This window comes from Hemiscyllium ocellatum, unplaced genomic scaffold (assembly GCF_020745735.1).
Source record: "Hemiscyllium ocellatum isolate sHemOce1 unplaced genomic scaffold, sHemOce1.pat.X.cur. scaffold_2200_pat_ctg1, whole genome shotgun sequence".
NCBI lineage: Eukaryota > Metazoa > Chordata > Chondrichthyes > Orectolobiformes > Hemiscylliidae > Hemiscyllium > Hemiscyllium ocellatum.
In genome coordinates, this window is record NW_026868006.1 from 7,974 (window position 1) to 80,062 (window position 72,089).

Below are 72,089 nucleotides of genomic sequence, written 5' to 3' on the forward strand. Positions count from 1 at the left end.
AAAATCAGTTACTGTTTCGGGACTGGTCACCCTTCCTCAGAAACGTTAACTCTAATTTCTCTTCACAGATGCTGCTGGACCTGCCGAGCTGTTTCAGAAACTTCTGTTTCTCTTCCTGGTTTACAGCATCTGAAGTTGTTTTGGTTTTCATTCCTTTAAACTACCTCCTTTCCTCTTAAATGTGTGGCTCTAGAATTTGTCACTTCCACCTTGGAGAAAAGATACACATTATTCACTCTGTGCCTCTCGGTTACCCCGCAGCTACTGACTTGCCAAAGATAAAAATCCAAGTTTTTCCAACCTCTCCCAATCCAGACAACATTCTGGTAAACCTGTTTTCACCCTACCCAAAGCCTCCAAATCCCCTTGAAGTCTTTCCCCTCTCATGTTAAACCTATGCTCTCTACTCTTAGGTTCCCATACCCTGGGGTAAAAAAGAAACCATTACTAGTCACCCTATCGTTGCTCCTCATAATTTTGTAAAGTTCTACAATGCCACCTCAAGCGTCCAGTGATCCAGGGAAAATAGCCTCAGCCTATTCAGCCTCTCCCGATGGTCCTAATGTTCCAATACTCGCAACACCCTTGTAAAACTTTTCCGAATTCTTTCAAGTTTCCCAACATCCATCCTATAGCAGGGAGACTGGAATTGAAAGCACTAAGGAAAATCCAAAAGTGACCGAGCCAATAAACTGTGCAACCGAAACATGATCTCCCAACTCCTATCCTCAGTGCTCTGCCCAATAACAGCTAGCATACGGCACACCACCTTCACCGACCTGTCTACCTTCAACCCCACTTTCAAGGAACTATCAACTCACACTGCACGGTCTGTTTATTCGTCAACATTTCCCAGGAACTTGTCATTGAGGTTGAGTTTATTGTGGTAACATCTTTCTGAAATCAGGGAGACTAGAATTGAATGTAGTATTCTAAAATTGTCCACACCAATGCCCTATACAGCCGCAACATGACCTCCTAACTTCTATACTCAGTGACAGAATCCCTACAGTGTGAAAACAGGCCATTCGGCCCATGAGACCATACCAATCAACGGAACAGCATCCCACCCTAACCATGTAACCTCTCATTTCCCACAGCGAATCCACCTTATCTGCAAGAGTTTGGATTGAGAGAGGAAACCAGAGCACCCAGAGGAAGGCCACGCAGGCACACACTGGGAGAATATGCGAACACCACACAGACAGTGGAATTGAACCCGGTCCATTTATTAATCAGTGCTCTGACCAATAATGGTCACCATCCCAAATGTCAACAAATGATCTCCCTGAAACGCTACTTTGCAGGAACTATGCAGTTGTTCTGAGCCCTTCAGAGGGATTGAAGGGGATGGAGAGAAAACAGCAACAGGGTTGAATTTTGATCTGTAAAAATTCTCTCCATCTTCCACCTCTCTGCCTGTCTCCCCTGTCTGTTTGTTCCCCCATCTCCCCCTCTCTGTCTGTCCCCCATCTGTCTGTCTGCCCCCTCCCCGCGCCTGTCCCCGTTGCTTCCTCTGTCCCCTCTGTCTGTTCCCCATCTCTCTCTTCCCCCTTCTCTGTGCCACCCCTCTCTATCCCACCAGCCTCTCTGTCTCCCCACCCTCTGCCACCCCATCCCTGCCTTCCCTCATCTCCCTATTCCCTAGGTCTGTACTCCCCCACCACAGGGAAAAGACGTTGTCTATTTAACCTACCCATGTCCGGCGTGATTTTATAAATCTCTAGAAGGTCACCCCTCAGCCTCCGACACGCCAGGTAAAACTCCTGGCAACATCCTTGTAATTCTTTTCTGACCATTTCAAGTTTGAGAACATTCTTCTGATCGGAAGACCAGAATTGCATGGAATATTCCAAAAGTTGCCTAATCAATGTCCTGTACAGCCACAATATGACCTCCCAACCCCTATACTAAACACTCTGACCAATAAAGTCAAGCAGACCAACTGCCGCCTTCACTATCTTATCTACGTGTGACTTTACTTTCAAGGAACTATGAAGCTGCAGAACAAGGTCTCATGTTTAGCAGCACTCCTCAGGAACTTACTATTAACTGTATACGTCCTGCTAAGGTTTGCTTTTCCAAAATGCAGCACCTCACATTTTTTTCTAAACTGAACTCCTCAGCCCATTTGCCCATGTGATCCACGTGCCTTGTACTCTGAGGTAATCTTTTTCACTGTCCACTCCAACTCCAATTTTGGTGTCATCTGCAAACTTCCTAACAATACCTCTTATGTTCACATCCAAGTCAATGATATAAATGACGAAAAGTAGTGGATTCAGCACCGATCCTTGTGACACTCCACTGGTCACAGGCGTCCAGCCTGAAAAGCACCCCTCAACCACCGTCCTCCTCCTTCGACCTTTGAGCCAGATCTGTATCCAAATGGCTAGTTCTCCCTGTATTCCATGAAATCTAACCTTGCTAACCAGTCTCCCATCGGGAACCTTGTCAAACGCCTGACTGAAGGCCATGTAGATCATGACCACTTCTCTGCCCTCATCAATCATTTTTGTTACTTCTTCAAAAACTGACTCAAGTTCATGAGATGTGATGTCTCACAAACAAAGCTGTTAATAATATACAGGACTTAACTCTGTACACTGGGGTCTGCGTCACCAAGTTATGGGTGTTCATATTCTGGATAAAGTTCACATACACCAGCTTTGTGTTAGTGACTGTGTTGAGTCTTGTTAATATCACCAACACCTTTGGAAAGGCAGTCCCTATATCCCTAACCCACTCCCATCTGCTCTGTCTCCTCCATCCCCACCATAGACAGTAAATGGGAGGAGCTCATGGAGTTTCCATGTGAGTGAGATTGAGAACATCTTCCCTTCTTTCCACTAGCCCACCAAAAAATGGTGGTAGTGTCCTTGCCTCTGGACCAGGAGGATCGGGTTCAGAGTTGAGTAACACCATCTTTGAAGAGGATGATTAGAAAACGTGCCCAAGCCACCAGGCCATACTGTCTCCCAGCTGTCCCTGCCTGAGCCTCAACAGAACCTTCCTGTAGTTTCTCTCCTGTCAGACTCTCCCATTGCTCAGTTTGTCCAGGATCCCTTCCTGCTGATGCACTGCTCCTGTCCCTCACTGACCTATCCATCCCGCAGTGTCCCTCCTCGTTCATTCATTGTTTACAATCGCATTGTCCCAGTCCTCCAGCCCCGCCTCCTCCACTCTATTGGGCAGCAGCTGCTGTCAATCACCCAGGCTCCTGTGTGATCTGGAGCATGTGCAGTACGAGGGGAGACCAGTGCACAGGCGCGGTGCTGGCCAATTGGCCACAGGGCGGTTCAGTGCCAGGGAGGGAGGCTGTGGGTGTGTGGGATTAATCTATCATTGGCAGCTCCTTATCTTCCTCCTCTGGGAACAGGACCCGAGAGTAGCCCCTCTCCTGGTATCCTGACGAGTGGTCAAAGTATGAATGGGGGAGGATTTTGCAGAAAGTTATCAGAACACATTTTGTGAAAATTCAGAATTGTTTTGGAAAGGGACAAGGATGGGCCTGCAATTAGAGTTCTAATTTGGTTCATTTCAGTTCACGCGGATGTGATTTTGCCAGTGTGCAGGATGCAGTGTGTGCAGGATGTTTCTCATCAGAGGGTGGAGGTGGGGAATATAAATGGGAGGTTCTAGATTGATTTTTCCCCAATGTGATTCCGACCAGGAAGGAAACCCGGGGACCTGGCGGGAGGATTCACCAACACCCGGGAGGCTCTGAGTCAGAATCATTGATTTGGTTCTTAGTCTGCAGACAAGAGCTAGGTAACTGAATTCAAGGAGAGGAGAGAGATTGTGAAAACTGGGTGTGGAGGGAAGGAGTGAGGAGATTGGTTTGGTCTTCAGTTAACAAGAGAGAGAAATTGAGAGACTGAGATTTAAAGCTTTGGGAGGAACAAGGAAACTACAATTTAATACTCTCATTATCTTATAAAGTTCGGTCCTGTAGTAACAGTGATGAGTTGTTTTCTCTGTTGTAGGGCACTGAAAGGGTGGATTTGTGGATGAAAAATTCAAATTGAGCTTCATGTTCAGACCTGATGGTTACTGAATCGAATATCATTGGTCTTTTCATCTGGAAGGAAAGGTGTGTATTCTGTCCGTGGACAATATTTCAAATCTCAGTGCGTCTGGAAAAATTACTGCGACACAGTCAAGTCCATGTTAGCAAAGTTTGTAGCTTTGAATGGAGGCTGTTTATCAGGATTATCTCCATGGCAACGGCAGTTTAAAAAGTCTAGTTCAATTCAGCACATTGTTTTCACATCGCACCCCTCCCCCACAACCGCCCCCCTTCCCCCCGTGGCTCACTTCAGTACCTGACAGGCGCTTCATTTTCAGTGGGATTGTCTGTCAGGATTCTGATGTGGAGGAGACGATGTTGGAGTGGGGTGGACAAAGTTATAAATCTCACAACACCAGATTATAGTCCAACAGGTTTTATTTGGAAGCACTAGCTTTCCGAGCACGACGTAATTTTTAACTTTATCAGGTCTATCTCTATGATGAGAGACTTCTTCAGTTAAGTACTTCAATAAATACTGAGGCCACATATTCCCCTCTAGCAGTATCAACTGCTATTCTGGCCCTCGGGTTAGCTACTCGTCACTTTTTATCCCCAATCCCATCCAGCTTTCTGTTGATCTTTAAAGTTTTTCTAATCTCCTAGTTTCTCGCTGATCATTGCCAATTTGTGTGCCTTCTATTACAATTTGATAGACTCCCTTATTTCCTGAGCCACTCATGGCAGATTACTCCTTTATCTACAGTCCTTCTTTTTCACTGATATATACTTTTGCTCAGCACTTTGAAAAATTGCTTTGATATTTCTCCACTGGCCATCAGCTACCCCATCGTAAACTCTTTGCTTCCAGTTTACATTAGCCAACTCCTGTCTCATCCTATTGTAGTCTCCTTTGTTTAAGCACAGGATCTTGGGACTGGATTTAATCTTCCCGCTTTCCATCTGTATTCTAAACTCATCCAGACTTATCACTAGTCCTTTATCAGATTACAAGGTGAGGGGACGTTTCCTGGGTGTTTTGGTTTTCATTGTCAGAGATCTTAACTTTGTAATAAAGTACAGGATGGATATTCACAACAGAGTATTCTGGACGGTGTGAATGTACTACACAATCTAAAACCATAAATCACTGTCTCCCCTGAGTTTAAAATTGTAAAATCATTATCTCCTAAATGCTTCCTCACTATCTAAGTTTGGAACACTAATCCACCTGATTATCCTGCATTTTCCAAAAATCTCCTTGGGTGAATGTGGTGATTTTTGGATTCAGTTTTCCAGTTATTAACGTAAGATGAGCACTGGGCACAGGAGAGGCAGTGTAGCCTTTCGATGATGATTGAGTTAGTTTGGCCAATTCACCTAACCGGCACATATTTGGACTGTTGGAGGAAACTGGAGCACCCAGAGGAAACCCACGCAGACATGGGGAGAACTTGTAAACTCCACACAGTCACCTAAGGCTGGAATCAAATCCGGGTCCCTGACGCTGTGAGGCAGTGGTGCTCGCCACTGAGCCAGCTCTGCTTAAAATCTGCTCCCCTTTATTAACCTCCCCACCCCGCAATTGGCTGAATCTGTGTTCTTTACATCAGAAATCAGGTTGTGGAAGCAGGTGTCTCAGTAAAACCCAGTGACAGCCCATATGTTCTGTGTGTCTGAATGGGGATCCTATACACAACACCTTCCACCCCACACTTTTCATTCACTTTCCAGAGACAGGGCTCCAGTAGCTTCATGGGGACTACAACTACCACAATCCCTGAGGCAGGGACCACACGTGTGTGGGAAACCTGGCACTGTAAATTTACAGAATGTGGGCCGATTTTGGAGCATGTGCTTTGGGGTAACTAGCGGAAAGTACTTCACACTGTGATTGGCTGGAGGACGAACATATCGGTTGGGGGGGCGGGAGGTCAAAGTGTCACTACACCCATGTGGGGCCAAAGGCCATCCCCAACTCGTCATAACACTGGGCATCGACCAATGGGAAACAAAGAAGGATCTGACCCATTCTCCCAGACTGAATGTTCCCCTTCTGTCCAGGATCTGCTACCTCCCTTTCTGTTTCCTTTTGTTTCATTCTGCTGTTACATTATTGACTTGCGGCAACTGAAGGGAAAGGAAGTGAACCCAGAAAGGGCGCAGAGTCTAACCAGGGACGGGAAGTGGTGGCATGGATCTGTTTATCAGTAACTCCATGAGAATGGGGGGTGTGTACATTAGGGGGTAGCAGAGTCAGAATGGGGGGAGAGAGTAAGTGGGCTGGAGGGTTACAGCTTTGGGGGAAGAAATTGGAAAAAGATATTCCAGAGAAACTAGAATTGTCTGTTCTGAATTTTTAACCTGCACATATTCCTTTATACAGGGTGCTAGATGGTGAAGGTTTGCAGCCTGAAATCTCAAACTCGTGCAGATTGTGATTAAGTTAACTAGCATTTGAAGAACCAAAGATAGAGAATCACTCGGTCAAAATCCTGCAACACTCTCCCACACAGCATTTTTGGTCTATCTGCGCCAAATGGACTGTGAATGGTCCAAGACAGCAGCTCACTACCATCTTCTCGAGGGTAACTAGAGATGGGGAATAAATGCTGGCTGAGCCAGTGATGCCCATATCCTGGAAATGGTTTCTATCTCTAGTTGCTGAAACCCAGTTGATGTTACTGCAGGATGATGAGGGATGCTGAGTACATCCTCCAGGAGGCAGCACCATCACATTACCCCTGCCTACACCCACACAGTAACACAGCAACGTCACCGGAACAAAAGGCAGTGAAACCAAAGGAGGACTGAGATATAGTTCTTCGAGGTAGAGTCATGAAAGGGGATTGGAACACAGCAGGAACAGGAGACTGAGCTGGATGGTCAGCTGTTTCCCATTGAATGGTGGAGCAGGATTGAAAGGCTGAATGGTCTCCTCCTGCTGCTATCTCCCAGGTATGTATATAGTCATGGAGCCCGGGTAGGAAGGAGTGGGCAGGGATTCTCCAGGAGATTGCACTTCCACATCAGGTTTCAGTGAGGGATGGTTTGATGGATTTTATTTAACATTTATCTGTAACACAAGGTTTGTAAATTTTTGTTTTAAAATATTGTAAAAGTTTCTTGCACAGCAAATAAAATTAAAGAAAATAAATTAAACTGTCTGAATATAACAGTTTTAAAACTTTCAACCTCTGTAATAGAAAATTCTGTCTATTCCCGGACACCATAACTTTCCATCTACTCAAACTCCAGGGAAATATTCCCTCCCTATCTGAACCTTTGGTTTGATTTAACTGCTTTTCAGTTCTCGTTCTGTGAGCTGTGAAGCGTTCTTTTTCCCCATTTCTCCGACCCAGAAATGTGATCACAGCAACCTTCCCACCATCAAAATCATCATTACGCCATTTTGCTTTTGGTTAACATATAATAACCAGCAGTGCAATAGTGAGGACTGCAGATGCTGGAAACCAGAGCCTAGATTAGAGTGGTGCTGGAAAAGGGCTTTTGCCACAATGTTGATTTTCCTTCTGACCTGCTGTGACTTTCCAGCACCTCTCTAATCTAGACATATAATCACCCGCAGTAACCCATTTGTGTAACCAATTGAATATTTCCAAACAAAGCCCATTACGGGCCAAGCAAACCATTACAAGTGACAGAGTGAGAAGGGACTAAATCAAAGTAGAGTTGGGGGGTGGGGGCAGCGGTGGAGATAAAGCACTGTATCCCCTGTGATACCCACCTCTATCTAAAGGCATCAAGAGCATTGATACACACCACATGCTCCTTCTCCAAGGACACCCGGCTGTGTAGCCTTTATCCTCAATCATAGAATAGAATCCCGACAGTGTGGAAGGAGAGCATTGGCCCATCAAACCCCACCGACCATCCGAAGAACATCACGCCCAGAGCACTCTATCACTGTAACACAGCATTTCCCATGGCTGGTCCACCTAGTCTGCGCAATCCTGGATACTGTGGACAAGGTAGCACGACTGATCCACCTAACCTGCACATCTTTGGGCTGTGGGAGGAAACCAGAGCACCTGGAGGGGACCCACACTATCATGGGGAGAATGTGGGAAATCCACATTGACCAAGGCTGGACTCCAACCTTGTACCTAGTGCTGTGAATCAGGAGTGCTATTATCACAATTTAAATCAAAACAGATGATCCCTGCTCATTGTCCCATTGCTGTTTGTAGAGACATCCTGCCCAGAGAGACATCCTGAGGTTTAGAAAGTGGCAATGTAAGTTCAGTCAACTCCAGCCCAGTTAATGTGGTTAACAACAACAACATCAATACTCCAACAGTGTCATCATGTACAGGGTCCACTCCTGACTCTGATGGACAGTAACATCAAAGTCAGAGTCCTGCAGTCCACACGGAGCAGGTGGATGACCACTTCCCTGTGAGCACTCACCGGTCTCTCAATCGTGTTGAAGACGCAGCAAATCCCTTGTCACAGAGAGAGGTGAACAGCTCCTACCCAGTGTGAACCCGCTGGGGTCTCGGGGGCAGGATGGATCACTGAATCATTTCTCTCACACAGCATCTGAATGGCCTCTCCCCTGTGTGGGCTCACTGGGGACTCCGCAGGTGCTGCATTTGAGTGAATCTCCCCCCACACTGGGAACAAGTGAATGACCTTTCCCCAGAGTGAGCTCGCTGGTGTTTAAGCAGGTCAGAGGACTGAGTGAATCCTCTGATTGAGCAGGTGAATGGCCTCTCCATGGGGGGAATGCACTGATGTCTCCGCTGGTGAGAGATTTGAATGAATCCTTTCTCACACATGGAGCAGGTGAAGGGTCTAAACCCACTGTGCCATCTCTGGTGCCTCAGCAGATTGTAAGATCGAGTAAATCCCTTCCCATACGTGGGTCAGGTGAGCGGCCTCTCCGCAGTGTGACTGTGTCGGTGAGTGTCCCACTGGGAGGGGTAAGTGAATTCCTTATTCTGATTGAGCCCGTCCTCCTGTTTCTCTCAGTTATTATTGACAATCTCATCCCCCTCGCACCAGAACCTGTTCCAGAGAGGGTTCCAGATCCGGCAGAATGGTCAGCTGCAGCTGGTCACCTGACCGGTCACTGGTCCTGAAAGGTTCACTCTCCACAGATGCTGCCAGACCTCCTGAATGTTTCCAGCAATTTCTGTTTTATTTCTGATTTCCCAGCATTTGCAGATGTTTAGTTTTCCAATGCTCATCTTGTCTGTTGCAGAGGAGTTTATTGATGAAATTAAAGGGTTTCAAAAATTGTACGTTAGGGCACATATCAGCTATTATCATCATGAGTGGCACAGCAAAGTCGAGGGGCTGAATGGCCTCCTCCTGTTCCAATGAAAGTTGTCCACCGGCAGCTTGTGGTAACATTTCCCCTCACTGCTCACTTCACCTCCATCTCGAACACACGGTTACTGACTGAACAAACCTCCTGTGTTTGAACTAAACCTGCTCATGTTCAGTGGCTGTATCCGCTGGGATCCACCATCACCGTTTATTTCCTTCTTCCTCTTTCATTCTGTCGAATGAACTCTCGGTTTCAATCCAATCTCCGGTCAAGCTCTTCAACATGTCCATGTGGGTGGACTAGAGGCAGCTGGGATTTAATGAAGGGAAGTGGGGATTAGGCGGAAGCATGAAGAGCGGTGATAACAAAGACAGTTCTCATTGTAAGGGCAGAGTTTCTCCCTGACCCAGTGAGTGGTGAGGCATCTGAGTTTGTGGAGGGGAGACAAATTCAATCAAGGATTTGGTAAGACACTCAGACATTGACCTGTCCATCTCATTGTTAACTCAGACAGATAGTAAGCAAGATGCACATTTAGATAGCACCTTTGATGATCTGGGGCAATGAAACATGCTTCCAACCCAATGATTTCAATCTCAAATCTCTGAAAACACAGACACAAAGCTTCCTACTTGTATCAGGCTGTCTTTGAGCCTCCTCTTTCCTTGAGAAAAGCGTTTTGAGCTGTTCAGCCTTTCCTGGTGATAATAGCCACTATGTTCCTGTAAGATTTGTGACTGAACATTTTATTTTCCTCTTCCTTGTGAGTGATGAAAGTAGCAAAAACAGTTCCTGACCTGTGAGGGGTTTCGGTTGGAGTATATATATTTGCAAATTCATTCCCACACTCACATTCAGTGTGAAATTGATGTAAAACTGAAGGGAAGGAGTGAGTGAGCACCCACAGAACCATAGAGGAAGCATATGTATCTGAGTTGAATGAACCTACTCTAAGATCAAACTAACAAACATGCCCTTCATTTACTATCATCCATGTGCCTATCCAAGAGTCGCTTCGAGTCGTTGATGGATCTGAATCTACTACCACCACTGGCAGTGCATTCCATGCACCCACCACTATCTATAAAGAAACTATCTCTGACATCACTGTTAAAAATATGACTTTTGCTCATTTGAATGATCTGTGTAATCACAGCCTTATAAATTTAGAAAAACCTAATTACTTCTCCCTGCAACAATTCCAGTTCATTTTTGCAGATAGCACAGTAAAATACCAAGATGAAATTTATCATTATTCTTAAGTATGCTAATAGAATTTTGAAAATCTATATGTTGCTAATATATAATAATTATTAATTTCATTCCATAGAATATAGAACAGGACAGAACAGTACAGTCCCTTTGGCCACGATGTTGTTCCAACCTTTTCTCCTACTCTAAGATCAAACTAACCAACATGACCTTCACTTACCATCATCCATGTGCCTATCCAAGAGTCCCTGATGGATCTGAATCTACTACCACCACTGGCAGTGCATTCCACTCACCCACCACTATCTATGAAGAATCTATCTCTGACATCTCCCCACAACTTCCCCCATTCACCTTAAAATTATGCCACTTTGTGGGGAAAACTCTTTCATTTCCCATTCTATCTATGTCTCTCATCATTTTATAAAAATCTATCAAGTAAACGCTCACCTTCTTTCACCTCAATGACCAAAGCCCCAGCTCCCTCAACGTTTTTTTCATAAGACATGCCTTCTAGTCCAGGCAGCATCTTGGTAAATCTCATCTGCACCTTTTCTAAAGCTTCCTCATCCTATCTATAATGAGGTAATCAGAACCGAACACAATATTCCAAGTGTATTCTCACCAGGGATCCATAGAGCTGCAGCATAACCTCATGGCTCTTAAACTCAATTTTCCTGCGAATGAAAGCCAACACAGCATACACCGTCTCAATAAACCTATTACCTTGGATGTCAGCCATGAGGGATGTATGGACGTGCACCCCACGATCCCTCTGTTCCTCCACATTGTCACGAATCCTGCATTTAATCCGAAAATATGCACTCAAATTTGAAATTGCAAAATGAATAACTTCACACTTTCCCAGGTTGTACTCCATCTGCCACTTCTCAGCCCAGCTCTGCCAATGTCCTCTAGCAACTACAAAAGCCCTCCACACTATCGACAACTCCACCAACCCTCGTGTCATTGTCAAACTTCCTAACCCACCCTTCTACTTCCTCATCAAAGTCATTTATAAAAATCACAAGAAGCAGAGGTCCCAGAACTAATCCCTTCAGAATACTACTGGTAACCGTGCTCCAAGCTGAAAACTATCCATGTAATCTCACCCTGTCTTCTTTGGGCCATCTAATTTATTCTCTAATCAGGCAGGTTTCCCTGTATCCCATGCTTCATTACTTTCTAAATGAGCCTACCATGAGGAACCTAATCAAACACCTTGCTAAAATCCATATACTCCACATCCACTGCTCTGTGCTCACCAATGTGTTTGTCACATCCTCAAAATAATTCAGTAAGGTTTGTGAGGCATAACCTGCGGCTCACAAAGCCATGCTGACCATCTCTAATCAATCAATACTTTTCCAAATAATCATAAATTCTGTCTTTCAGACTCCTCTCCAATAATTTGTCCACAACCGATGTAAGACTGACTCATCGATGATTATCAGGATTATCTCAATTGCCTATCTTGAATAAGGGAATAATGTTTGCCACCCTCCAATCATCTGATATGACTCCAGTGGACAGTGAGGATGCAAAGATCATTGCCAAAACACAGTAATCACTTGCCTCCCTTCCCATAACAACCTAAGTTATATCCTTCCTGGCCCAGCGGACATCTATCCCTGTGATGTTTCAATGTTTTCAGCACATTCTCTGCCTTAACATCAAACTGTTCGACCATATCAGCCTGTTTCACGCTGTCCTCACAGGAACAAGGTCCCACTCACTCATGAATACTGAAGCAAAGTACTCATTAAGGACCTCCCCATCCCCTCTGACTCCTGGCACAAGTTTGCTTCACTATAAGGGGTATTAATGTGGAATTATATCTCAGCACTGAATTAATGTAAAGATATTGCAGTGTACAATCACTCGATTACTTTGAATATTGAACTGTATTTTAACTGAGAAAACACAGTTGAATTGATTTGATTATATTTCACTTCATGCTAACATTTATTGTGTTTCCAAGCACAACAACAGTTTCATTTTTACATATATATCTTACTTAAAATTCATCGCACGGTTATGTACAGATAATAGAATTAACATCTGCTTGTTCCTTTCTTTATCGATGAGTGTTCATTTTGAATTTGTGGAAGTTGTACATTGTTGAAAGGAAGGGAAATTGCATTTTTAAATCAAAGTACAATGATCATGCAGTTTTATCAATTTGTCTTTCAAAGAATTGTCATGAGATTCCTCTTTATTTAAGACCACCATTGTATTGTTATTGTTAAATATTGTTTAATTTCCAGTCCATTACAGACAGAAACTACCTAATTAATTCCCATTCGAATTATTACAATAAACAGCTGATTAGTTTTCATTTGTGTAACCACATTAAACATAATATTGCAGTCCTGCCCGTCCTGAATGGGAACATTATGAAAGGAGCTTGTGGAGCTGTGGCAGTGTCTCTATTATTAGACCCGAGGGAAGGTTTCAAATCACACCTTCACCAGAAATATATCAAGAGCTGCTCTGAATGGTGATTAGAGAGTACCTAAGCACAGACTGAACTGCTTTTCAATCCAACATTAGATCTGCTTTTATCTATTATATCAATAATCACAAAATCTGATACTTATTTCTGTCAGGTTACCAAGAAATATTGTTGGAAACTTCACTTTAGCCACATTGCTTTTACAAAAGACTTACATCTGTCCCTGTTTTCTCTAACTGAAAGAAATCTGAAGAGGATTTTCACTTTTACGAAAAAAGGGGAGATGTTTCGCATTTAAATTAATGCGTCTTTGATTTGCCCCTTTTCAGTTTATGTGAGGTTTCATAATAACGCTCTACTTTCGGATAGTGGGGATACCTGTATCTAATTCTGTTGCTTATAAGTTCCTGGAGAATATTTGAAATTGTTGCAGAATTAAAGATTACGATGGCTAAGTAATGAGATTGATCTTTTTTTGTTATGAAGGGGCAAGTCCAAACAATTGAAACACATTAAACATTATTCTCTTGTGCTATAAATTTGAAATAAAGTTGATATCTTCTTCAGGAAACTAACAAGTGCTGCCACCAATTACATGTCAGTCAGCTGGTTACCTACTTTGTAACTAAATATTGTGATTAATCTAAATATTACTCTGTCCTTTTATCAAAGTGAATTTGTAATTGTTCGGTTTATGAATTGTCAGAAACTTGTTTTTACTTTTCCATTCACCTGTTCATTTTGACCGATAGATTGAAATGTTTTGAAAATATTGGAGTTTGTTCATTTAAAAATAAGGTTTGCACATCTCTCACATATCTCATTTCTTGTATTGTGATTCAAGAATGTTTCCTGGTGGAATTCGAGTAAATTCCAAACATTTGTTGACTTCAAATAAGATCTATAGCACCCAGTTATCAATCTGTTGTTAATGTTTCAACTGGTTACATTGACATTAATTAGGTACTCATTCAGAGAGATCAATTAACAATTATAAACTATTTGCATGATTATTGAATTGAAGGAGAGATACAGATGGGCAAACATTTTTGGAAGGCATTACTTTTTCATTTAAATGTGTCGGCTGTTCAAGAATTCTATCTCGCCTTCCATTGGTTTTCTTGTCGAGAATGCAGATTTATAGTTCATGTGAATTTTAATGCGTTCTGTATTTTGAGATTTGTATCCGATTTAAGAAGAAAAGGAGAAACAATTAACATGAAAACTTTAGTGAATAGAAAGCAAAGTAAATTAAATTGACAGAGGCAACTTTTAGTATAATCTCTGAATATTCAGTCAAATTTTTCTAATGTCAAGAGCGTGGTGCCGGAAAAGTGCAGCAGGTCAGGCAGCATTCGAGGAGAAGCAGAATCGACGTTTTGGGCATAAGCCCTTCATCAGGCATCTTTTCTGATGACGGTCTAATGCCCGAAAGGTCGATCCTCCTGCTCTTTGGATGTGCCTGCCCTTTTCCAATGCCACACTCTTGGCTCTGATCTTCAGCTTCAGCTTTCCCCACTTTCTCCAAATAAGTTTAATGAATATGAACTGAAAAGGTTAGCATCAGCACTTGAACAAGACCAAGTTAACACTTTTTTTGCAATATTTATAGAGAAAACCTGTTTGCGAACATGCAACAAATCAGATCGAAAAACATCTCTTGCCGCTAGAACCCTTGGCCATTCATAATAAAGAATAACCATGCGGTGAACAACCAGTGTGGTGTATAACGACTGAACTGAAATACCAGAGGGACAATGATTGCATTTATTGGAGGGAATGATAACCAGATCCTTACTGTGATAGTGGTGATTAATCTCAGAAACAATAAGATATTTACTGTGATTATTCCACTGAACAGTAATTAGATGGTCATGAAGATCTTTGTGTGGCTTCATGTGCAGTGTTTTGTTTGAACATTGATTTCAGTAACATTGAGATATTTTACAAGATTGACAATTGACTGTTAAAGATAAGTTTTAAAGGCAACATTTTTTTAAAAAATGTCAGTTTTGTTTAGCGAAACACAATTCTAATTATACGGAATCCCTACTGTGTAGAAACAGGTCTACACTGACGTTCCAAAGAATAATCCACTCAGCACCATTCTGCAGTCAAATTTCTGGACATTTACCCCTGACTAATGCACCTAATCTACACATCCCTGAACAGAACGTGCAGCTTAGCATGGCCAATTTACCTAATCTGCGCATCTTTGGATTGTGGGAGAAAACCAGAACATGCAAACTCCACACAAACATGTGGCCGAGGATGGAATCAAACCCAAGTGCATAACACTGTAAGACGCAAGTGCTAACTACTAATCCTCTGTTCTCAATGCCTAGCCCCCATGCAAGAAGTGAAATAAGTAAGAGACATGCAAAACAAAAAAACAAAAATCTCTAACAAATCATGAATGAACAATAATTAGAAAATTAATATGATCAAAGCGCACAACAATATTCAGGTGAATTGCATTGTTTAATTACAAATTTGGGAATGAGATAACTAACGAATAATGGGAAGTGACATTTGTTTATTTCACTGATGAAGAAATTAATTTTCTTTTCATCTTTTTAACACTGCAGAATAGCAATTTATGTGCCTGAAATGTTTGAATTAAGCTCTTTCTAATAAAATAAATCAGTGAAATCAGAATGACTTCTTCATCTTTAAGACTGCAACAATATCAAATACTTTCCAGGAATTTTGAACCAGCAAAATTAGTTAATTTGGCTGCTTGGGACCTCGAAGAAAATAAACAGCAGATTCTGTGAATTAGTTATTCAATGCGATTATTCAGCTGAAGACAACATCCCTTCTTTGCAAAAATGCTCAACTTCGAAAAATTCAAAATGCATTGTCATTGTTTAATGAAACAATACAGAGATGTTAATTCTTTTTCATTTGACTTAACAAAACGCAAACATTTTAAATGATTTTGTTGCATGAAAAATACTTAAATCTTATTGTGATTAGAAGTACAATAAATGTTTGCATTGAAGTGAAATATCTTTAAATGAATTCAACTATGTTTCTGTGGGTAAAATAAGAATTAATATTTAACAATGATTGAGAGATTGTACACTGCAATATATTCAGTTATTTATGTAAAGAGCTGTAATTCCACATTTACAGCAAACACTGGATTGAATGATTATTAGGTATGAGCAACAACTGAATTATAAAATTCGATCAATGAATTTAGAAATAGTGAGAAATCTCGTTTTGCTATGTGACTGAGGAATATGTGCAAACAAACAGGAATTATAGCAGTGAAAAGTAATTGCAGGTCTGTGAATTTAAAGTCTGTGATTATGGAGATCATTCAAATAAGCAAACATCAGACATTCATAATTAATGTTGGATGGGAAGTCCTTGGATCCATCATGGGAAACTTGACCTGAAAATAAAGTTTCATATTGCAGTGTTGGTACTCAGAAACAATTGGTTAAATTAAAATGTGAATCTCACTTTACTTGTTCAAGACTTTCTTAAATAATTGCACAATTATTATCATGACAATGACTTGATAATGTTGTTATATGAGCAATTAAAATGATTCAATATTTCAAAAACACTTTGCTGTTATGTTGATTGAATATTTATTAAAATTGGTAAATTGTGGAATACAATATAGTAACTAGCTTTATGAATTGAAGAACAAATGGGCCATTCAGTGATTATCGAACTTTTTTTTTCTTTACCAAATACAGGTAACACAAGAAATATGAATTTCTATTAAAATGGTTTCCTCATCGAGACATGTTATTTTAATTCAGGTAATTAATATTATGATCAGATTTCAGACATTTGTGTCAAAATTTGGAAGAAAGTTAATAGATAATGAAAGTGAGCATGAAAGTGAACAAATGATGCAGACATTTGGCACAATAAGGAATTATAATAATTGTGTCATTATTGTACAGTGATGAATAATGTGGGAATAGAAAAGACAAAAATAATCAACGTGTTCAAAGCAGTTCTTTTCTTACAATTAACTGAAATCAATAATCATTTTGTAGAACGCGTGATTTGGAAAAAAAAGTCATTTACTGTGTTATATAAACTGAAAACGAATTCCATTTTGCAAAAATGGAGACTTTGCCAAATTCAAAGTTTAAGTTTGCTGAATTATACAACAAAAATTGTTGTAATTTGAAATATCTCTTGCACACAAATATAAAATAAGTAAACTTAAAGATTTTTAGAATGACAAAACGTTTGTTGTGTGCATGATTATATTACAGTCAATATCCGTGATAAAGTAGAAGCATTGTTTTAAGCAACATAAATCATCTGTAACTCCTGAACTGAAATAGAAGATATCAATTGCACTTGTTGCATGGAATAGTAAATAAATGCTTACTGTTATCATTGGTTTCAGGAGCAATAAGGTACTTACTCAGGTTATTCTACTGAACATTAATCAGATGGTAATGGACGTCTTTGTGTAGCTCTATGTGTACTGTTTAGCGTGGACATTGGTTTCAATAAAATTGATACATTTACTTGAATTAGGAACAGATTGATAATTGGATGCGAATGATCTGATTTAAAATCTGACAGTTTTTTATATTTACTATGATTGCTGAGTGAATCGTTCTGAAACCATCATGCAATCAATGGGATAAGTGAGAGTTGGCAAATCCAACTTTCAAATGAACACAACCTGATATTTTCACACCATTTCAATGTCACATTTAATATAAATAAATGACTGGAAAGCTAAAATCAAATCTCACGCAATTCATAAATTGACCAGTAATTTAAAAAAATGATAAATAATATCATGTGATATTTGTTGATTTTACTGAAGAATAAATTGATCTTTTCTCATATTTATAGCACTGGAACATAAAATTCTATGTGTTGTTTTAACTAAGATCGACAGAACAAGAGAAAATTAATGAGTATCATGATTTGTATATTTCAGCTTTATGACTGCAACATTCTCAAATATTTTCTGAGGAATATTGATTGAGTGGAATTAGATACATCTTGCTATTAGTGACCAGAAGAAAGTATATAGCAGATACTGTGATTATTGGAATGAACGATGATACCTCCTTATAATCTACTGATATTGTGATTGGATATACAGTAAATGTCAGCATCAAAGTACATTATAATCAAATCAATTCAAAAATGTTTCCAAGTTTAAAATAAATACAATATTCACAATGATTGAGAGATTGCACATTGCAATGTCCTTGCAGTATTTATTGTACGGAAACATAATTCCACATTTATACCCCTTACTGGATTGCACAATTATTATATATAAGATATATTAGCAACAAAGGGATTTTAAAAATCATATTCGTGAATTTAAGAATAATGAGATATCTCATCTTGATATTAGACTGAGTAATATATAGAAATGAAGAATAATATTGCAGGGAAACATAATTGGAGCTCTCTGAATTTCAAAGGCTGAGATAATTGTTATGTTTCACCTGAGCAAAAATCAGATATTTACAAAGAATTTTGCAAGGGATATTATTGGTCATTTTGTCTTTGGATTGGCCTGAACAAATATGTATTAATATAGTAGCATTGACAATCATGTGTAATTGCTGGGCTGAAAAGTAAGAGGATAGCTCTTGTATTTATTGGCAAGAATTATAATGAAATGTTTACTGTGGTTACTGCATTCTGTAGCAATAAGATCAAGATCAATGGCTGTTAGAATCCTTGTCCACTCGTAATGAAGAATAAACACTGCTGTGAGCAATACGTATCTTGGGTAATTACAGAACAGAAATTTCAGAAGACACTCATTGTATTTACTGGAGGGAATGATAATCAGATGCTTACTGTGGTGATTGATCTCAGGAACAATAAGACAGTTACTCAGATTATTCCACTGAACAGTAATTAAATGATCATGAGACCATTGTCTGGCTTTATGAATAGTGTTTTGTGTGAGCATTGATTTCAATAACAATGCCATAGTATACAAGTCTACAGGTTAGGTGAGTTGGCCATGCTAAATGGCCAATAGTGTTTATGGATGTGTAGGTTAGGTGCATTAGTCAGGGGAAATGTTGAGTAATAGAACAAGGGAATGTGTCTGGGTGGGTTACTCTTCGGAGGGTCGGTGTGGACTTGTTGAGACAAGTAGCCTGTTTCAACACTGTAGGGATTCTATGACTCTATGATTCTTTGATTTAGGAATAGATTGATAAGCGAGTGCTAAAGATACTATTTAAAGTCAACAAAATCTTTATGTTTAGTAGAATTGCTTAGCAAAATGCATTGAAGCCATCATACACAAAGTGAGATAAGTGGAAGTAGTATTGTGATATTTTAAATTTGAAAAACCCTACAGTGTCCTCAAATCTAAAATTTAGAGGCAATGAAATGTGATACATACATTTATTGATGACCTGAAGATAATAAATTGCAGATTCTGTGATTATTGGAATGAACAACAGACAGAGCAAATCCAAAATTGGATTGAAAAGCAATTCAAACTCTGCTTAGATATTTTCTAATCACCATTCTAAGCTGTCTTGGTGCATCTCTGTTGAAGATGGGAACTCAACGCACACTTCCTGGTCTCGTGGGAGACACTCTACTGGAGCTCCACAGGTTCCTTTCATTATGTTCCCACCAAGGAAGGGTGGGATTATAATTAATTGTGATTACTCAAATGAAAATTAACCAGTGTTCACTCTGATAATTGGGCTGGGAATTAATTTGACTGTTTCTATGCAATGGACTGAGAATGAAATGGTAATTCACAATAATGATGGTACTAAGTATATATGCTCTTACGTAAAAATTACTATCGTGACAATTGAAGGAAAAATAAATAGATATATCATGCGCTTATTGTAAATTCATGAAAAATACAACTGCTGAATATGTTTAAAGCAATTTTTCTGATAATGAAAAGATAATTAGAATGCTTAGCACCAGGTGGAATCACCAAAACAAAAATTATTCACTTTGACTATTCAGTTGCAGGCAGCTCCCCTTCCTTCCACAAATGTACAACTTCCAACAATTCAAAATGTACTCTGATTGATAAAGGGAAGAACAAACACATGTACGTTTTTTTCTCGTGTTTACAAAAAAAGTCACAAATGTGAATATTTTTAGCTTTAAAATATTTAACCCTTGCTGAGATCAGAAATACAATAAGCCTTCACGTTGAAGAAAAATGTAATCAAATCAAATCAAAATATACATCAATATTCACAGTAATTGGGAGAGTGAACACTGCAATATCTTTCCATCAGTTGATGTACTGAGCCATAATTCCACTTTTATATCCCTTACTGGATTGATCAGTTATTAGATATTAGCAATAACTAAATTATTAATATGCTGTCAGTGAACTGAATATTAAAGAGAAATCTCACATTGCTGTTTGAACAGACAATGTTCTAAAATAAACTGTAATTATTGGTGAAATGTCATTAGATATCTCTGAATCGATGAGGCTATGGTTACTTTGATTGTTGAAATGAGTGGCATTCAGATATTTCCAATGAGCATGGGATGGAAAATCAATCTTTTTGGTATAGACGTAAAAAAAAGTTTTATTGGAGTATTGTCAATAAGAAATATAGGATTAAATTATGATGTGCATCTCACCTTACCGAATATTTTCAAGTTTTCTAAAAGGTTTCTAGTCCAATCATCAGTTTAAAAGGGGTCATTTTGGTTCAGCAGATCAGTAACTGCAAACATTTTCAACACATCTCCATCAAAGCTGATAATTCAGAAAAAAATACCAAAGCAATACCAAATGATAAAATATATCTTTAGATTAGAGTCAAGTTCATTCTCTACTTATTTTATTCCTATTTTTGACACCAGTGACTAAATATTGATTAGATTAAATGTCATATGTGTTAGACATGAGTTTTCTCTCAAAGATCTGTGCAACACAGGAATGGGCCCTTTGGCCCATAACGTTGTGCGGAACATAATGCAAAATAAACTCACCCCTTCGGTCTACCCTTGGTCCATATCCTTCCAAATTATCTAAATGAACATTTAAAAAGCCCTAATGTATCTGCCTCTACCACCAACCCTGGAAGTTCATTCCAGACACCTACCACTCCCTTTGTAAAAAACAAATTGCCCCTCACATGCCCTTTGAACTGTCTCCCCTAACCTTAAACGAATGTCACATACTTTTGACGTTTCAACTCTGGGAAAACCATTTTGACTGTCAACCCTATTTACGTATCTCCTGATTGAATAGACTTGCATCAATTCTTCCTCCATCCTCCGCTACTCCACAAAAAAGCAACCTGAGTTTTTCTCACGTCTCCAAATCCAGGCAGCATCCTGGTAAATGCCCTCTGTACCCTCTCCAAAGCCACCATACCCGTCCTATAATGTGGCGAATAGGAGTGAATACAATACTTTAAGTATGCCTTAACCAAAGTCTTATAAAGTTGCAACATGCCATCCTGACTCTTGTAACCAGTTCCCTGACCAATAAAGGCAAGCATGCCATTTGCCTTCCTGACCACCCTATCTACTTGCATGGTCACTTTCAGGGAGCCATGGTCTTGAACGCCAAGATCCCTTTGAACAACAAAGCTGTTCAGGGTCCTGCCTTTACCTACTTTTCCTTAATAGTTGAGCTCCCAAAGTGAAACACCTCAGAGTTGTATGGATTAAACTTTGCCTTTAATTTCTCTGCCCATATCTGCAATTTATCTTTTTCCTGCTGCATTCTTTGACAACCCTCTACATTATCCACAGCTGCACTGAACATTGTATCGTCTGCAAACTTATTAACTCACCAAATTAGATTTTAATCCATGTCACTTATATATATTTGTCCCGCAAACAGAAGGGTTCCAGTGCAGATCCCTGTGGGAAAACGACAGAAAATGAGGAAAATGCAGAATTCTTGAATAAATGAGGTTTCTTTCAATGACAAAACTATTCTGATGAATAATCTCTGAAGGTGTGATTTTTGTTTTGAAATTAACCCAATATTTTAATTCTCAGTTTACTGATCTTATTGAATATCTAGTACAAACTGCTGTGAAAATATTGAATCGTTTTAAGTGTTTAGTTCCAACATTAATTATTCTTTAATTGTAATTTCAATTATCACACCATCATGAGAGTTGAATCTATTATTTCTTAGTGCCAGTATCATGATGAAATATTTACACTCGTTTCAGGTCAACACACCTGCAATCAAGCAAAGTTTTCTCACCCAACACTCATAGTAACTATCTCATTCTCTATCATTTGAATTCTCATTTTAATTAAATGATCATTGATCAGTCTTATCAATTAAGAGATGACTAACTAGTTTTCACATCAATATTTCAGTTCTTTCCAACCTATTGTACAATTACATTGCAGTAAGGGTTTCTCATCATTCTTAAATTTGTTATCAGCTATTTTTGTGTCTGATTTCCAGTATCCACAGTTTTTTGCGTCCTTGTATTAATTGTATTTCATTTCAATGCTAACATTTCTATATTTCTAATTATTACAATAATAGCTAAGTATTTTTCATGTTAAACATTGTATTAATTTCACGTGTTTCTTGTGTATACAAACCAGAATTAACAAATGTTTGCTCTATTCTTTTACAATAAATCTTGAATTCTTAGAAATCACAATTTTGTGAAAATGAGGGAAATTATCTTTCGATTAATAGTCACATTGAATGACTAATGCTTTACTTCCAAGTCATGTGCATTACAAAGCAGTTTAATTTTGAGTACATAAATGACTGCTTCAAACATATTTAATTACTTGATTATCATGAGATTTATATTTGTTTAAGATCATTGTCGCTTCGTTCCAACATTTTTATGAATTACTAATTCCTTTTATCAGTCCATTACACACTGGAATTGTCGAATACAACCCAGTCTGATTATCACAATAAATATTTGAGCAGTTTTCCCTGTGAGTAACCACCGTAAGTATGTGATTATAGTCCTGCCCTTCTTGCATAGGAACATTATGTAGGGCTCTGGTAATGTCTGTACTGAAAGACCAGGAGGTATGGATTCAATTCTAAACTTCAACAGAGATGTGTCAAAGCACATCAGAGTTGATTAGAAAATATCTAAGTGTCTACTGAATTATTTTTCAATCTAACATTTTCTCAACTTGTATCCGTTGTTCATTGTAATGTTCACAATATCTTGAATTTATTTGCTTCCGTTCACTGACTAAACTATGAATGTTATTATGCTGCTTCTAAGTACCTCTCAACTTTTAATAACTTTGCAGTCATAAAGATTCTACAGTGTAAATTACATTTAAGGTAAGGGGAAACGATTTAAAAGGGATCTGAGGGGTGTTAGGACTGGCTACCGTCCCCGTGTTCGTTTGAAGGAGAGAAACACTGGATCTGATTCAAAATATAAGCTGTTTACTGAGAGAGAGACGTACACAAAATACAGTGAGGTGTTTATAGCTCACTGGAGAAAGCGCCTTCTGTTTATTGTTCTCTTTGTCTAGCTTTTTAGCCCCTCGCATCCCAGTGCTACATCGTTATTTGGTAGGATACGGTATACTCGTATGGCATTGGTCCCAAGCTGATAACATTCTGTTACCCCAGTTTGAGCTACGTGCAATCTAACACGGTTCCAATGTCCTGTTATCTTTTCACCCTCCCTGGGGCCTCTTTATGCCATCAGCTTTTCAGTCTGCTCCTAGTGTAACATAATGGTCTACTGCTGCCTAGTTTAGCTAACAATTTCCAGACTTGCTAATACTACCTTACGTGAGCACCACCTAACAATAAAGTTTCTTAACACAACCTAACTTTAATAATGCTTCCTAACAGGGGCAACTTTTTTCACAAAGTGTGTTTGGCTCACATGGAATGAGCTGTGAGAGGAAATGCGGTGGCTGGTACAATTATAACATCTAAAAGACTTTTGGACAGTTACATGGATAGAAAACGTCCAGAAGGATATGGAACAAACACAGGAAAATGGGGTTGGTTTAGTTTAGGGAACGTGGCCGGGCTGCCTGAATGGCCTGTTTCCGTGCTGTATCAAGCTAGCATAGTACAATTCAAACTTGACTGCGAAGGGTAAAGGAGAGAACAAACGGGTGTTGATTCTATTTTGCGTCCATAAAAAAGTGACATGAATTTTAAATAATTTTGTCACAAGAAATAGTTCACTCTTATTGTGATCAGAAATACAATGAATGTGAGCATTGAAGTCAAGTATAATTAAAACAATTCAACTGTGTTTATATGGTTAAAATAAAAATTGATATTCACAATCATTGTGAGTTTGTACACTGCCACATCTTCACATTACTTCATGTACTGAGCCATTATTGCATTTACTGAGCATAAATATACCCCCGACTGAACTGAACAATAATTAGATGTTAGCAACACTTAGATTTTGAGAATCTATCAGTGCACCGTGAAGAAGGAGAAATTGATGTAATTTTATCCTGATCGATGATCCAACATTTGTGTCTGAATCAGGAAGGAAGTAAGGAGATAAGCAAAGTGAATATCAGAGTGACCACAAGATACAGTCCATGACATGTGATAGAAAAAGGAATTTGCATAATTTCATGGTTATTGAACGTTAATAATTAATTACCTCCGCAGGTACTGAAGCAGTCCAAGTTCAAGTACAACAAGATCTGGACAATATCCAGGTTTGGGCTGACAAGGAGCAAGTAACATACATCCCACACAAATGCAGGCAATGACCATCACGTATAAGAAATAACCTAACCACCATCCCTTGACATTTGATGGCGTTGCCATGACTGAACACCCACTATCAACATCCTGGGAATAATCATTGATTAGAAACTGTATTGGTCTCACCACATAAACACAGTGGCTACAAGAGTAATTTAACTGAAAGCTTGTCCAACAGCTACTAGAAACAAGACAGGAGTGCGATGGAATACTCCCCACTTTCCTGGATAGTGCTGCCCTAACAACACTCAAGAAACTTGATACCATCCGGAACAAAGCAGCCCGCTTGATTGGCACAGCATCCACAAGTATCCACCCACCACCACTGATGCTCCGTAGCAGCATGTATACTATCTACAAGATGCACTGCAGGAATTCACTGACCAGCATCTTTCAAACCCATGACCACTTCCATCGAGAAGGACAAGGGCAGCAGCTAGATGGAAAGACAACTATCTTCAAGTTCCCCTATAAGGTACTAATCACCCTGAATTGGAAATATAAAGCTGTTCCTTCACTGTCGCTGGGTCAAAATCCTGGAAATCCCCACCCCAAAGGTATTGTGCTGTATACCCACAGCAGGTAGACTGCAGCGGCTCAAGAAGACAGCTCACCACCAATTTCTCAAGGGCAACTAGGGATGGGCAATAAATGCTGGGCCCAGCCAGTGACACCCACATCACATCAAATAAATATTTTTAAAATGTCTACAAGATCAAACCAGCTCCACGCTGTCCTAGCTGCAATCTCTGCCCCTTATTGAAAAGGATAAAAGAATCTGACCTTGCTCAACTTTCTCATCAAAACCAAGTACAGTATTCACCCCAGCCCTCTCTTATATGAACCAGCAGCATTTCCACCACCAACAGTAGATCCTCTTAAAATATTTTGTCAGTAACTTTTAATTAACTGGTTACTACAATTACAATGCAATCTCTACAAACAGATCAAATACCTTTTATGCAACAACAAATTTTCTGACAACTTTTCTCGATCTTTGTCATTCTTTTTAGTTAGATGAGGTAGGGAGGGATGGAAACACGACAGTGATGTAAGATATATGTAATACAGTGAGACAGGGAAGCTAGTATGGCTCATGTTGACTCTTAGACCCCACACAGTGAAGCAACACATTCACTGCATAATAAACATAACACAACATTTCAACCCCACTCACACCCGGCGTGACAGAAATAAAATGTGGATCGGTTGGACAGGATAGGTTTGTTACAGTTAGAGTTTGGAAGAGTGAGGGGTGACATGACTGAAGTATCTAACATCCTGAATGGTTTGATAAGGTGGATGTGGAAAGGATGTTTCCACTTGTGAGTCATTCCTGAACTAGAGGGAACTGCTTTAAAATTGGGTTCACCCTTTCAGGACAGCTATGATGATATTTGTTTCCCATCAGAGGGCTGTGCAAATTTGGAACTCTCTGCCACAGAAGGTGGGCTCACTGAGTATTTTTAAGACACAAGTTGATAGATTCTTGCGAAGGGACGTTGAGGGGAGATGGAAGACAAATCACTAACAGATCAGGCCTGACCTTATTGAATGGTTGGGCTCGAGGGGCCGAATGGTCTCCTTCTGCTTCTCTCTCACATGATCCAAGGAATGAGATCTTTGTTTAAAATTTATTCACTGGGATGTAGGTGCCACTGGCTGTGGGCAACATTTATTACCCAGAGGGCAGGTAAGGGCCAACCACATTGCTGTGGGTCAGGAGTCACATGTAGGCCAGACCAGGTAAGGATGGCAGTTTCCTTCCCTAAAGGACATCAGTGACCCAGATGGGTTTTTCCTGACAATGGAGAATAATTTCATCAATAGACTCATATTGCTAGATGATTATTAAATTCAAGTTCCACATCTGCCGTGGTGGGATTCGAATCCAGAATATTATCTGGGTCTCTGCATTAACAGTTCAGCAATGATACCACAGGACTGTTACCGAGCTACAAAGGATGGAAACCAAAACTTTGATCAAACAGGGAGAATTAAGGAGTGTTGAAGGGAATGGGGGAAGAGAATGACCAAGTTTAGGTTCAAGGCAACTGAAACTAAAGCCACCAACAGGGAGGAGAATAAAGTAAGAAACCCTCACACAGCTAGAATTGGATAAGTGCAGATACCCCAGGGAGGTGTGGAACTACACAGGGAGGACAGGGTGAAGGCACGGGTAGGTTTAAAAGCAGTGAACCAAATTTTGAAATTTTCTTCATGAACATAATGTAGATCGGGTTAAAACTGAGGTCGGTGTCTGACACAACTTGCTGCAAGGACACAGACAGCAGAATCTGAGGTGATCATGAGGATATGGAGGTAGAATGTGGGAGACAAGCTGGGACTGTATTGGAGTAGTCATGGTGAGAGGGAACAAATGCTGGATACAGGGTTTCAGCAGCTGATGGACTGACGCTGAGGTGAGCCATCGGAAACTGAGCAAGTGACCACCATCTAATAGGACAGAGAAACTGGTCCCTCAGCAATAAACTGACTGACCACGTGGCTGTCAGTGACTCCAACACAAGTGAATGGAAACATTGCTCAGAGCCTGTTTCTGTAACAATCAACACAACCAGGAAATAAAAAAAGAGAATAATTCGCTGAAAACAAGGCAACTGCTCTGTTAGAGTCTAAACTATTCAATGTTCAGTTACTGAACATTATTGATTCACAGAATATTCTAACCTGCACAATCACAGTAAAACATTCTTGGCAAAGACATAATGAAACAACTCCTTGTATCAAAACAGCTGAGAACAAAGGGGCTGAATCCTCCACAAACTGACAAACACAGATACCATCGGTTTATAGATAGACAATGAAATTCTTCAGAAAAACACTTTCCTGCCTATGGTGTGTGAACTGCCACTTATTTCCTTTGAAAAGAATCTCTGTTTCCCCTCAGAAAAGCAGGTGTGTCGCGCACTTACAGACTGACTTACAGACAAAGGAAACCTGATCTGAGACTCGCAGGTTAATGAAGCTATTAGTGACAGCCCATTGCACACAACAAGAGCTTAGACCACAACAGATTCTAGTGAAACCAACAATGCAATGAAAAAGGTGAATTAGTCTTTATAATCATGCAGCCTCTCTCAATCAAATAATCCCAGTCAACCTCCAAACATTTTAAAACTATTAATACCAATGTATACATATTTATTTACTTTCCCTAATTTCCTCCAAAAATATATCTAATTATTCTCTTCAAAGTACATTTTTAATGGTCAATTCATAATCACAATTCATTTGCAATTATTCTTAGAACAATACAACTTGCAAACTGAAATAGTTTTCATGTCAATAATGACACTGGAAACTTTGTTATGTAGTTTAACCATATTTCCAAATATTGTTTTGGTTCATTATTGCAGTGAAGCTAAAATTAAAGTCTATTTATTTTCTCTGATATCCTTCCATTACTTTATTCCCTAATAACAATGCCCATGGTGTAATGGGTGACAAGCATTAAATAAAATCGAATTTTCATTGCAAGAACTGGTACAAATGATCACATATTATTCAGTTCATTCATTGTCGTTGATGTTAGAAGTTATTTTCACTGTATAATCATGTTAAATTCACTTAAATAATCACAGTACAATTCTCACCTCTATAGATCTGTAAAGTGAATGTCAAGTTATAAATATTTCAAGTCAAAACAAATTCACATTTTGTTCTGTTTTATTCCAGGAAGGACAGGATGGGTTACATTATTATGAGAAACAGGAACAAGTGAAGGTGGTGGCTCTCAGACGTGAGGCCTTAAAGCCAAACAGCCAGGTGGTAGTTACAGTGGGGGATGTACCTAGTGCCCCGCTCTCCTGAGAAGGCAGTGAGAATGGTGACACTGGCTGGAACGGGTTAGATGATGAAGCGGCCACGTATCGACAGAGGGACAGCAATGGGTGGGATGACCCACCACCCTGTAAGGCCCAGAAGGCCGTGTCCATGGCACCGCTGTGCATCAAAGCTCAACTTGGCTCGACAGTAGGGAGCAACAAAGGGAACTGACAGAAACCAAACCTTAAACGTTTACCCGGCTGAACGACAGGTGTTGGTGAATGAACACCCAGCCTGGTAGAGAAATGGTAATGATGGGCCTTATTGAGATAATATGGATGAATTAATTGAGGTACAGTCTCACCGAAGATGGTGTCAGCCAAGATCTCTCAGGCCAAGATGCCCTGACGTGTACAGCAGAATCTGTCCCTCCAATGAGAGGGTGAGGGTGTGAGCCGGTCACCCCAGTGCACAGCCGATCAGTGCCTCCAGGCATTTACAGATAATACAGGGACGCACTGGGGAGGGGACAGGCTGGACGGTCTAAAATAACCTTGGTGACTCAGGGACCCAAGGGTAATATCAAGAATCATACAGAGAGGAAGCCTGAGGTGTGTAAGGACCAGGGGGGATTACCAAACCCCAAACTGTGATGATGAAATAGGTTTGATGTGTTTAAAAGATGACATGGGACCCCATTTAACTGTAATTATAAACATGGGACTCCCAGTGGGAGATAATTCTAAACAAATGCTGAATTGGTCATGAGAGCTGAGGCAAACGCAGAAACACAGGGGAATAGCTTCAGTACAGGGAGGATAATCAGACCCACAATGTTACAAGGGAAGCAGGAAAGGGCACATAGCCAAGGAACGTAGGCAGAGAGAGGGAGATCGATGTTCACATTGTGTGTGGCCTGTGTTCACGTAGGCACATGCATAGCCCATGAATATTTATTGATGCTGTGTTTGCTGTATTAATAAATATTAATACAGGAGCAGCTATATCAGTTACTGATATGGATTTGCCCCCACCCTCTCAATTACTAAAATGAGAGCAGTTGGAGAGGGAATCGAGGAAGCTGGATGAAATAAACCTGTCTCGATGCAGATCATGGATATGGCAAAATATATTCAGATATGGGAGTGTGAAACTGAGGAAGGGACCATTCTGGGAGTTGCCATTTTAGAACAGTTAGGAGCAACTATTGATGTAGAGACACAAACTGTAATATGGGACAACCTGGACAGGCCTGAGACAGGAAGCAAAGGAGAGGCGACATCTCCAGGGTAGATACCTTGCAGGGAGACTGGAACAGTCAGGGAATCTGGGGAGTTATAGCTAGGACCCAAACAGCAGGGTGGGGAACTCAAACAGGAATGTGGATTATTATCTGTGGATCCTGTAAAGATTGAGGGCCCTCTCACTCCCCACACTAACCGGATCCCATTAAAGCTGGGGCTGAGGAGGCAGTCATTGTGACAGTAACAGATTGACAGAAGCAGGGAACAGTCAGACCGACAGTATCCCAGACTAATTCACTGAATCCAGACGGCTCATCCCACCTCACTATTGATTATATCTCCCTCAGTAAATCCGCCACTAAAGAGTATCCTACAGTAGCAAACCACACCACTGTATTTAATGGATTGAAATCGCAACAGGATATAGTCTCAGCCCTTGATATTGTGAATGCGTTCTGGTCCATAATGGCAGAATAAGCTGGTGTTTACTATCAAAGGAAAACATTACACCTAAGCCAGTTATCTCAGGGATCCCATAATATTCCATTATATCCCACCGATGTAAGGCTGATCGAGTTAGTCTATTTAATCTTACCAACACCTCATTACCTCAGTTGGTGAGAAAGAACATATCCAAATATTAAACATAGTATTGTGTCAGTTCAGGCAGGCCGGGCTTCAAATTAACCCACAGAGAGTGCAACTGGGAAGGTAGGGAGAGGCGTACCTGGGACATCATGTCAGGGAGATCAAATCAGGAAGGCAGAGGGGATAATCCCATTGGAACGAAAGACCATGATTTTAAAACTATCCATCTGCACATCGCGAAGGGGTAAGGCAAACTTTAGATTGTTTAATTATTGGAGGCCTTTTGTGGAGGCCAGAATTGGCAGAACCATCACAAGCCCTGACAGAAGCACGGACATTAGCCAGGGGTCAGGGAGTCAGCATATACACAGACAGTCAGCATGCCTTTGGTATTGTTCATGACCATGTGTTGGTCTGGGCTCGGTGAGGGTACATCACCCTGTCTGGGGGCACATAGAGCATGATGAACCGGTCAGAGAGTTAGTGGGAGCAGCTAACTTTCCCAGTGAAGCAGCAATAATGAAGATTAGAGCTCACAGGGAAGTACAAACCCCACACCAACGGGGCAGTGAGTATGTGGCTAAGGCAGGTAAAATACTGACTGAAACAGTGCAGACATTTGAGGAGATGGCAGTGGCAGTAGCTGCAGAAGTGAGAGAGGAAGGTTTAAAGATATTCCCAGAAACAGTCCCACAACAGGAGAAACAGGAATGAGAAACGGGTGGGGAAGTAATTGGACAAGACAGAGTCTGGATGATCCAGCAGTGCCACTGCACTGTATAAGACAAACATTATTATAACCATATCATGGACTGGCCCATATTGGGCAGGATACAATGCAATATCAGATGCTCCACTAAAGGGGGAGGCCTGGAACAGGGAGAGATACAGCAGCTTTTTGTTGAAGGGGTGTAGTCTTGTACACACTATATGAGCCAGGGAAAGCAATCAGGATAAAATAGAGGCAGCAGCAGGGACCCAGGAGCCCATGGGAACAATTACAGATTTTACATACACCCCCATCCCAATCTCAGGGAAGGAGATCCTGCTGGGTCTTAATAAACAGGTTTACGCAGTGGGTGGAAGCATTCCCCTGCAGATTCTGACCAAGGGACACATGTTACAGGGAACATAGTTAAACAGCTCTGTGGCCTGTTTGGTACTGAACAGAAATCCCATCTCCCATGCCACCCCCAGAGCTCAGGTACAGCAGAAGGAATGAAGCAGACACTGAAAGCTAGTCTGACTAAGGCCCTCCCAGAGACAGGCAGAGATGGGTTAGAGTACTCCCCACCATCCTAATTAAATTGACATCAACCCCAGCAAAGGGAACAAGGCAGTCCCCCTTTGAATTAGTGACCGGACGGACTACACAGGTGCCACAGGATGTGGCATTGGGAGTGCCCGAGATGTCCAGTGGCAAGGATAGGGTCAAACAATTTTTGAATGAAAGCAACTGCATGAGCTGAGAGGGGAAGTTGCAGAGGGACAGAGAATCAGAAACTGGGAAAGGGAGCACAGAAATATCCGAGCAGACATTCCAAACCCAGGAGATCGGATCGGGAGAAAATATTAGCGGAAAGCATGAAGGAAACCCAGCTGTACTTGGCTGGGGAAGTCACAGAGTTCTCGAGAGGGAGCTCTCCCACCATGCTTAAGTAAGGAGCGCTGAATAAAGTTCACACGCGCTGCTAAACTCAGGCTCCTCTTTGATACTTCTCCCAGCAACAGTTGTGCAGGGGCACGTTGCTGGCTGGAGTTCTGTGGCCAGTGTCTCTGTTCCACAAGGATCAGAACTGGGTCATCTGTTGTTTGCAACATATATCAGTGATTAGCAAGAAAATGCAAACAACTGAATTAGCAAGTTTGTAGATGGTACAATTGATGAAGCTGTGAACAGTGAAGAATGTTGTCAAAGGACACAGCAAGAAAGATCAGTTAGAAGGTTATACGGAGAAATTACAGATAGATCTGATTTGGACAAATGTGTGGTGATGCCTTTTGGGAGGCACATTGCAAGAGGAATGTATACACTAAACGGAAGGGCCCTGAGCAGCATTGATATACAGAGGAATCCTCAGGTGCACGTTCACAGCTCCCTGAAATTGGTGAAGGAGGTGGATGGCAGGCGTGCCTTCTTCTGTCAGGGGAGTGATTATAAAACTGTCACTAGGCCACCTTTGGGGTATTGTGTGCCGTTTTGATCACCGCATAAGGAGGGTGTGGAGGCTTTGGAGAGATTGAAAACAGGTTTACCAGGATGTTGTCTGGATTGGGAGAGGTTGGAAAGACTTGGATTGCTGTCACTAGAAAGTCAGTGGCTGCGGGGTGACACAAGAGGCACAGAGTGAATAATCTGAATCTTTTTCCAAGGTGGAAATGACAAATTCTAGAGGCCGTAGGTTTAAGGGGAGAGGGGGGACGTTTAAAGGAAATGAAAACCAAAACAACTGCAGATGCTGTAAACCAGAAACAAAAACATTTTTGTGAAAAGTTCAGCAGGTCTAGCAGCATCTGTGAAGAGAAATCAGCGATAACGTTTCTGAGGAAGGGTGACCAGACCCTAATCATTAACTGATTTTTCTTCACAGATGCTGCATGACCTGCTGAGCATTTCCAACAACATCTGTGCAGGTTTAAAGGCAGTTGTGTCAGGCAAGTTTCTTATGCAGAAGGTGGTCAGTGACTAGAATGTACTTGCCTGGGAGATGGTAAAAGCAGAAACAATCACAATGTTTAAGAGGCATTTGGGCAGACACATAAGCAGGCATGGGTTGGCAGGGATATGGATCATGTACAGGGAGATGGAATTAGTTTGGAATGGCATCATGATCCGCACAGACATAGTGGGCTGATTATTCCGGTGCTGTCCTGTTCTGTTTTCCGGGGGGTAGAATGTGTGGAGCGAGAGATAATATTTTGAGTGGAATATGTCTCTTCTTTAGAACACACAGTAAGTTGATGCATTTTGAGAGAAGCAATGTAGAAAGGGAATATATATTTGATTGGAACAGACACAGGGAGCAGGACAGCAGGATGGGGGACAATGTGTACAAATCATTCAAGGAGAGAGAACATAAAGTGTTTTGAGTAAACGTATAGGATACTGGGCTTCATTAATAGAGCAAATGATAACAAACTCATGGAAAAGATGCTGACCATTGACAAAGCTCTAGTTAGGTCACAGTCAATCATTGCATCCAATTCTGGTCACCAGATTCCTGGTCAGGATGAGGAAGTTAAAATACCACAGAGGGGCCAGTTCCATACTTTGCTTTCTTTCAGGATGCATTGGCGACTCAATGGTTAAACATTCTCCTGCCAAAGGACTTACTGCTGCATTGTAAGAGTACGAGGCCTGTACTCTTACAATACAGACAGAACACCTCAGTAGGGGGAGGCGGACTGTACCTTCGAAATAGAACCTCTTGCAGCCACACATGGATTCCCCCATAACCCCAGACAGAGGAATTTGCCCTTTCCAGACAAGACTGAGAGCCCTGGGCACAACCCTGTTAAACTGCCTCCCGCTCCTATTGTCTTACCTCCCCTCCATATTAGCATAGGTAAGTGAATTCCCCATTTACTGAAGGAAGAACCCTTCTGCCTTAATCTCTTTCCAACAACACATAATCATGAGCAATACGATAATCAGTTTCTGTAATCCATTCACACTTTACCACAGGACGTCGCCATTCATCAAGCTTTGTAAGGTCATAATTACCTACTTTAAACTATGTAATGGCAATCGCCCATGTGACTGATATGACTTTGTCTAATTCCTATTAAATATACTGTCTCTGTGGGTAAGGCAGAGATTCATGAAGAACAGTCTCTGCAAGTAGACACTCAGCTACTTTAGAGACACTTTGAAACTCTCACCGGCTGTCCAATAATAAAGCTACTGCTGTTGTGCAGAAAACTTATCTCGTCTGGATTTGTGGAACAAATTAGACATCAATAATGAATGATATGAGTGATCTTCAGAGTGTGGAGTACAGACTTACTGGAGTGGTTCACTGATGAAGAAAATGCAGTCACTGAATTGATTTGAAGAAATTTGTATTTTCTTTGAAGTAAACTAGTTGAATATATTTTTGATAGAGCTGTATAAGATTAGAACACACCTAGATTAGCAGATGAAAATATTTGTATTCGATAGGTGATCACACAAGAATTAAGATCAGATGTAAAGTTTTGAAACAGCGGGAGATGAGCAAGTGTTTCTGCTGACTGTATTGGCTGGAAATATGCAGAACATGCTGCCTATTATGGTGGTGCAAGCAGAGAAGATGAATGATTGATAATAACAATTATATCAGATCTGAGGGAAATAAAATTGCAGAGTTTGGGGGACGTATGGGGAATGAGAATATTGGATTCTGCTGCAGAGAGCCAGCTTGGATTTGATGGGCCTCTTTCTGTGCTATAATGCATTTTATTTGGAGTTGCTTAACTTGATCTGGTCACCGATTAAGTTGTCATTGAGGTAAATCTGCTCAGTGTTTCTACTCAGACCAAGACAGACTGTCCCTCCACAGCAGGAGATAATGTTTACTGCTTTATACTGGGTTCTGGGAGGGGGGGGGAGGGAGGGTTTGGTTGGTGGGGTGTGTAACGGTGCGATTAACAGCCTGCCAGCACTTATCTGAAATCAAAACACCAGTGCAGCCACACTAGGGACAGACTCTGGAAATGTGGGGAATGCCAGAAGGGAATTCTTTACCCATTCCCACCTGGAAACGGACCAAACCAGACAGTCTGGGAAGAAGCTGTTCACCTGCTGTGTGTGTGTGTGTGTGTGTGTGTGTGTGTGTGTGTGTGTGTGTGTGTGTGTGTGTGTGTGTGTGTGTGTGTGTGTGTGTGTGTGTGTGTGTTGGGGGTGGGGGGTGGGATTCACTCAGGCAGCCATTCTGCTGAGACACCAATGAATTTACTCATAAGCACAACTTGAAGGACTTTTTTTTTCCTCTTATTCACACCAAGTAATGAACAATGGTATTGGCAGTTCATAAAGTTTTTTGCATATAGAGAACTTAGCTTTGGAAATGTTCACAGCAGTGTTGAACATGTACAGATTCACACTGTGTAGAGACTTATAATTGCCTTTATTCATTCACAGGATGAGGGTATCGCTGGCCCGGGAAGCATTTCCTGCCCATCCCTAATTATCCAGAGGGCAGGTATGAATCAACCCCATTGCTGTTTATATTGATATTAATCAACATGAATGTCAGACGAGATTAATTATCATCAAACTCAAATCCATTTGATATTCATATATTTACAATCAGTGTTCAATTCACCAAATGTAGCTGAAGGTTATAATCTGTAAGTGATTCTAACAGAGAAGATACCTGAATACTTGTTCAGCAAATTAAAGCCTGTTGTGTTTAGATAGTAATAATTTTTTAAAAAGTAAGGTGACTTGAGAATAATGGAAGAAGTTGATTGTTGGGTAACTGATAATCTTGTTTTAATCTGAAGTTAATTTAGGATTAGTTAACAAATGGTAGGGAATCCCAGCCCCATAGAGTGCACATCCAGTTCCATGTGGGAAAACCAGGACACTTCTTGTATCGGTGACAAGAACACGGAGGTGACACTGGAAATGTCAGAAGCACGAGTTAATCCATGGTTAAGGTACTGCATTCACTCCGAGTCCCCACGTTGATGTGTTCTCACCAGAGAGGGTACAGAGGAGATTGATCAGAATGTTTCCATGATTGGAGAATGTCTGCTCTGAGGAAAGGTTGGATAAGTTGGGGATGTTTTCCGAGGAGGATGAGCTGAGATTTAATTGAAGTGATAAGATGCTGAGGAATCCAGATCGAGTGAATAGGAAGTAGCTATTCATAACAGAGAGGTCAGAAACTGGAGGTTTTAGATTGAAACTAATTCTCAGATAAAGGGGAGTGGATGGTGGGGGGCAGGAACTCACTGATGGGCTGGCAGAGGCAGTAGCCAGCATCACCTTACAATAAAAGGACATGGATGTAACTGAAACGCTGGAACATGCAGGGCTATGGACTAAAGTCTGCAGAATGGGATCATTGTGATTTATTTGACATTTCTCCAGAATATTAAACTCAAGTCCAATTTGAGAATTTATGAATATCATCCAACCTGAATTCCAAACGTCAGACTAAATTTGTCAGTAAGTTCCAGTACAGATCGAGGCTACTTGGTCCATCCTGTATGTGTTGGCTGTAATAGAACGATCCAGGCTTTACAGCGTTCTGTACTCACCAATGACAGCAACAATTTCAGACTGTGTACTCTGCCTCTATGTTGTTATAATCTGTTTTTTTTTTCAATGTATTTCTTTGGCAGCTGCTCAACTTGTTTCCTTGTTTCTTTCCCAGCCTTAACTCCATTCCCCGTGGCCTTGAGGGACTACCATTTCTGCTGTTTAATCTCTCCTGCCTTCCCCCGAGTGACAGACTGTCTTTTTGTCCTTGTCTCACTCCCACCTTGCTCACAACCTGTTACATTTCTGATGGTTCCCAGACCTCTGTAACTTTCACTGCGCCCCCTGGGTCAATGGCACGAGTTTTGAATTTTCTTCCTCATGAGATAATCAGAAATCTTTCTGGTTGCAGTTTCCCCCAGATTTTATTTTGAAAAAAAAAGAGCATTTGTGTCAGAGTCAAGTATTTGTGAGCCTTCATCCACAATCCTGAGCACTTAGACATAATATGTGACCCTCCCACAGATGTGCAGGTTTGCTGGATTGGCCGTGCTAACAGGGCCTGTAGTGTGTAGGTTAGGTGGGTTGGGCTAACCATGGTAAATGTGGGGTTATGGAGGTAGGGTCATTGCAGACTCGATGGACCAAATATTTCTTTGTGCGCCTCAGGGAGTCTGTGATTCTAACTAGTTGTGATTGTCGACACGTTTTCCTCATGCCAGGTTCATTCAGCTCAGGTACACATGCTGCCTTTGTGTTTCTGTTGGTTCTCACTCAATCCTTTCCTTCTGTTTTACAGCAATTTCACACTGTATGTGAGGGTGAGAATGAATTTGTCAATACAAATACTCCAACCGAAACCCGCACAGGTCAGGCCCTGTTTCTGCTGCTGATGTCGCTCACAGGGAACAGGAAAATAAAGGTTCAGTCATACATCTTACAAGGACACAGAGGTTACAATCACCAGGAACGGGTACACAGCTCAAAACTCTTTTCTCAAGAAATAAAGGACGCTGGAGAGACAGCCTGGTACAAGTAAGAAGCTTTGTGTCTGTATTTTCAGAGATTTGAGGTTGAAATCATTGGATTTGAAGCATGTTTCATTGCCCCAGGTCATCAAAGGTGCGATCTAAATGTGCATCTTTCTTTCTGTCTTTTTGTCTGAGTTAACAATCTGAACCATCTCCTGGGCAGTTAGAATGGATGACAAATGCTGCCCCAGCAACTGATGCCGTCATCCCACGAACAAACAAAACAAATCCAATCGCTGTGGGTGGCTGTGAACTCGCTGGTGTTATTGGAATGTTTATGGGGTAAAGGGAGAAGAATGGCATTCAGTGAGGTGTTCCTTTGGAGAGCTGATCAGCCAATCAGCCTCCTTTTGTACAGTAACAAAATTTTGAATACTTAATTCTGAGCCCTCTAAGGAAATATCAGCGCAGGGTTTGTAAAGAGGTCAGATTGAATGAGTGTCTCGGTGAACACAAGTGAGACACAGGTACTGAGAGGCTTTGGGATGGATTAAATTAAATTTTATACATTTGCACAGTCATCAACATTACAGCAGTTAAAAATGGGAGTGATCAAGAGAGTGGAATTAGAGCAGCAAATAAATCTTCAACATTTATGTAGCTAAAGGGGATGCTGGGTAAAGATACTGTAGTTAGTGCTTATTTTATTCCAGGCACACCCGCCTAGGAGCACATCCTTCTTGTATCTATCCTATCGAGCTCTTGACGATTTTGTTCATTTGAAGTGTTTCATGTTTAGATACTCCAGAGAAGACAGCTTCAAGCTCCTCAATCTCTCCTACTAGGGCAATGCTGCTGTTAGAATTCAATTCACTGGCATGTAACTGGCTGCTTCATGGACTGGAACTGGCAATTGAGACTGAAAGGTTACTGAGTGGTGAGCACTGCTGCCACACAGCATCAGGGACCCAGGTTTTATTTCAGCCAGATGCGACTGTGTGGAGTTTACACGTTCTCACCATGTCTGCGTGGGTTTCCGAGGGTGCTCAAGCTTCCCCCCACAGTCCAAAGATGTGTAGGTTAGGTGGATTGCCTATGCTAAATTGCCCACAGTGTCCATGTATGTGCCGGTTAGGCCATGAGCCATGGGAAATGCAGGGTTACAGGGACAGGGTGGGTCTGAATGGGATGCTCATCATAGGTTGGTGTGGACTCGATGGATGAATACCCTGTTTCTGCACAATAGGGACTCTATTCTATTCTCATGAAGAAGAATGTACTTGTCTCAATGTGTTGCAAATTTGTGGCATTCCCTATTCAAAATGCGGTGGATGCCAGGACAATGAGCAGATTTAGTGAAGAGATACAGATGTTGAATTTACAATGAGATGAAGGGTGAGAGAGAGCAGGTGGGAAAATCCAGCTGAGACCGAGGTGAGCTCAATCATCACCGTATTAATTGGTGGGGCTGGTTCGAAGGGCTGCATTGCTTCTCCTGTGCCCAGTGCTCATCTTCGTACGGTAATAACTGGAAAGCTGAATCCAAAACTCACCACCTTCACCAAAGGAGATTTTCGGAAAAGGCAGGATAGTCAGGTGAATTAGTGTTCCAAACTTAGATAGTGAGGAAGCATGTAGGAGATAATGATTTTGCAATTTTAAACTGAGGGGAGACAGTGATTTATGGTTTTAGACTGTGAGGACATTCACACCGTCCAGAATACTCTGTTGTGAATATCTATCCTATGCTTTACTACAAAGCTAAGGTCCTTGACAATGAAACGCGAAACATCCAGGAAACTTCGCCTCACCTCGTAATCTGATAAAAGACTTCTGATAAATCTGGTTGAACTTAGAACACAGCTGGAAAGCTGGAAGATTAGATCCAATCCAAGATCCAGTGCTTAAACAAAGGAGACTACAATAGGATGAGGCAGGAGTTGGCTAATGTAGACTGGAAGCAAAGATTTTACCGTGGGAAAGTTGACGGACAATTGGGGAATTTTTCGAAGTGCTCAGCAAAAGTATATATCAGTGAAAAGGGAGGACTGTAGTAAAAGGAGTAATCTGCCATGAGTGGCTCAGGAAATAAGGGAGTCTATCAAATTGAAATAGAAGGCATACAAATTGGCAAAGACCAAGGAGAAACTAGGAGATTAGAAAAACTTTAAAGATCAACAGAAAGCTAGATGGGATTGGGGGAGAAAAGTGATGAGTATCCCCAGAGCCAGAATAGCAGTTTACACTGTGAGAGGGGAACCTATTGTGTGGGAAAATGCGGCCTCTCATTGTTGAAGCACTTAACTGTTAACATAGAGATAATCCTGATCAAGTTAAAAATCACAGCACACTCCAAAAGCTTGTGCTTCCAAATAAACCTGTTGAACTATAACCTGGTGTTGTGTGGTTTATAAGTTTGTCCGCCCCACCCCAACACAAGCTCCTCAATATCAGAATCCTGATAGACATCCCCACTGAAACTGAAGTGCCTGTCAGATACTTGAGGGAGCCACAAGGGCGTATGCTTTAACCACAAAGTGCGAAACTGAACTAGACTTTCTAACTGACCGTTGCCATGGAGATAATACTGAGAGAGAGTCTCTATTCAAAGTCCCAAACCACAAAAGGTATAAGAATGGGAGCTTTACATTGGATAGGTGTTTTGCATGTACACTATCCAGGTAACTGCCATGTCTCATCAATAAAGACACAAAGAAGACCTCTCAGAGTTCTGTACCTAGTTATTCCTATCCAGCAGGGTTTAGGAATATGAGTACACAGCAGTCAGTCTTCACAGTGGTGGATACGAAGAACATGCCAGTAATTGATAAGGAGACTGAGGAAGGTGAGGACCTAGAATCAACCATTATCACGAAAGAGTTAGAGCTGGGCAAGCTAATGGAGCTAAAGGTAGACAAGTCTCTTTGCCCTGATGGAATACATCCCAGGGTGCTACCGGAGATAGCGGGAGAAATAGTAAATATACTTGGAGTCAGAGTCCTGCAGCAGAGATAGGCCATTTGGCCCAAACTGGCCCATGCCGACCAGAATGTCCATCCACACTAACCCCATTTCCCTGCACTTGGCCCATCTGCTTCAGACCCTTTCCTATCCATGTATTTGTCCAAATGTCTTTTACCTGTTGTGAGTGTACCCACCTCAACCACTTCCACTGGCAGCTCATTCCATATACATACCACCCTCTGTGTAAAACAGTTGCCCCTCAGCTTCCCTTTCATTCTTTCCCCTCTAACCGTCAACTGATGCCCTCCAGTCCTTGATTCCCTGCGAAAAAGACTGAATGCATTCACCTTACCCATGCCCCTCATGATCTTATACACATCTTGAACAGTACCCACACAGTTTCCTCTGCTCTAAACAAAACAATCCTCGCTTGTCCACCCTCTCCCTATAACTCAGACCCCTGAGCCCTGACAACATCCTTTTAAATTGTTCTGCACTTTTTACAGTTTAATAACTGAAACCTACACTGCATTCATCATATTTCCAGTGTTTCCCCACGGCGCTGAAACCGACGGGACAACGCCAATGGAGTACAATCCATGATCGAGAATGAACTCCTTTAGAACAATCCCGTTTTCATAATATTTCCCATGGTGCAGGTATCCTTGTGTCTTTCTGGTTGTATGGTTAATTAAAGACTTGTCCTTCTACAAAGCAAAGCTGTGGCTTAATTGTTCCTGGAAGATGTGCCATGATTTTTCAGACTTTCAAAAACAAACAAACTCTTTCTCCACAGTCACCACGCTAACATGGACTTGGCTGTACCTCAGTATTTTTTTCAGTCACACTGAGATTTGGAATATTCGCCCATGGACAGAATACACGTCTTTCCTTCCACATGCAAAGGCCAATGAATATTCAGATCGGCACGGATCAAGTAACTATCAGATCTGAACAGGAAGTTCAATTTGAATTTCTCATTCACAAATCCACCCTTTCAGTACCCTACAACTGAGAAACAACTCACCATATTAATACAGGATGGATCTTTGTAAGACAATTATAGTATTAAATTGTAGTTTCATGTTTCCCAAAGTTTTAACTCTCAGCCTAACAATTTCTTTCTTCTGTGAACTGAAATCCAAACCAATCTCCTCACTCCTTCCCTCCACACCCCGTTCTCACACTCTCTCCTCCCTTTGATTTCAGTTTCCTAGCTCTTGTCTGCGGACTAAGAACCAAATCAGAGGCATTTCACAGAAACCTGACTGGGATGAACCCTGGTTCGCAGGGATTATCTTTTAAGAAAAGGCTGAAGTAGTTGGGACTCCACTCACTGGATTTGGGAACAATGAGAGGGGACCTCATTGTAACATGGAGGATTCTTAAGGAGTTCGACAGGGTCAATACTGAGAGGATGTTTCCCATCTTGAGGGAGTCTGGAACCAGATTCTGGGTCAGTCACGGAATCACGGATTCTGTTTTAGATTCGTCAATTTTAAGGCAACACCGACACGGGTCAGGGTTTGCAGTAGCAATGGAGCTGGGGTGAGGGGGAGACAAGCAACATTTTAGAGATTGGAATTCCTGGTGTTTGTGATTGTGTAGATGTCTGATCAGAAGGTCACCTTGGGGTTACAGATATGACAGCAATATTGTGAAGAGTATGGTTTCCAGGGAGAGGATGGGGGCTCAGCAGTAAGGGAAAGTAATTTGTAATAGCAACTGAAGGCAATGAGTTTAACCACCACAATGTTTCATTGGAGGAAACTGCAGCCAATCGCGTAGTGGGAGTGTGATGAGCAAGTATGATAATTGAGTCATGGAGAGGGATGATGGGGAGGGAGAGCTGGGCATTGTCAGTGTACGTGTGAAACCTAACACGGTGCTTATTGGACGATGTCACCTCCTGGCAATATATAGGTGAGATACAGGAGAGACTAAGGAGGTACACCAAATCCAAGGAATTCAGAAAGGAAAGAGAGAGTCGGGATGGAGGAGGTGTTTGCAACAACGGTGGGATCAAATATTAGTTTGTAGCAGAATGGGAGAGAAGGACATAACCAGAAAAGACAGACAGATAGAACAAGCAACTATATCTGTGATTTGGTGAGGGGGAGTGATGAGGAGGAGGCGCAGCCCAACTCCAAAAACACTATTTCTACATTAGTGACGTCACCCAACCCCACCCTAGTCTCAGCTCATTTACTGAAATACTCGTCCATCCCTGTGTTATCTCCAGACTTCGTTATAAAACACACTCTTGGCCAGCCTCCCACATTCAACGTACATGCAATCTCAAGAGTATCTAAAACCCTACTGTCCAAGTGCTCACTTGCACCAAAACTTGTTGATCCATCAACAAGCAACAATTTAAAATTCTGACCCTTGATGTAATTCCTGGCTGTGAACATCCCTGTCTCCCTGCACCACACAACCTGTGAGATCCCGACAACTCATTTCCTTTCAGACTCCCAACGATGTGTTTATTCATTGCTTCACCTGTCTGGCTGTTTCTACTGTTGCCAAGGCAACACGGTCTGGAATTCCCACCATCACCCTCTCAGACCTGCTTTCCTCCTTTAAGGTATTCCTGAAAACCTGTTTATTTGGCAATTCTTTTGATCACCTGACCTAATATCCCCATCTGTGGCTTTATGTCAGAAGCTCTCAATAGTATTTCTGTGGAATTGTAAACATGATAAAAACAAACAAACTGTTGTTGATTTGCACATACATTGTCAACTCTTCACTGTCGCTGAGTGAATAATCTATAACAGCACTTACCCAACCACATTGTGGGAGCACCTTCACCACACGAACTGCAGCTGTACAGGAAGTCAAACATCACCTTCTCCACAGGCAATGGGGCTTTGGCACTGATCACTGGTATCTGTGGAGAGAGAAACACACAGTTGATATTTCAGGGAGTGTAAAATGCATAATAGGGAGGGAAAATGGTACAGAATTTGGATTTTCAAATTTGTGTTGTACAATGTACACTAAGTTCTGTAAAACCTCTCATTCCATACCGTGAAAATTTCCTTCCCTTCCTGGTCAATATGACTTTCCTTTCCCCTGCCCTGCACCTTCATTCTTTTCCAATGCCTTGGTCACAACAACACTGTGCTGTCAGTGAAGTTTATCACGTGGTAAAGTATCGTTCCGCCCCTCATTCACTCCGATTGGTTGAAGGAACAACTAGCACCTCTAGCCCCCGTTCCCCCACTGACATCAATAATCCGAGGCCCATTGTGGGCTGGAGCATGCTCAGTGCGTCCTGCTTTTGCTGCTGTTCATCAGGTGTAAGAGAGAGAGGGCTCATCCCTGTTTCTCCTGATGTCAGACAGTAACAACAACTACTTGCATTGTATGGAGCCTTTCACATTGACAAATCTCCTAAAATGCTTCACGGATGATGGAAACGTTGATTAAAGAGAACGATTTTTAGATACATCTTTAAGGCAGAGAGAGGGGGTTCGGGAGGATATTCCAAAGGTTTGTGTCCTCAGCAGCTCCAATCGTGGAGTGATATAGGTGGACAACAGCTTACAACGGAGACAGTTAGTGGTTAACAACCTCATGTCGTAGCCCCCTACCCCACACACCAGGCCTTGTTCTAACAGCCTGCCATTACACACTACCTATGGTTAGCCACTAACAATCTCCACGAACAGCTAGTCACCCTCCCCCAGCCAGATCATTATCCTTTATCCAACTGTCCTTCTCACTCTATCCACACCTATCCTTTACTCCTTTTATCCTCTCCCCACACTATCTTCTTCAAATAAACTGACTTTTTTTTCTCAGTAACATCAGTTCTGTGGAAGGATCATCGGATCTTAAACTTTAACTCTGATTTCTCTTCACAGATGCTGCCAGATCTTTTCCAGAACCTCCTGGTTGTTGTTTTTAATTTACATCTTTCACAGTTCTTTTGGTTTTAATTTACCGGGAGTTTGTAATTCATGTCCTACAGCCTCTGTCCCAGACTCTGCTGTCTCTCTCCCTCTCCCACCCAGTGACACTGCACCTGCACAGCTCATGGATAGGTGTCGTATTGCTGGCCACACCCCTCATTCACTCCCATTGGCTGCAGGACCACACAGACTCTCCTCCCATTGGTCTGGAGTTGCCGTCAATCAGCCGGGCACAATTGTCATGAGAGTGGAGGGCTAATCCCTCTCCCTGCCCTGGGATGAGCTTCATCATTCGCAGTGAATGGGGCAGTATCACAGAGCACAGGGGCTGGGGGCTATTCAGCCCATTGGGGTTGTACTCTTCCCCCTCTGGAGATGCTGCAAATCTGTCCCAAGTCCCCTCCCATGTGCCCATATCCCCCAAATCTTTCCTTAAAAAGTAAAATTCCAAGTCTTTTCGAGAATGCCTGCTGAATCTGTGTTGTTCAGACTGTTCCAGATGCTTAGAACTTACTGAGTAAAATAGTGTTCACATTTTCACCTTGTATTATTTGCCAATTACTTGAAAGTAGTTACTAAAAATTGTGACAGTGTTAACAATTCCTCTCTCTCTGCAAATTCAAAACTTTGGAATCAAATCTGCACCAGATCGAAATCACTGCTTCACCTTCTCAGCTCCAAGGTTAATTATTTGTGCTTCAGCTAGCTCTCCACAAAAGAGAGGAATGCATCTTAATTTATTAACATCAAAGAAACAGACCTTCGTTCCAATTCGTCCGTGCCAACAAGGAATCCTAAACTAATGGATTCCCATTTACCATCTATTGGCCTGCATCCATCAAAACCCTTCCTATTCGTGTACCCAATTGGAAGCCTATTAAATGTTGTGATTTTATCAGCCTCCACTATTTCATCTGGTAGCTCCTCCCATACACACACCACACTCAGCTTGAAAACGTTGCCAGTTAGATCCCTTTTAAAGCTTTGCCCTCTCAACTTAAACCCATGTGCTCTAGTTTTGGACCCACCTAACCTGAGGAAATAGGACCCCAGCTGCTCACCTTTTCCACACCCCTCGTGAAAATCTTCGAGTTTAACCTACTGCGAATCCTCTTGCAAGGATGCCTTCCTTGAAGAAGCTCTCTTCCTCCCTCTACAAGGATTTCAGTGAGTCTCTCTTTCTCACTGCACCCCCCCAGGTCATCTCCTCTGCACAGAAACTCTTCAGCCACGTTCTCAAACAGACTCGTTACCACAGCCACATCTCCTTCCTGAACACCTGCCTACCTCCTTCCACCTATCCCACCTCCATCGCCCCTCCCCCAAGTCCCTCCTCCCTACCTTTTATCTTAGCCTGCTTGGCAAACTCTCTCCCATTCCTGAAGAAGGGCTTATGCTCGAAACGTCGAATTTCATGTTCCTGAGATGCTGCCTGACCTGCTGTGCTTTAACCAGCAACGCATTTTCAGCTGTGATCTCCAGCATCTGCAGACCTCATTTTTCACATTTTTCACCCTCTAGTTCTGGACCCACCGAACTTGGGAAGAAGTCCCTGACTGCTCACCTTATCCGGTCCCTTCATGATTTTATAAGATCACCTCTCAGCCTCCAACTCTCCAGGGAAAATAGTCCCAGCCTATTCAGCCTTTCCCAATAGCTCAAACCGTCCAACCCTGGCAAAGTCCTTGCAAACGTTTTCTTAACCCTTTCAAGTTTCTCAATATTATTCCAAGAACAGGGAGATTGGAACTGAAAACAGAATTCCAGAAGGGCCTTAATCAGTGCCCTGTCCAGCCACAATATGACGTCACAACAGCTGCATTCAATGCAATGACCAATAAGGGGGAGCGTACCAAACGCTGAATTCACTACCCCGCCTCCCTGTGACTCTACTTTCAGGGAACTATGAACCTGCATTCCAAGGTCCCTTTGTTCAGCAACGCTCCCCAGAATGTCACCATTAAGTGTATAAGTCCTGCCCAGATTTGCCTTTCCAAAATACAACAGCTCACATTTATCTAAATTTAACTCCGTCTGCCATTCCTTGCTCCAATGGCCCATCTGATCAAGATCCTGTTGTATTCTGAACTAACCTTCTTCACTGTCCACTACACCTCCAATTTTGGTGTCTTCTGTAAACCTACTGACCATACCTCATATATTCACATCCAAGTCATTTATTTAAGGGCCCAATATACATCCTTGAAGCACATTACTGCTCCCAGGCCTCCAGTACACAAAGCAACCCTCCGTCATTCTCTGTCTCCTACCTTCAAGGTACTTTTGTAATGGTTACTCCCCCTGCATTCCGTGTGATCTAACCCTGCTAACCAGTCTGCTTTGTGGAACCTTGTTGAATGTCCAAATAAACAACATTCACCGCCTGGCTTCATCAATTTTCTTTGTCACTTCAAAACACTCACTCAAGTTAGTGAGACACAATTGTGCATGTACAAAGCCACATTGACTCTCCCTGATCATTCCTTACCTTTCTAAGTAGATGGATATCTGTCCCTCAGAATCCCTTCCAACAACTTGCCTGCCACTGACTTCAGGCTCACTGTTCTCTTGTTCCATGGCCTCTCCTTACCACCTTTTTAAAATAATGGCACCTCACCTGTTGCTAACAACGATACAAATACCTCAGGAGAGACCCAACAATCACTTCCCTAGATTTCCAGGAAGTTGCAGGATACACCTGATCAGGTTCCAGGGCTTTATCCACCTTGATGCGATTTAAGACATCCAGTACCACCTCCTCTGTAACATGGACACTTTTCAAGTTATCACTGTTTATTTCTCCAATCTCTCGAGCTTCCATATACTTCTCCAGTAAAAATGATGTGAAATATTTGCATATATTTCACACCCCCTGTGGTTCCATAGGCAGCCTTGTTGACCTTTAAGGGGTCATATTGTCTGGTCCAGTTAATCTTTTGTCTGTGATATATTTGTTTCATCTCTTTGGATTCTATTCCAGGACATCCCAGAAAGGCCTACTTCACGGACCATAGTTTTTCTTCCGACTTTTTGAACAATGCCCTCCAACATATACCCTCCACTTCCCGCACCTCCGCCTTTACCCCACCCCTCCAGCCACAATAAAGAATATAACCCTGCGATCTTCACCTTCCACCCCACTACTCTCCAGATATAGCACATTAACCTCTTATTTCTGCTCCGTGAAGTCAGACCCCACCACCAGAGACATATTTCCCTCCCCACCTCTATCTGTGTTCCGCAGAGACCATTCCCTCTGCGACTCCCTTCTTGGGTCCACACCCTCTCACCAACTCATGCTCCGCACCCTTGACCCTCCCTTACCGCCATGGGAGATGTAAAACTTGCGGCCACACCTCCCTCCGACCTCTGTCCAAGACCCCAAAGGGATCTTTTCACATCAGGCAGAGATTTGCCTGCACATCCCAAAACCTCATATACTGCATCTGGACACTATGGGAAATTTAACATGGTTCATCCAACTAACCTACACATCTTTGGACTGCGGGAGCAAACTGGAACACCCGAAGGAAACCCTCACAGACACTGGGGAGAATGTGCCAACACATACAGTCGCCCGAGGCTGGAATCAAACCCAGGTCCCTGGAGCTGAGGAAGCAGCACTAACCACAATACTGTGGGGTCTTTAGTGCTGATGTGCTGCCCCACTGATACCTCAGTCACTCACCCTGCCTCATTTTCTAAGAGGCAGCGATGACGGAGTGAAATTATCACTAGACAGTTAATCCAGAGACCCAGATAACGTTCTGGGGACCCGGGTTTGAATCCCATCACGGCAGATTTGGGAACGTGAATTCAATAAATATCTGGAAAAAATAATCGAGTGACGACAAGGAATCCATTGTCAATTGTTGGAAAAACCCATGTGGTTCACTCATGACCTTTAGGGAAGGAAAATGCCATCCTTACCTGGTCTGGTCTGCATGGGACTCCAGACCTAGAGCAACGTGGTTGACTCTTAACTGCCCTCTGGGTAAACGCAGCAAGAAATGCTGGCCGAGCCAGTGACAGCCTCATCCTGTGAATGAATAAAGAAAACAGGTCAGGTTTTGTTCCTTCTCTAGTAGGTACATCCTACAAACTCAATCAGAAATGTTCTCGTATACACTGAACAAATGCATTTCCATCCAAGCCCTTAACACTACAGCACTCCGAGGCCATGTTGGTAAAGTTAAAACCCTTTATCATTGCAACCATATTATTCTTACAGATAACCGAGGTCTCCCGGTAAAATTGTGTCTCAATTCCCTGCTGACTATTGGGAGAGAGTCTATAATACAATCCCAGTAAGATGGTCATCCCGTTCTTATTTCTCAGTACCACCCAAATAACTTGCCTGGATGTACTCCCAGGAATATCCTCCCGAAGCCCAGCTATAATGTTATCTCTAATCAAAAACACCTCTCCCACTGCTCTGTTGCCCCCTTTCTATCCTTGCTATAGCATCTATACCCTGGAACATTAAGCTGCTAGTCCTACCCATCCCTGAGTGCTGCCTCTGTAATTGCTGTAATAGCCCAGTGCTATGTTCAAAACCATACCCTGAGCCCACCTGCCTGACCTGTCAGGTCTCTTGCACTGAAATAAATGCAGTGCAACTGGTCCGTCCCACCCCATTCTGGGACTTGCTCTTGCCTGCCTTGACAGTCTGACCGGTGAACAGTACCAGCCTCAGACTCACCTCTTTTCTCACTATCTCTTTAGGATTACCCCGACTCCCTCACTAGTTTAATGCCTCCCGAGTGGCACTAGCAAATCTCCCTGCTCCTCAGGACCCCATGCTTTCCCCTTCCTATGCCATTGGTACCAATGTACAATGTCCTCCCACTGGTTAGTTTCCCTTTGCAGAATATTCTGCTCCCTCTGAGAGACATCCTTTACACTGGCACCAGGGAGGCATCACCCCATTCTGATGTCTCACGGTCAGCAGCAGAAATGGCAGACTGTGCCCCTGACTAGAGAGTCCCCTATCACCATCGATCATGTGGAACTTGATATACCTCACATTATGTTAGAAGCCAGTCTCAGTACCAGTAACTTGACTGTCAGTGCTACATTCCCCTGAAAGTCTATTCCCACCTACATTTTCCAAAACAGTATACTTGTCTGAGATGGGGATAGCCACAGGAGACTCCTGCAGTACCTACCTGCCCGTCGTAGCTTTCCTGGAGGTAACCATCTACCTGACTGTATCTGCAGTATCCTGCAATTCTCAGACTGCCACCGATCACACCTCCCGGCTCCTGTCAATTCCTCACTGCCTTTAATCACTCCTCCACCAATCCATGCGTTCCAATAGGATTTGCAATCACATTTCCTGCAGACAATCATCAGGATCATTGAAACTCTCCCTAATCTCCCACATCCGACAGGAACGGCACGCCACTCTACAACAGACCATCTCTCTGCCTTAATCTCCAGACCAAGACAAAGACACAGTCTTACTGCTTGAAAAATACTGCCCGAGAATAACTTAATGCTTATGTTTCATATCGTAAACATTTAATCAAGAGACCGTAAGACATTAAAAAGAACTCCTCACCTTACTCACTACTGTAGATTTAATAAAATAAAACCAACTAAGATTGATGTTTGAAGAGACTGAAACTCACTGAGCTGAACCCCCGCTCTGAGTACTTCCAAGGGTGAGGTCTCTCTGAGGACAGCTGTGAAATGTCACTGTTTCTCTTCTCTGCCCACTCCATTTCCAGAGAGATTTTTTAACTTCACAGCAAGTCAGCTCAGAGAGGTCACTGCTTGGTTTTATTCACTGGGGGTTGCCTTTGCTGCCCAGTATTTATTGGCCACCTTTACTTGTCTTGGAGAAAGTGGTGGTTAACCACCTCCTGAAATGCTGCAGTTCATGTACACCACAGTGATGTTTGGACAACAGTCCCCCTCTGGCCCCACAACCCTCCCTGTCTCTGTGATCCCCCTCCGGCTTCAGAAATTACATGTCCGTGGCATAAGATTTTTATTTCGATTCATTTTTGTTTATTAAACCCCCTCCTCCCCCAAAAAAGTGAAATATTTCGCCCCCAAACAAATTTCTGTTGATTGACCTTTTGGAGAGGCTGATACATGGACGTTGCAGTATTTTATCTCACATTGCACACGTAGAATGATGGAACATTCTTTTAAACATTGCTAAAAAGGGAGGCAATGGCTTAATGGTATTCCTGCCAGATGAGGGACATGTGCAATGTTCCGAGGATTAGGGTTAGAATCCCAACATGGCTGATGGCACCATCGGAATCCAATACAATCTAGAGTGAAAAGGCGAATGATGATCATGAAACTATTGTCAATTGTTAGAAAACCCATCTGGTTCACTAATGTCCTGTAGGGAAAGAAACTGTCATCCTCACCTGGTCTGGCCTACATGTGACTCCAGACCCACAGCAATGTGGTTAACTCTCAACTGCCCTCAGGAAAACTACTTTAAAAACTGTTCACAAATACTCCGCAGGTATCACTTAAAAACTGACTGTTCCCATTGGGACCATGTGAATTTCTGAACGGCCTGAACTAAAACTGAGTTTCAGCTTCACCTTCTCCCTGTCTCCCCTCGCTCTGTTTTCATCTAACTCCAAAACACTCTCATTGAGCCAAGCAGCCCTCACAGTGCAGCCCTGTCATTGTCATTGTCTGCTCACACCTACACTGCCCTCAGCCTCCTGTACTGTTCCAATGCATCTCAATGGGAACTCAGGGACAGCACCTCATCTTTCAATTCACCCCTTCGTAACCCCAGAGTCAACATGGACCTCAGCAGTTTCTGAATGAACAGACAGTTGTCAGAATCTGGAACGTTCCATCTGAAAAGGTACTGGAATTTGAGTCCACAAGGACTTTTAATGGGAAGTTTGCAGGTCATTGAAAATATGAAGTTTACAGGTTAACATCATGAAGTGGGTGACTGGGTCTAAATCTGAGAGTTCTTACAAAGAGATGAGGTATTATTTGGATAAATCTGTGCTCCCTCGAAGGCCAATAATTCCTACCTCAGCTGCAGGGCCCAGAACAGAGCACACACCCAACCACAAATTTGTACATCTTTCTGCTTAACAAAAATATTGGAAATATTTTCCCACAAACAGACAAAACTTTCTCCTTCCACATTTAAATGCCAATGATATTCAGATCCTGATGACTCCATTGACTGTAAAAACTTGCTTTTGAGATCCCAGCCTCAATTATTCTGATTTAATATCCTATGAAATAAATTCACAAAACAAAACTTAGTCAGTACAGGAAGAATATAAAGACATACTTTTTCTTGGTATGTGCATGATGTGTAAATGCCTCTCTTCAAGTTACACACCCGCCCCATCCTAGGAAGGGGACATGTGCCTCACTGTACCTTACCCCCAATAAAGATGGCGGCCATATCCCAGGACCTTTCACTGCCTGAGGGCCACAGCCATTTTCCCATCTGCTGCAAACGTGGGATTAAGAGTTTCTAATTCAGACCTACGACCCGCACAGTGTAATTAAAACTTCCCAGTATAAAGTGACGCATTACCTCCCTGTCTCCGAGGCCACTCTCCCCTTCCCTGTTTGTGTCTCCCACATTCACCAACGGCCGAGTCACGTGGCACTGCACAGGCGGAGTTACTGGTGACGTGTCATCCCACTGGCCACGCCCCTCATTCACTCCCATTGTTTGGATGACCAGCTGCTTCCACTTGCTCCGCCAGTCCCACCACCTTTTCCTATTGGTCCGAAGCTGCCATCAATCAGCTAGACCCCATTGTGAGGTCAGTAGTGGGATCCTCCCCCTGCATGAATCAAACCCGGAAGGTGGATGGATGGTGTCAATCAGGAACAACAAGCAGGAGGTGCTGGGAAAGCTCAGCAGGTCTGGCAGCATCTGGGAACAGGAATCTGTCCAGTGGCCCTTCCTCAGAACCGATGGGAGCTGGGAAAATTAGAATCCTGACAGTGTGGAAACAGGCCATTTGGCCCTAAGGTTCCACAGCGTGCCTCCGAGGGGTATCCCACCCAGACCCATTCCCCTACCCTATTACTGTATATTTCTCCTGATTAATGCACCTCACCTACACATCCCTGAGCATTATGGGAAATTTAGCTTGGCCAATTCAACTAACCTGCAGACCTTTGTACTGCAGCAGATAGGGGTTAAAGAGTAAATAATAGGCAGGGACAGAACCCAGAGAGAGACCGGAACATTTAGAAAGATAAAGGAGTGGATTACGATCTGTCTGGGAGTGTGCATAGCTGTTAATGGAGGGGACAGGAACCTGTGTCTGGCAGCATCTCAGTGGAGGGGGTGGAAATGGCGACTGATGATCTACATTCTGCTGCAAAAACATAAAGTGGCAGACATTCCAGCTGTCTGCCACTTTAACACACGAGCCTGTTCCCTGGCCAACACCTCTGTCTCATGCTTACTGCAGTGTTCCAGTGAGGCCAGAACATACCAAATGGCCCCGTATTTCAAGGACTGCAATTTCCCTTCCCACGTGGTCAATACCATCCACTATATCTCCTCCACTTCTCGCACCTCTGCCTTTAAAACTGACACCACCAACTGCAACAAGGATAGAACACCCTCCCTGTCCTAAGTCCTTACCTTCCACCCAGACCATCCTCTGCCATTTCCACCACCTACAATCAGACCGCACCACCAGATTATTATTGACAGAATAAATACTGATGTGTCTGAGGGTAAGTACTGGGAGGGGAGTCTGAAACCAGTTTCTGAGTCAGTCACAGAATCAAGGGTTCTGTTTCGGATTCATCAAGTTTAAGGCAACACAGACACGGGTAAGAGGTTTCAGTAACAATGGAGCTGGGGTGAGGAGGAGACAAGGAACGTTTAAGAGATTGGAATTCCTGGTGTTTGGGATTGTGAAGATGTCTAATCAGAAGGTCAGCTTCGTGTCAGATACAACTGCAATACTGTGAAGAGTGTAGTTCTGCTGCATAGTTCCCAGTGAGAGGGAGGGGCTCAGCAGTAAGGGAAAGGAATTTGTCAGGCAGCAGGTTTAAACATTACAATATTTCATTGGAGGAAACTGCACCTAATCGAGTCGTGGGAATGTGGTAAGCAGTTTGATAACTGAGTAGCAGTGTAGTAATGGAGAGGGATGATGGGGAGGGAGAGCTGGGCATCGTCAGTGTCCATGTGAAACCCAACATGGTGCTTTTGCACAATGTCACCTCCTGGCAGTATGTACGTGAGATACAGAAGGGACCAAGGACACCAAATGCAAGGAATTCAGAAAGAAAAGGGAGAGTGGAGATGGAGCAGGATTTTGGGAGAGAAGGATAAAACCAGAAAAGACAGAACAAGGAACAATATCTGTGAATCGGTGAGGGGGACTGATGAGGAGGAGGAGGAAAGAGAGTTGGAAAGTCTATGGGTAAGTGAGATTAGGGTAACTGTTCAAGATGAGCTCTGATAAGGCTTGACATGAGACTGGAGAAAGATGCAAGTTTAGGACAAAAACCGGGAACACCACATGAGGCAATTTGACTAAGTGGGTGGGTGAGTGGGAGGGAGGGAAGCGGCAGATCAGATTATCTCAGTCTTAGTGACAGAGAAACTCCATGTGCTCCAAACTCTTGTTGTTGGAGGAAGGATGGAGGAGACAGGATGATTGACAGTGTTTCACAAAGAAACAAAACCTGGGTCAGTGATACTTAAAATGAGGGAACAAACCTGATGTATTTAGCTTTTATGCAGAATATTAAAACAGACGACTGAATTCTGGTTCGAATCCCATCTTGGTAGACGGTGGAATCTGAGTTCAAGAAAAATAACTGGAATTAGGAATCTCCTGATCTCCATGGAACCATTGTCAATGGCGGAAAAAATCCTGCCTACCGGACAGTGGCCCAGCCAGCTACTCACTGTACCAATCACTGCAAAGTCTCAACAAAGGAGTGAAACTGGATGGACCACTCGGCATCGAACAGGGCATTAGGAAATACAACCACAGAATCAGCCCTCTCGATGGTGCAATGTCCTCCAGACTAACATCTGGAGTTTGGTGCCAAAATGTGCAGAGCTGTCTCACAGACCAATCAAGGAACAGCCTGACATACTCATACTCATGAAATCAACCCTTACAGACAATGACCAGACACCACCATCCCCATCCCAAGGTATTGAGATTGTGGTGATGGAAAAGCACAGCAGGTCAGGCAGCAGCCGAGGAGCAGGAGAATCGAGCCTAAGTCCTTCAACAGCCTGACCTGCTGTGCTTTTCCATCACCACACTCTTGACTCTGATCTCCAGCATCTGCAGTCTTCACTTTCTCCTGAAATGTCTGAACATGTCCGGTCATACCGGCAGGACAGACCAGGCAGAGGTGGTGGCACAGACAGGGAGGATTTGCCCTGGGAGTACTCAGTATTGACACCGGACATCAGGAAGTCTCATGGCTCCTGCTGATTACCAGGTACGGTCGTCCCTTGGCTGATGAATCACTTCTCTTTCATATTGAACAACATTTGGAGGAAGCACTGGGGAAGTAAAATGGTGTCAAACGTACTCTGGGTACAGGATTTCAATGTCCACAATCGAGCCTAGCTCTGCAACAGAATTACTGACTGAGCTGGTCAGGTCCTAAAGGACATAGCTGTTCAAATGAGTCTGCAGCAGGTGGCGAGGGAACCAACAAGAAGGAAAAACATACTTGATCTCATTATTATGAATTGACCAGCTGCAGATACATCTGTCCATGACAGTATCGGACAGGAGACATTCCTTTTGGAGTCACAAGTCTTGCCTTAAAGCTGAGAAAAACCTCCATTGTGTTGAGTGACACTATCACCGTTCTAAATGGGACAGATTTTGAAGAGATGTAGAATCTCAAACTGGATATCTCCGAGGCACTGTGGGACATCAACAGCAGCAGAACTGTACTCCAGCACAATCTGTAATCTCATGGGTTTGTACATCCCGCACTCACCCATCACAACGGACAGGAAAGGACGGCATGACAAGAGCAGCACCAGGCATACCTAAAAATGAAGTGCCAACCTGGTGAAGCTACCAAACAGGACCATCTGCATATCAAACAGCATCAGCACCAAGCAACAGAACTAAGTGATTCTACATCCAATGGAACAGATCAGAGGCCTTCAGTTCTGCTACACCCGGTTGTGAACGGTGATGGACAATTAAACCACTCACTGGAGAAAGCATCACAGATATCCCCACCCTTACTGATGGAGGGGCCTCACACATCCATGCACCAGACAAGACAACAGCATTTGCAACAATCTGCATCCAGAAGTGCAAAGTGGGATGATCCATCTCCAATGGTTTCCAACATCACAGATGCGAGTTTTAAGCCAGTTTGATTCAGTTTGGATAACATCAAGAAATGGTTAAGTAGTGCAAAGGCTACGGGCTCTGGCAATAATAATGATGGTTTGTGCTCCAGAACTTGCCAACCACCAAGCCAAGTACCGCTCCAGCACTGGCATCAACTGACAATGTGGAACATTGCCCAGGGATGTTCAACACAAGAACACAAGGCAATCCAACCCAGACAATTACAATCTGTCAGTCCATACTCGATCAGCAGTAAAGTGATGGAAGATGCCATCAACAGGGCTACCAAACAGCAGCTGCTCAGCAACAGCCACCTGAGTGACACTCATTTTAGGCTCCACCAGGGCCACTCAGCTCCCGATTGTGTTACCGCCTGATTCACAACCTGACAAATCAGCTGAATCCCAGAGGGGAGGTGAGGGGGACAGCCCAGTCCCACTCCAACACCACTATTTCTAGCTGATTCTATCCTTGTCTCAGCTCATACACTCTCATCCACCTTGTGTCATCTCCAGACTTCATTATCCAAATACACTCCTGGTCAGCTTCCCAAATTCAATCTCCCTGTAATCTCAAGAAAAACTAAATCTCTGCCCAAGTACTCCCTCGTTCCAAAACTTGTTGATTCATCAAAACGCTGCTATTCATAATCAACAACATAGAGCCACAGAGATGTACAGCATGGAAATAGACCCTTCAATCCAACCCGTCCATGCCGACCAGATATCCCAACTCAATCTAGTCTCACCTGCCAGCATCTGGCCCACATCCCTCAATTTAAAATTCTCACCCTTGATGTAATTCCTGGCTGTGATCATCCCTAGCTCGCTGCATCACACACCCTTTGAGACCTCGACAACCCATTCTGTTTGAGACTCCCAATGATCTGTTAATTCATTACTTCATCTGTGTGGCTGCTTTTACAGTTGCCAAAGCAGCAAGGTCTGAAATTCACAGCCAAAACCTCTCAGGTCTACTTTCCTCCTTTAAGGTATTCCTCAAAACCTGCTTATTTGGCAATGCCTTTGGTCACCTGAACTAATATCATCATCTCTGGCCTTATGTCTAAAGTTCTCCAAAAAAAAATTTATGTGTAATTATAAGCATGATAATAGAAATAAAAACTGTTGTTGATTTGGACATTATCTTCAGATCTTTACTGTTGCTGAATGAATACTATGTAATGTTTCTTACCCAACCACATTGTGGGAGCACCTTCACCACACAAACATCACCTTCTCCACAGGCAACAGGGCTTTGGCATTAATCACTGGTATCTGTGGAAGGAGAAACACAGTTGATGTTTCAAGGATTTCAGGGAATGAAAATGGTCCAGAATGTGATGGTCAGAAATGGAAGGAAAATACACATGCTTATTGGAAAAAAAGAATTTTTGACTGTCATGCAGTGTATAAGCCCTGTCCTGATTTGCTTTTCCAAACTGTAGCACCTCACATTTATCTACATTATACCTCTTCTGATCAATATCTCATTGTAATCTGAGGTAACCTTCTTCATTATCCACAATACCTCCAATTTTGTATGACCTGCAAACTCATTTACGATACCAAATCATTTAAATGAATGATGAAACAAATCCAGAAATAAACATCCATTTCTCTCAGTTAGAATGTGCTCTGTGTAAATCCTGCCCAATGACTCTGTACCAGAGAAAGGCTGCATATGCGCCTGGCTGCACATTGCCCCCTACAAAGCTGGCATCTCCGCACGTGTCCGGTGAATTCTTGTCCCGAATAAAGATGGCGGCACGCACCCATGCCTGCAGCCACACTGAGGCAATTCCCCGTTTACTGAAAACACGAGACTGGGACGTTCAAATTTGTGTTTTCCGATGTGCACATTTTGTTTGTAAAACCTCTCCACTCATACAGAATCTCTCTCACCTCCTGCTGTTCCACAGACAACCTTGATGATTTTTTTTTCCGGGTACCTATTCTCTGCCTGATTACTCGTTTGTCTTTAATGTATTTGTACAATCACTTGGGATTCTCCTTAAACCTATCTCATGTCCCCTTTTTGCCCTCCTGGTTTACCTCGAGTATACTCCTACTGCCCCTATACTCCTCTAGGAATTCACACAAACACAACTCTCTGTACGGCCATATGCCACCTTCATTTTCTTGACCAGGCCCTCAATTTCTTTCGACAGGCAGCATTCTCTACACCTCCCAGCCTTGGCCTTAACAGCAACATACTGTCTGTGTACTCTCATTGTCGCAGGCCGATGGAGGCAATGGCAGATGAAGACAGAGAAGCAATCATTCCCAGTAAAGAGGTAATGTTGGGAAAGATAACAGCCTAAAGGTAGATGGGTCTCCTGGCCCTGATGGAATGCATCCCAGGGACTAAAGGAGATGGCGGGGGTGGTGGCTCGGGGAGGGGGGGGGGGGGAGTGGAGGTGAACAATAAATAGATTCGTGATAATTCACTAAAATTTGTTGGATTCTGGGATGGTTTTGACAGACTGGAAGCTGCAAATGCAGTGCCACTATTTTTCAAAAAGGACCCGTTAGCTTAACTTCTGTAGTCGAGAAAATGCTTGAATCTCTCAAGGAAGTAGTGGTGAGATATCTGGGTAGAAGTTGTCTCATTTAGCAGACACAGCATGGATTCATGAAAGGCAGGTCACGCTTAATGGTTTTCCTGGAATTATTTGAGGATACGACGAGCGCTTTGGACAAGGCAGACTCGGTGGATGTGGTTTACCTGGATTTCAGGAAGGTATTCGGTAAGTTGCCACAAAAAGGGCTGCTGAATAAAGTAAAGATGCACAGCATTATGGGTAATGTATTATCATTGATACAGGATCGGTTAACCAACAAAACAAAAAGAATAGGGATAAACGGGTGTTTGGATTAGTGTTAGCACTACAACTGTTTGCAATTTACACAAATGTTTTGGAGTTGAGGACCAACTGTACAGTGTCAGAGTTCACATTTGATACAAAGATGAGGTAGAGCAATATCTACAGAGTGCCACTGTCAGTCTGCACAGGGATGCAGATCAGTTACGTGAGTGGGTAAGGGTCTGACAGATGGAGTTCAATGTTGGGATTTGTGAAGTCATCCATTTTGGTCGGACTAACAGCAAACTGGATGATGAAATGGTGAAAACATGCAGCAGGCTGCTGTGCAGAGGGAGCTGGGTGTCCTTGTGCATGAATCACAGGAAGCTGGTTTGCAGGTACAGCAGGTAATTAAGGCAGTGAAGGGAATATTGTCCTTCATTGCTAGAGGGATGGTTATGCTGCAGCTGGACAGGGTGCTGGGGAGGTCATACCTGGAGTACTGTGGACATAAGCAAGGATGTACTGGCACTGGAGGGGTTGCAGAGGAGGGTCACTAGTTTGAGTTGGGAGTTGAGAGGATTGGTGTATGTGGAGAGATTGAGAAAACTGGTTCTATAGTCATTGTAATTTAGAAGAATGGCAGGTTGGAGAGGAAAAAAATAAAATTATGAAGGGGGTAAGAAAGATAGAAGCAGAGAGGCTATTTCCACTGGGGGTGGGTCAAACTAGAGCATAACCTCAAAATAATGGGGAGCAGATTTAGGACTGAGTTCAGGAGAAGCTTCTTCAGCTAAAGGGTTGTGAATCTGTGGAATTCCCTGCCGAGTGCAGCATTTGACGTTATCAACTTGAATGCCTTTAAGGCAAAATGTAGATTTGTGAACAGGAAAGGAATAAAGGGTTATGGTGAGAGAGCAGGAAAGTGGAGCTGAGGCCATGAAAAGATCAGCCCTGATCTTATTGAATGGCAGAGCAGTCTTCAGGGGCCAGATGAAAGTTCTTACCTTGTACCATCAAAATTGGACTTTGTCCAATTCAGAACCTGAACGTTTAGATCTGGTATATTATTTTCTGTAACTATTTTAAACTAGTATAAATATCAGAGAATTCCAAACAGTGTGGAAGCAGGTCATTCAGCCCATCATATTAATACTGACCCTTAGAGCGTCCTAACCTACCACTGTAACATTGCATTTCCCAGGGCAACCCAACCTACACATCCCTGAACATTATGGGCAATTCAGCCTGTATAATCCACCCAACCTGCACATCCCTCAACACTGTGGGCAATTCAGCCTGGATAATCCAACCTACCCTACACATGTTTGGACTGTGGGAGGACCCAGACGAGATCCATGCAGAAAACCCCAATAAGGTGATCATCCCTTTCTTCGTTCCCAGTTCCACCTAAATAACTTCACTGGGCGTAGTCCCAGGAATATCCTCCCTAAGCAAAAACATAAGCTATCTCAAATCAAAAATGCCCCTCCAACTCCTCTCTTGTCCCGCTTTCTATTCTTCCTATTGCATCTATACCATGGAACATTAAGCTGCCAGTCCTATCCATCCCTGAGTGATGCCTCTGTAATTGTTATGTTCAAAACCATACCCTGAGCTCATCTGCCTTCCCTGTCAGGCCTCTTGCATTGAAGTAAATGCAGTGCAACTGCTCAGTCCGACTTCATTCAGCCCATCATATTAATACTGACCCTTGCCTGCCTTGACTATTTGACTTCTGAACGGTACCAGCCTCAGACATACCTCTTTTCTCACTATCTTCTTGGGTTTACACCCACTCCCTCACAGGTTTAATGCCTCCCAAGTATCACTAAAAAATCTCCGTGCTTGGATATTAGACACCTTCCAATTCAGGTAAAATCCATCCTTCTAATGCAGGTCAACTCTACTCCAGAGGGGATCACAATGATCCAAAAATGTGAATCTTTTCCCCCTGCACAGGCTCCTTAGCCATTCATCCAGCACCTCCTCCTCCTCTGTAATATGGACATTTTTCAAGATGTCACCATTTATTTCCCCACATTCTATATTGCCCGTGTACTTCTTCACAGTAAACACTGATGCAAAATACTTGTCTCCATATCTCGCCCATTGCCTGCAGCTCCACACAATGGCTGCCTTACTGATCATTGAGGGTCACCTCTCAGTCTTTGACTCTCCAGGGAAATTACCCCTAGCCTGTTCACCCTCACCCTGTAGCCCACATCCCTCAACCCTAGCAAAGTCTTTGTAAATCTTGTCTGAACTCTTTCAAGATTCACAACATTCTTTCCAGAACAGGGAATTTCGAACTTAAAACAGAATTCCTGAAATGGCTTAATCAATGTCCTTTCCAGCCACAATATGACGTCCAGGCTTCTGTACTCAATGCATTGAGCAATAAATATAAACATACCAAACACCACCTTCACTAGTCTGCCTACCTTCGACTCGACTTTCAAGGAACAATGAACCTGCACTCCATGGACTCTATGTTCAGCAACATTCACAAGGACTTTACTATTAAGTGTATAATTCCTGCCCTGATTTGCCTTTCCAAAATCCAACAGCTTACATTTGTCTAAATTGAACCCAGTCTGCCATTCCTCACCCCAATGGCCCATCTGGTCAAGATCCTGTTGCATTCTGAATCAACCTTCTTCATTGTCCATGACACCTCCAACTTTGGTGTCTTCTGTACACCTACTGACCATATCTCATATATTCACATCTAAATCATTTACTTAAGAACCCAATATCCATTCCTGCAGCACACTGCTGCTCACAGCCCTCCAGACCACAAAGCAACCCTCTTTCACCACCCTCTGCCTCCTACCTTCAAGGCAGCTTTGTATCCAAATGGCAAGTTCTCCCAACATTTCATGTTAGCTAACCTTGCTAACGAGTCTGCTTTGTGGAACATATAGACAACGTCCACAGTCTACCTTCAAAAAACTCAATCAAGTTAGAGAGAGAGAATTTCCCAGACACAAAGCCATGTTGACTATCCCTAATCATTCCTCGTCTTTCCAAATACATGTAAATCCTGTCCCTCACAATCCCTTCCAACAACTTGCCTGCAACTGATTTCAGGCTCAGTGTTCTCTTGTTCCCTGGCCTTTCCTTACCACTATTTTAAATAATAGCACATGTCTTCCAGCACCTCACCTGTCACCAATGACAATATAAGGGGAGGGGAACTGTCATCATTTTCTTAGCTTTCCACAAATGTCTGGGATACACTTTAACAGGTCCCATGGATTTATCCACCTTGCTACAATTTAGGACATCCAGTACTACCTCCTCTGTAATATGGTCAGGAGCCGGGCAGCAGTGGACAGTTCATTTACAGAAAGGTTGGTGAACGTAATCATAAAATACTAAACAGAGCAAAAATACAGTCAGAGACTGAGGAAGCTACATAATGAACAAGTGGACATTAAGGAGCCCAGAGATGAATCAGAGCAGTGTTCACTTTTATAATCCCACAGTTAGAGATGTCTAGCACCGAAACACTCTTCAACCCAACCCGTCTATGCCAACCAGATATTCTAACCTAATCTATTCCCATTTGTCAGTACTTGGCCGGCATCCCTCTGAACCCTTCCTATTCAAATGTCTTTGAAATGTTACAATTTTTGTTGCCCTTTAGGCTCCTGTTGAATTTTCCCCTCACACACTAAACCTATATCCTCTAGTTCTGGGCTCCAACACCCCAGGGTTCCACCTTGTCTACTTACGCTATCCTTGCCCCTCACAATTATATAAACCTCTTCAACATCACACCTCAGCCTATGACACTCCAGAGAAAATGGCCCCAGCCTATTATGCCTCTCCCTGCAACTCAAATCCTCCAACCCTGGCAACATCCTTGAAAATCTATTCTCAAACCTTTCAAGTTTTAGTGCCTCCTTCTGATAAGAGGGAGACCAGAATTGCACAAAATATTCCAATAGTGGCCTAACCAATGTCCTGTCCAGCTCCTTTACTCAATGCTCTGAGCAGTAAAGGGAAGCATACCAAATGCCTTCTTCACTGTCCTATCTACCTGTGACTCTACTTTCAAGGAACTGTGAACCTGCATTCCAAGGTCTTTTTGTTCAGCAAGACTCTCCAAGATCTTACAATTCAGTTTGTGAGTCCTGCTCTGATTTGCTTTTCTAAAATGCAGCACCTCACATTTATCTAAATTAAACCCTATCTGCACTCCCCAGCCCATTGGCCCATCTGATCAATATCCCATTGTATTCTGAGACAACCTTTATCACTAACCACAATACCAACAATTTTGGTATCATCTGCAAACTTACTAACTGTACCGCCTCTATTGACATCCAAATCATTTAAATGAATTACGAAATAAATCCGGAGAAAAAATGCATCCATTTCCCAGGGTTTGAATGGGCTGTGTGTAAATCCTGTCCTCCAACTCCGCCCCTGACATCCATCATCCGGGGACTAGTGTTGCCTGGAGCATGCGCACTGCTTCGTGGCTTTTGTTGCTCTGCATAAGTTACAAGAGTGAGGGACAAAGTTAAAAACACACAACCACCTGATGAAGCAGCAGCAGCAACGCTAGTGCTTCCAAATAAACCTGCTGGACTATAACCTGGTGTTCTGTGAATTTTAATTTTGTCCATCCTAATCCAACACCAGCACCTCCAAGTCACGAGTGAGGGAGGAATGCATAACATAAGAACTAGGAACAGGAGAAGGCCATCCTGCCCTTTGAGCTTGCTCTGCCATTCAATACGATCATGCCTGATCATTTCGTGGACGCAGAACCATTTACCCATGTTCTCACCGTATTCCTTAATTAATTATTTCTTTTTTAAAAAAAAGCTACCTTACCTTTATAAAGGTTTACTGAACTAGCATCAACTAGTTCCCTGGGCAATGAATTCCATTGAGGTTAAGAAGTTCCTTCTCAATTCAGTCCTAAATTTGTTGCCTCTAATCTTGAGTTGATGCCCTCTTGTCCTGGATTCACCTGCCAGTGGAAACATCCTCTCTACTTCTATTTTATCCATTTCATTCATTATTTTATATGTTTCTATTCTTCTGAATTCCAATGAATATAATCCCAATCTACTCAGTCTCTGTTAAGCCAAAACGCTCAACTCTGGAATCAACCTATTTAACCTCCTCTACGCTCCCTCTAGTGCCAGTACATATTTTCTCAAATTGAAGTAATAATCTCTTTTAAAATGTTATTCCAACCAAACAGTATGACATTACATTTACGAACATTATATTCCACATGACTGACCATTGCCCACTCAATGTTCCTCTGCAATGTTTCACAGTCCTCGTTGTTGTGATTCTGTTCGCTGAGCTAGGAATTTGTGTTGCAGACGTTTCGTCCCCTGTCTAGGTGACATCCTCAGTGCTTGGGAACCTCCTGTGAAGCACTTCTGTGATCTTTCCTCCGGCATTTGTAGTGGATTGAATCTGCCACTTCCGGTTGTCAGTTCCAGCTGTCCATTGCAGTGGTAGATATATTGGGTCCAGATCGATGTGCTTATTGATTGAATCCGTGGATGAGTGCCATGCCCCTAGGAATTCCCCTGGCTGTTCTCTGTTTGGCTTGTCCTATAATAGTAGTGTTGTTCCAGTCGAACTCACGTTGCTTGTCATCTGCGTGTGTGGCTTCTAAGCATAGCTGGTCATGTCATTTCATGGCTAGGTGGTGTTCACGGATCTGGATCATTAGCTTTCTTCCTGTTTGTCCTATGTAGTGTTTTGTGCAGTCCTCGCATGGGATTTTGTACACTACAATGGTTTTGCTCATGCTAGGTGTACAGGTCCTTCGTTCTGGTGAGTTGTTGTCTGAGAGTTGCTGTTTGTTTGTGTGCTGTTATGTGTCCTAGTGGTCGCAGTAGTCTGGCTGTCAGTTTGGAAATGTTCCTGATTTATGATAGTGTGGCTAGTCCTTTCTGTTGTGGCATGTACTCGTTCCATTGTCTTTCCCTTAGGCATCTGTTGATGAAATTGCACGGGTATCTGTTTTTGGCGAATACATTGTAGAGGTGTTCTTCTTCCTCTTTTTGCAGTTCTGGTGTACTGCAGTGTGTTGTGGCCCTTTTGAACAGTATCCTGATGCAACATCTTTTGTGTGCGTTGGGGTGGTTGCTTTCGTAGTTCAGGACCTGGTCTGTGTGAGTGGCTTTCCTGTATACACAACTCACCAGAACGAAGGACCCGATACCCAACATGAGCAAAACCAATGTAGTGTACAAAATTCCATGCAAGGACTGCACAAAACACTACATAGGACAAACAGAAAGATAGCTAACGATCCACATCCATGAACACCAACTAGCTCCGAAACGACACGACCAGCAATCCTTAGTAACCACACACGCAGATGACAAGCAACATGTATTCGACTGGGACAATACTACTATTATAGGACAAGCCAAACAGAGAACAGCCAGAGAATTCCTAGACGCATGGCACTCATCCACAGATTCAATCAATAATCACATCAATTTGAACCCAATATACCAACCACTGCAACGGACAGCTGGAACTGACAACCGGATGCGGCAGATTCAAACCACTATAAATGTCGGAGGAAAGATCACAGAAATGTTTCACAGGAGGCTCCCAAGCACTGAGGATGTCACCTAGACAGGGGACGAAACGTCTGCAACACAAATTCCCAGTTCAGCGAACAGAACCACAACAACGAGCACCCGAGCTACAAGTCTTCTCACAAACCTTTCACTGTCCTCCGCACACATTGTCCTGCTACTTAACTTAGTGTCATATGCAAAGTTTGACACCCTACCTGTGGTCCCCAACTCCAAATCATCTGTATCAATTCTAAATAATCGCAGTCCCAACACTGATCCCTGAGGCACACCACTAGTCACTGATTGCCAGCCAGAATAATACGCATTTATCCCCACACTTTGCTTCCTGTTAGTCAACCCACCAATCTCCTATCCATGCTAATACTCTACCCCTAATGCCATGCACCATTATATTATGCAACAGCCTCTTGCACAACACCTTTTTGAAGGTCTCTTGGAAATCCAGATACAAGGTATCCACTGGTTTCCGTTGTCCACCTTGCTCGAAATGTTTTCGTAGAATTCCAAAAGATTTGTCAAGCATGACCTGCACTTCATGAACCCGGTTTCTGTCCAATGGGACAATTTCTATCAAGTCCCTGCTATTTCTTCCTTGATAATAGACCCCAAGCATCTTTCCCACTACAGAGAAAAAGCTAACTGGGATATAATTCCCCATTTTTTGTCACCTCCTTTTTGGAATAGTGGTGTCACTTTTGCTGCTTTCCAATCTGCTGGGACTGCCACAGAGTCCAGTGAATTTTGAAAAATTACTGTCAGTGCATTTGCTATTACTCCTGGCATCTCTTTTAGTATCCTGGAATATATTCTGTCAGGACCAGGAGAATTTTCTATTATTAGCTCAATTACCTCCAACAGTCCAAAACTAGCTGTTCTGAAATAATGATAGTTTCCAAATCCTCACCTACCTTTTTTTCTTTGTTAATTACTGGCAAGATATTAGTATCCTCCACTGTATTTTCCCATAACTAAATGCTTCTTCTCATTTTCCAAAGGCCCAACGTTTACTTTAGCAACTTTTTGCTCATTATGTATGTTTATGTAAACCTTTGCTCTCTGTCCTTATAGTCTGTGCTAGTTTATTTTTCTCATGCTCTATCTTACATTTCTTTGTAGCTCTTCTGTGGCTTTCTGGTGACCTATAAAGTTTACCCAGTTCTAGTTTCATGCTGGTTTTGGCCACTTTGTATGCCTTTCAATTTGATCACTTTCCTTAGATACCCATCGCAGAGAACGCCTTTTCTTACAGTCCTTCCCTTTCACTGGAATATACCTTTGCTGAGGATTTTGTAAAGTGTCTTTGAAAATCTTTTACTGCTCATCAACCGTCCCACCATAAAATTTTTGTTTCGAGTCTATGTTATCCAGGTTCTCCCTCATTCTATTGTAGTTCCCCATGTCCAAGCTCAGGACCCAGCTATTAGATTTTATCTTCACACTCTCCATATGTATTAAATTCAACCATACAGTGATCACTTCTTCCGAGAGGATCCCTAACTCTGAGATCACTAATTATTCCTGTCTCATTGTACAGGGCCAGATCTTGGATAGCTTGCTCCCTTGTAGATTCATTTCATACTGTTCAAGTAAAATATCAAGATACACTTAATGAACTCCTCAAAACTACCCTGATTAAGCTGGTTTGACCAATCTATATGTAGATTAAAATCACCCATGATAATAACCATACCAGTTTTACAGGCATTAGTTATTTCTTTGTTTATTGCCCATCCCAATGTGATGTTCTTACTTGGTGACTTATACACTGCGCCTATCAGTGACTTCCTTGTTAGAATTTTGAATGCATCATTCCTGTTTCTCCTAATGTACGGCAAAAACAACAACTACTTGCACCGTAAGGAATCTGTCACAATGGCAAATCTCCTAAGGTGCTTCATGGATGATCAAAACATTGATTAAGGAGAATGATTTTCAAAAAAATCTTAAAAGGAGGATAGAAAAGCTTAGGGAGGCTATTTGACAGACTTCTGCTCTTTTCAGCTCCAATTGTGGAGTGATGCAGGTGGGGTGGGTTGGAAAGTGAACATGCAAAGGGGAAACGGAGGAGTGCAGGCAGTGTATAAGGTCTCAAGGACAGAGGAGGTTACTGACTGAGTCTGTCTGTCACAGACAGTATGGCTGCCTCGTGGAGTTTGAAGCACTACAATGGGTCCATGCAAGTCATGTTAGTCAATGATATTATAACGATGGCTGAGAGTACTTTTGATGAGGACTCTATGACTGAGGTAGTGTGGGCTGAGTTTAGAAAGAGGAGAGGAGAGGTCACACTGCTTGGAGTTTTTTTATAGGCCTCCACAGAGTTCCAGGGAAGTGGAATAGAGGATTAGCAAAATTATTCTGTGTAAGAGCAAACGTACCAGGGTGGTCATTATGGGGACTTTAGCTTCCCCAACATTGACTGGAAATGCTATAACTCTAGTACATTGGATGATCAATTTTGGTCCAGTGTGTACAGGAGGGTTTCCTGACACAGTATGTCGAAGGCCAATAAGAGGGGAGGCGACATTGGATCTGGTGATTGGTAATGAACCAGACCAGGTGTTTGATTTAGTTTCAGGTGAGCACTTTGGAGAGAATGACCATAATTCAGATATATTTAGTTTAGCAATGGAAAGGGACAGGTAACTGCCACAGGGCAAGAGTTATCAATGGGGCAAGGACAATTATAATGCGATTACGCAGGAATTAGGATGCATAGAATGGGGTAGCAAAATGCAGGGGATGCAGACAATGAAAATGTGGAGCTGGTTTAAGGAAGAGATATTGCATGTCCTTGATAGGTATGTCTCTGTCAGGCAGGGAGGAAGTGATAAGGTAAGGGAACCGTGGTTTATTTCAGAAATTGCATAACTTGTTATGAAGAAGAAGGAGGCTTATGTGTTGATGAGACCAGATGGTTCAGATGAGGAGATGGAGAGTTACAGATCAGATAGGAAGGATTTAAAGAGAGAGTTACGAAGAGCAAAGAGAGGACATGATCAGTTTTTAGCAAACAGAATAAAGGAGAACCCTAAAGTTTTCTATAGGTATGTGAGGAATAAAACGATGATTAGGGTAGGAATAGGTCCAATCAAAGACAGAATGGGAAGTTGAGTGTGTACTCTGTGGAGATTGGAGAGGTGCTAATGAACATTTCTCATCGGTTTTCACTCAGGGAAAGGAGAATATTGTAGAGGAGAAGAATGTGGTATAAGATATTAGACTAGAAAGGATCGAGATTAGTTAGAAACAGGTGTTATCAATTCTAGAAAGAGTGAAAGTAGACAAGCCCCTGGGTCGGATGGGATTTATCCGAGGATTCTCTGGGAAACTATGGAGGAGATAGCAGAGCATTTGGCTTTCATATTTGAGTCGTCATTGTCTACAGGTTTGGTACCAGAGGACTGGAGGATTGCAAATGTTGTGCCTTTGTTCAAGAAGGGCAGTAGAGATGATCCAGGTAATTATACACCAGTGAGCCTGACTTCTGTTGTAGGAAAGGTGTTGGAAAGGATTATAAGAGATAAGATTTATAATAATCTTGCAAACACCAATTTGATTTCCGATAATAAACATTGCTTCGTTAAGGGCAGGTCATGTTTCGCAAAACTCATTGAGTTTTTTGAGAAGGTGACCAAGCATTTAGATGAGGGTAGGGCAGTTGACGTGGTATACATGGACTTCAGTAAAGCCTTTGATAAGGTTCCACATGGTAGGCTGTTGGAGAAAATGCAGACTCATGGAAATGAGGGTGATTTAGAAGTTTGGATTAGACACTGGCTTTTTAAAGGAAAGCAGCGAGTGTTGTTGATGGAAAATATTCAACTGGAGTCCAGTTACTAGTGGTGTGCCACAAAAATCTGTTTTGGGACCACTGCTGTTTGTCATTTTTAGAAATGACTTAGACGCAGGCATAGGTCGATGGATTAGTAAATTTGCTGATGAATCTAAAGTCGGTGGAGTAGTGGACAGTGTGGAAGTGTGTTACAGATTGCAGGGGTACTTGGATAAACTGCAGAATTGGGCTGAGAGGTGGCAAATGGAGTTCAATGCAGCTAAATGTGAGGTGATGCACTTTGAGAAGAATAACAGGAAGGCAGAGTACAAGGTCAATGGAAAGATTCTTGGTAGTGTGGATGTGCAGAGGGAGGTTGGAGTCCATGTACATAGATCCCTGAAAGTTGCCACCCAGGTAGATAGTACTGTTAAGGCGGCATACGGTGTGTTAGGTTTCATTCATAGAGTAATTGAGTTCCAGAGCCACAATATCATACTGCAAAACATTGGTGCGGCCATACTTGGAATATTGTGTGCAGTTCTGGTGCCCATATTTCGGGAAAGCCATGGAGGAATTGGAAAAGTTGCAGAGGAGATTAACCAGGATATTGCCTAGTCTAGAGGGAAGGCCTTATCAGGAAAGGCTGAGAGACTTGAACCTGTTCTCCTTGGCAAGAAGGCTAAGAGGGGATTTGATAGAAACATACAAGATGATCAGAGGCTTAGATAGGGTAGACAGTGGAAGGTTTTTCTAGGATGAGGATGTCAGTATGCACGAGGGGGCATAACTACAAATGAGGAGTGACAGATTTAAGACAGATGTCAGAGGCAGGTTCTTTACTTAGAGAGTGGTAAGGTTGTGGAACGTACTACCTGCTAATGTAGACAACTCAGCCACATCAGGAAGATTTAAACAATCCTTAGATAAGGACATGGGTGATTTTGGGATAGTGTAGGGGGACGAGCTGAGAATCAGTTCACAGGTCGGCGCGACATCAAGGACTGAAGGGCCTGTTCTGCGCTGTATTGTTCTATGTCTATTGTGCTACAAGAGATTTCCGCTGTCTTAAACAGAATGACAGATCTTGTATGTTGGCTTACGAAATGTCACTGATCTCTACCAAAAATGTACGAGGTCAAGTTAGGGCAATATTAAGGAGGGGAACATGTAACTCCATACAAAACCCTGCTTCTTCTCACCTATTTTTACCTCCAAAACTGAGGGGAAGCACCTATGTATCCCAGCACCACAATTTGCCCCACAATCGTGGTATCTGGCTGTGCACAAGGTGGAGTGGAATAGTCTGTACTGGGACCCATTGGGGCCCTGAAACACTTGGTAAAGACTAAAATCATCTGAGCATTGAGAACCCCACCACATTGTAAGCATTTTCTATTGTTTTTACTCGGTTCCTGACTTCCCTTCTTTTTCCGAATGAACCTGTTTAAAGTTGTTATTAGACACACCTGCACTCGCTGCGAATTGAACCCAGCCTCCAAGATTCGGGATATTTTCACCGCATCACAAGACATCGACTCTAACTTCCCTTGTCCCTTAATGTTTCTGGTGCGTAGCTGCTGAGTCACGCCCGAATCAACTTTGCAAATAGGACGAAGGGGCGGAACTGAGTGAGTGAGGAGCGGGGCCAAAGCATTCTCGGGAGTGAACGCTTCAGGATTGGTCAGAAAGCAAACTGTTTTGCAGGATTGATCGTTGTCACTACATAGTGGAGTGTTAAACCTCTGTCATAAATCAATGTGAGATTTTAAGAAATAGTTGTGATGTAAATCTGATAACGTACATATTTTCAATTGATTTGCACAAATTGAGTAAGAAACTTCTTTTCCAACTCAGAACGACTGGTAATTTACATACTTGTCCAGTATGGTTGAGTTGCACCGAACAATCTATTCGAATACTAGACAACTCTATGTCTGGAAGTCGACAGAACTGTTGTTAATGACAAATATTTCACCCATGATTCTATGCAGTAATGAATAATCTGTATAAACTCACCGGAAACCTCAGACGCACGCGCAGTTTGGTTTCTATGTGGAGCATGCGCAGTGTCACATTGATCAGGACAAAGAGAGAGAGACATGGAGCTGCTTTCTCCGGCAGAGGCTGTGATAGGTTTCAGAGAGCGGCGCTCAGAGCCGGTGTGTGGGAGCCTCGCTGGTAGAAAGGAGCGGAGAGAATTCACAAGTCCCGGCTAGAGGTAAAAAAAAACCCGAGAAAGATCCTCCAGGCCCGGGGAAGGAGGTGGCGGTCTCTGATCAGGGAAGCGGCCCAGGGTCACGGCCGCCATTTGTTTGAGGGAAGAGAGCGAGCGCCTAAGCGCTGCCATCTTGAGAAGGTCAAGGTGCAGGAGGGCGGGGCTATCGGGGTCTGTAGAGCAATCAGAGGAAAGGGAAGACCCATTGTTATTGATTAATTCCATGAACACAGCGTCACTGGGCGGTCCGGCAGGAATGTCCTCTCTCAGTCCTGCTGTGATGTTTCACCCAATCAGAACCAGCAGCTCTCCTCCTCTCTCAGCTCCCCTTCTGTCCTTCCTGCAGCATCTGTCCCCTGGGGCATTGAGCTGCCTGTCCTGTCCCTCCCTCAGCTGTTGTTCTGTAATACCTGTGATATCCCAGTCCCATCTTAGATTACTTCACTAAAGACAGGGATGCACCCGATGGATTTTTCTTAACATCGGCAATTGTTTAATACTCACAGGTTTTTAATTACATCGTTTTTGAAGCAGTTATTTCACATTCAATCATTTGCAATGGTGGGATTTGGACCTGTGTCCAGAGAACACTTGCTGAGTTTCTGGATAAATTATCACATAATAATGCTCCAAGGCCATCACTTCGCCTGCTCACAGTTTGTATATCCCAGTGCAACATGAATCAAAACCCTTTCTTCCTGCACATTTGTTTGACCCAGCGCTCTGGTGCTGTGACTCAGTACCTCTCCATGTGGTGTCCCTCACTGTGTGGGTCGAATTGCTGCCTCTGTCAGCGTCTCTCACTTTTGAAGCTACCTCCAGATCATGAGCCAACAGAATTCTCCACTCCAGAGAGATGAGGCATCACAGGTCAGGAATGGAGACTGGGATTTTCCAGATGTCTGTGGGGTCAGTGCCATTCTATATGTGTCACCCTCAAAGCATTAATCTAATTTCCCATTCTGCCTATTTCTGTGTCTTCTACAGGTACTCATGGAGTTCCTGACTCAATAGATTTGCCAACTGTTGGTTGG

General features: G+C 42.6%; 1 long non-coding RNA gene across 1 annotated transcript; it reads right to left on the reverse strand.

Moving 5' to 3' along the window:
* Positions 1-20,617: 20,617 nt before the first annotated feature.
* On the reverse strand, positions 20,618-43,514 carry LOC132811437 (uncharacterized). The gene is made up of 4 exons (XR_009643257.1): positions 43,437-43,514; positions 43,192-43,297; positions 21,747-21,816; positions 20,618-20,698 (listed from the first exon to the last, which is right to left on the reverse strand). It is a non-coding gene; the product is annotated as an uncharacterized LOC132811437 (long non-coding RNA).
* Positions 43,515-72,089: the final 28,575 nt, after the last annotated feature.